The sequence below is a fragment of the Patella vulgata genome, chromosome 7, assembly GCF_932274485.2.
Source record: "Patella vulgata chromosome 7, xgPatVulg1.2, whole genome shotgun sequence".
NCBI classification, from domain to species: Eukaryota; Metazoa; Mollusca; class Gastropoda; family Patellidae; genus Patella; species Patella vulgata.
The window spans coordinates 21,760,864-21,821,530 of NC_065885.2; the positions used below are offsets into that span (position 1 = coordinate 21,760,864).

Below are 60,667 nucleotides of genomic sequence, written 5' to 3' on the forward strand. Positions count from 1 at the left end.
CAATTAATATAAAAAAGTTCGCTATGAAGTATAACTTCCGGTTTTATTAAGAGTTCAAAATGATAGGTTTTCCACTTTAATAGGTATTGGATGTTTTATACTCAAAAATTTAGGTGTAACTTGAATGTTGACGTGACATACTGAAAGACGTCAGTACTCCTGGAGTTCTAGTATTTATTTATGTCTGGAAGTTTCAAGTGAAAATACTGAGCAGTTACAAATCAATCGACAATATTGCTGAAACAATGCGCCATTAACTTATATTCATTTTATACTATGCACACTTTCTTTAATATTATGTTATCGGTTATCAACAAAACACATACTTATGGAAACCAGCTACTAGTGTATTTAAGGCGACGTTTCGTAGAGTATTCTCTCAAAGTTATCAAGCTAATACAGTAAAACAGGTATGAGGCAAATATATATAGACAAAATACAACAACATAACCGAAACCATACATAGCAACAACATGATCAAAGGCCTACACCAACACTTATTAAGATATACAATAGCAGATAGAGAGTTAATTAACTTATAGTTTATGGCCAGTGAGGATGTCTTAACAACAAGAATGAAAACCATACCTTAAAACAATGGTTACATCTCACTGTGCCCACTTTTGATTAATCCAATTAAGTTCTAATTAGGATTAGTGTATTAAGCGGATTAGGATTAGGTGTTATAGGTAATTAGATGGAAAAAAACAAATATTGAAAGTGACTAAATATTCAGTCTTATAATTGGTGAGATGAACTCACTGTAATCGTTAAAGTGATGAATTTTATTCAAAAAATGACACTTGAATATAATATGAATTATGTTCCGTAAGCCTACACATTACACGGTCTTTATAAGGACACACAGAAGTCAGTCTGTCATATTTCATCATGGCAAACGTTCAAGTAAACATCCAGTACATCCCCAATGCTCAAGGTGGAGAAAACTTAGTCCATGAAGAATACAAATTCCGAGTGAAGAATAGGAAGGCAGAACGAGTATACTGGAGATCAGAGAGTTGTGACACAATTTGGTAACAATATACAAAAGTAAGAAAAGAAACCGCTATGTTAAACGATGAATAAGCTGACTAAGTAGTTGCGATATTAACCGAATATGGGAGGTGATTATTATAGTTAAGACAATAACTTAAGGCAATAGAGTATATACAACAGATAAATGTAACATGATGAAGGGTAGATTAAATATAACTGTTATTTCATTGCACATGTCTATTAACATTTGTATTTTTTTTGTAATTTTATGATAGGATAATTGGATATGCAATAGAGATATAGATTTAATGTAAAAACAAAAACAACTTAAAACAATGAATATAGCACGATTTGTATTGCCTCCATTATCTTCCGTGTCTTTTCTATTGGGAGATTAGATTCCAGGGTTTCGTATGACATGATTCTGTGTCCAGGGTTGGTCTGGAGATGTTGTGCAACAGCTGAGTTAGTGATGGACGACTTGGACTTGTGCTGGCTTATTCTTTTATCTAGGGGTTGTCTAGTTTCACCGATGTAAGTACTAAGACAAGAGCAGGCAACTTTATAGACACACTCTTTCTGGGGCAGGGGTTTATTCGGGAGGAGCTTACCATTAGCTTTCAGGATATCTTTAAGTGTTCGGCCCTTGGAGAAGGTAACCTGGATACCTATTGGGATGAGGATTCTCCTGAGGTGGTAAGTGAGCTTCCCTTGAAACGGTATGGAGATTCTTATAGGTGGTTTTTCTGGTTTGGTTTTCCCTGGATCTGTAGGGGTGTCAATGGTGGTTTTAATGGTCTTTTTAACAAATTGTAGAGGGTAGTTGTTCAGGTTTGTTAGGGCTCACTAGAGTGTCCTTGTTGACTCATAAATCGACACGAAAGCCTATATTCCTCCTAGAAAACCTGAAATTCTTCACTTTGAATTCATTACTCTGAAACCATTTACAGCTAGCGAGGATATTCATTAGATTAAAGTCCCCAGGCACTTTGAAAAAAAAATCTGACGAATCCCGTATAATTTCAACAAATTCAACACACACACTATCCGGTTAGTCGCCGCGGTGGTTCAATCTACGCCCTGGGTTCGGTAAGCTATATCATTGTCATTGAGCATGGGTTCTCAGATGTTTTTCACTTCAGCATAACGCTGGTCGGATCCTTGTGTGCCAGTGCCGTTTTGTGGACCTCAATGTTAGAGGTCTCAATGGGTTTGTCGTGGGGAATGTTCCCAATGTCTTTCTTACATAGATATATAATTCTCATATTTGTTTTAGGGCTGTTTAACAATTTCACATGGATGGTCATCATAATTACTCGAATGACACCGATCAAACACATTTGGGAAGTAAATAATTACGGTCGATATCCCTGTAACAAACCTGGATTTACCTCCCTTGACATGTGTAGGGATATCCAGAAACAATACAAAACTGCGGAAATGCACTGCTGTTTTTATTAGAGGTAACCAGTGTATGTTAATAACAGGCCAATTGCCTACACATGAACATAAACAGTTCATATGGGAGGGGGGGGGGGTGGATCGCCGAATGGTTAGCACGCGCGCGCTGTATCATACGGTCTGTCATTGAGTCAACTGGCGGGGTTCCGATTCCCCGGTTGTACGTGACAAGGGGTAGGGTCGCCTGTCCAACCTCGTGGTGGACGTTAAACCCCATTTCTCTCTCTCTCTCTCTCTCTCTCTCTCTCTCATATGGGCGGCTTATCTCACGGCCCCGTTTCACTCGCAAAGAGATGTACCGTCTTAAAAATGAGTAATTGCTCCACCAATCCTCAGACATTCAGCAATTCGTCGTGGTATGCTCCTAATCAACCGTCCAATCACGATTTGGGGCAATCTGACCCACTCCTCTTGCAGTGCCACGGCCAATTCTTGTAGTGTTGGCGGTTGACAAGAACCGATAGGAAAGCAAACATGGATAGATAAACCAGCACGCGGCAGTTTTCATCAACCCTTCCTTGAAGTGTCAAATTTGACAATGAACCCCTCCCACGTGTATGGCGCTATTGCGTGTCGCGTGTGCAGCTCAGTGGTTCTGTTGTGGCGATAAGTTCTTCATCTGTGAACATACCCTCAAAGCATGTCAAATGTTCATGGCTATTTATCATATCGCAACCAGCATAGGTATTTGCATTTCAATATCCCCTACTTTTTTTGAAGAGTATATTTACGACTGATTACGAACAAATCATATAGAGGGGTAAAATGACAGTGTCATTTCGGGACTAATATAATATGGTGTATTTTAAATATCAATGCACCATGTTACTTCGGGATGAAACCCATTACTTACATAGATAACAAGAAAAGTCCTACAGCAAAAACTTTTTCCCTTCAGTCGGCCATCCTGTCACTTTATGTAGTCAAGTAAATTAAAAAGGATGATAAAATGATGTCAGGGACAACTACAAAAATGGTGTTTTATTCCACAAACAATAAGAACTTTTTATTTATTTAAAATACTATAGTACAAAACTTTGCAAACTGTATGAACATTTTGATTAGTTAAACATACTCTATGAAAGTAGGAAAGTATTTGCTGACAGTCATTCAAAAACAACGATTTTATACAAAATAGCATAACACAAAGCTAAATATTTGTTAAATGCTGTATTTTAAATTCACTTAGTTAGACAACAAAAAATTAAAAACAATAAAAATTGTGCAAAGGATCAAAGTAAATGATGAAGTAAATGAATCCATTAATTGAATTAACCCTTCTGTGCGTTTTTAGTACTTTGAATATTTCATTTTGATATATAAATTTTGATTATCGGGTTCAGAAACGTGAAAATATTTAAATTGATACCAGTCCTCTGCTTTATTCAGGTCAATCCTCGTACGTCTTAAATGCAAATCGGTGAGCATTTGAGATATTTAAATTTGTTTGAGTTAGCTGCACAGATGTCACATGATCACAATACTTCCGCCATTTAACGCTCGTGATCTACTAAAACAATACCCCCGAAACAATCCAAGTACCAATCTTCCTTAAGGAAGTATTCTTTTGTACCACTTTCTTAATATATTTAAATACAAATTACACAATTATTACTAAATCAGTGTTTTTCAACCTTAACTCTGTACAAAAAAATCATATCAAAATGCATATTATATTATTTCATTCTTTTACTGCTCAATTTGATCAATATCTGTAATCTTTTATACGGTGTTAGCAACAAATATATCTCATTAAATGTGTCTGGAACTTGTGTAAATACTTATGATATGCATATTAATTTGTTTATTGTTTTGTTGTTTATGCACTTACTTCTTCTATATGGGGGGTTGGATGGCAGAATGGTTAGCACATGCGCGCTGTATCATAAAGCCTTTCATTCAGTCAACTGGCGTGGTTTCAAATACTCTTATGCTTACGGTAGATAAATACATAACAAAATAAATATACGTCCAGTTAAAAAATTAACAACTTTTAATATATCATATTATAAGCCCGGCGCCTGTTCGCAATGAACATCTTCAGATGTTTGATAGGCCTATAAAGTAAAAAATGTCATTTTTGGAAGGTAATACCACTAGTTAATGCAATACGTTCAAAAAGCTACGAAAACCTTATGAATGAATTAGTATATAAATACAATGGAATATTTGGTAAAATAAAATGTTCCTCTAACTATTTCGCATGGTTTCAAAAACGTTATCAAGTTTGGTGGACAACTGGAGTCGACTAGCTTCATTCATTTCATCCAGATCAGTTATTATCTAAAAATAAAAGCCAAAATCCAAAATATTACATGGTATTTAAAGTATCAAATTACAGAAAATGAAAATAAATGAAAGTGGGTTTAACGGAATACTTTTCAGCGACAGCTAATTTAATGAAAACAGCACAATAGCGGAGGGGCTTACAACAAGCGTATTTTCAATAGCTAAATTCCAATTGGAAAATACATTACATTAGATGCAATATTTTACCTAAATGATGATTAATAATTGCTTGAATGGATGGAAGATTAATCTCCATTAAAGATGGTTCCGCAAATCATATACATATTTGGAAAAAGCTTTGAATTTTTTGGGGGAAAAGGTAAAACATTTTAAGAATTTTATTAATGTGTATGGTAAAAGAAAGACCGAATAGCTTAATTGGCCAATTTGGGTTTTTGGAGCCTAGATGCCTGTAATATTTTATAATAGATCTGTCTTACTGTTTAACCGAATAGAATATTCTATATAACTGAATAGAATATACCTGTCTCATATAATTATCTATATAACTGAATAGAATATACCTGTCCTATGTAACTGTCTATAACTGAATAGATCTGGTACAATACACTCTGCCTGTTTATTGGAATAGAAGCCGCCTGTGAAATATAATAAAAAATGGAAAATGAACAAATTATTCTGGAATTCATTAAGAAGTGAAGTTAGCTTGACAGTTAATCATCTGATTTTCAGGCGACATTTATAAACCAGAATTATACTTACCACTGTAGGTAGACTTGATAATTCAGCCGAAAGTTCTTGGGAAGAAACGTTTGCACAAATTGTTTTGGATTTAAAGAAACTTCGAACTGTGTCTCTATATTCAATACAGTCTTTCAAAAACATGAGTTTATAGGACGGTGAATTCTGAAATTTATTACAATAATTCATGGTGATTTTTATTAGCTATTTAATATAGAGTGTCTTATATTAAGAGTCTTTTAAGATAACGATCTATACTTGATAACATCTTTACGGCATTATTAGCTGATAACACACCGTACGTGTTTTGACACGCACGGGTCGTACGGTTTGGTAGCTCACAGACTAGCCGCAAGAAACCTCGTGAAAATTTTGTATGTACAGGACCAAAAGTCTCATGCACGAATTCATTAACCTTACTAGCTGTGTTTTAGTGGAAGACATGCAGAATACTGTTAAAATGACATCAGACAGTATAGAGAGAGAGAGAGAGAGAGAGAGAGAGAGAGAGAGAGAGAGAGAGAAATGGGGTTTAACGTCCACTCAACACAAACTAGGTCATTTCGGGACTCTAGCACATGGTTCAATTTTATTTCAAAATTCGCTTGCGCGTAGGGGTCTTTAGCAGTGGGAGGAAACCGGAGGACCCGGAGAAAACCCACGAGGTTGGACAGGCGACCCTACTCCTTGTCACGTACAACCGGGGAATCGAAACCCCGCCAGTTGACTCAATGACAGACCGTATGATACAGCGCGCGCGTGCTAACCATTGGGCCATCCAACCCCCCATCAAACAGTAGAGATAGTGTTTTAAATGGCCTGCCTCCCATGAATCAAGCATAATCGTCATCATGTCAAGGTATTACCCTTCAGTACCTGTACCACGCACCCATCGTGGCCCTCGTTATAATTCTACGGGGATGGTAGTCATTAAAATCAAGATTGTTATTAACATGTATTACCTTGTCAAGCTTCTTTGAAGGTGAAAAACTATCCATATAGGCCAACTGTATAACGTTCAGGTTAGGTTGAACATATTTTTCACTTTCTTTATTTAAATCAAACAACAGTTCAGGTTGTAACAGTAGCTTTGCCCAAAATCTCATTGCAAAACTGTAAAATAAATATTTGAAACTATTCTTCCATTTTCCTACATTACTAAAGGGGCGTTGTTAAATTTGACCACTAGTTTCAGGCTTTACAATGAAATAAATGTCGTGCAAATTTAAATTCGACCTAATACCCCATTCAAATGTTAAAAACAACATAGCCAATTAGTGTAAACTGTGCTTCCGTCGTAAAAAGACCCGCAAGTACTACTATATTTTAAAGTGCCATATATTTGACATTGCCAAAAGGAGATTGTAAGATTGGGTTATGTGAGATATTAAGGGATGCATTTATCTGTAATTAATTAAGGCCGACGAAGTGTACCTTTGTATTTTCCATGATTCTATAGTTGTGATATCCTGATGTTCTTGTAAACCAGCACTTTCTAAGATACTAAATAAATGTCGTACAGGAATAGGTATATCATCTAGACTAAGGATATGTTCTATAACATCATCTATATATTTCTTTAAGCTAACCTGTAAAGATCCCAAATAACCAAATTTCAATCACATCAAAACATAACGTTAGATGGTTATTATTAAACACCATGAAACGCTGAGGCTGGTTTAACGTCCGAATGGTTTAACGTATGCAACATAACAGCTATTACTCCAGTTGTTTAGATACTAAAGGGTTTGTGTAACATGGGGTCAAAGGATCTAATGATAATGATGACTGTGGATTTGACGTGACGTCTTTATTTTAACAATGCAGGAACACACACTAATAGTCATTACATCTATAATTCTAACAGCCAATACAGCACACAAGAACATAACATTGTAGTCATTACGGCCATGGTCCTAATTCACGTCTACCCCCATTGTCACATGCACTCGTTCTTTCTTGTACCGTGTGTTTCTACCCGATATGGTCGGGTGTTCGATCCCTGCATTGGTCGAGAAAGTTCATCTGGATTTTCCGACGTGGTTTCCCCTTGTCAGTGGTGCAGAACGGAGGGCCTGACAAGGACAGCTGTCTAGTCCTTCGGATGAGACGAAAAACCGAGGTCCCGTGTATACATTGGAATGCACGTAAAAGATCCCTTGGCAGTTGGAATTCGATATAAGAGTAGGCGATAGTGCCGCTGCCCGGGCAAAATTTCCCTCATAGCACACTGTATGGCGTATGCCCGTCTTCATTAACCCAACATAGGAGCAGAACAGTAGGACGTTAAACCCCATTTCATTTCATTTCATTTCTACCCGATATCATTTATAACTGTCAAGGTGTTATCAACAACCTTATTAGTATTTAACAACCATTCACAAAGTGTTAGTAGCCTTCATTTATTTAATAATATTGGCGTGATGTATTACCAACTAACTTAATTGATATGTGTGATACGCCTGCCCACACCGTTGTTTTACATTTACATATTGATGACTATACTGGTACTGGTAGTCAACTATAGGGGGGTTCTTGGTGTTCGAGACTACTATACATGTACTGGTGGATTTGGGAGTCTTAAAAATGGAGATTTTATTATCTTTGTTAATACAGCTAATTAATTCGGGGTGAAAGACTCTTGACAACCCGCGCCACTATCTGAAGCTCTTTGATACCTTTTCTGAAAAAATGACAACGTTCAGTCTCCCCAAATTCCTGGCCGTGTAATTGCCTGGATAGCCATCTGGGACTGCCTATTTATTATAACTTTCATGAACTCGCACGTGGAGCCTGTAATTGTAGTAGAGTATTATTTTGACAAAAAATATATTTAAAATATCACTACTTTACCTTTGTCTGTAACAATCTGTTAAAATTCAATTCCGGTAATGCTCTCTTTGTTTTCTGTTTATCCCCACTTCTAACCTACAAAATTTTCGCACTTTTATTACTATGAATATTCGAACAATTAATTTTTGTAGATTGCATAAATTTTAAAAAATAAAGTTTTATAATTTGATTACCGTACCATAAAAATTTGAACCCATTGTGTTTTCCCCGAAACGTTATAACAATATAAAATTTATCCCGGGTAAGATAAAATTCATGTGCATTTGAAAAAAAAGTTCAGAGGAGCAGCTGGTGAAAGTAATACATGTGTAACCATTTAACTGTAACAACCTATAATAATATAAAGTTTACCGTCTTCGATTCTTTATAAAGGGGACTGTGGGGAAGTTAATATTCACATGCATTTGATAAAAATAGGTCAGAGGAGCAGTTGAAAGAAATACACGTATAACCATTTAACTATAACAACCTTTATCACCCAATAATACATTCTACAGTAGATATCGCTTGTGTGATATATTTCATAATCTACTGCGATATCTCCTTAGGAGATATCGCTTTACATGTATTTGATTGGTCAGTTGAAAAGGAACTACTTTTTTTATTTTCAAAGAACAGTTCATTTCTTAAAAGTAACTTTTTTTTTCAAAAATGAACTATTGTTATTCATTGACCTTGATGGAAACACTGGGCCAATTTAAAGGACTTTGCAATGGTTGAATTGCTGTCAAAAAATTATGTATCACTACGCCGTAATGTTCAGTGAAAGTGAAATCTACAGCAAAGAATTGTATTTATCTACTTATGCATGTAAGAAGGGATTGGGTGATAAATAAAATCTCCTACTCGTCTTTTTTGATATCAAAAAATATCAACACTCGTTGATAAAGCAAAAACAAATTCGGCAGAGCCTCGTTTTTTGTTACTTTATCAACTTGTGTTGATATTTTTTGATTTAAAAAAATACTGGTAGGAGATTCTCTATATGTCTCCTTCCTTAGGCAATGGATACAATACGAAATAAACTAAACAAAACTATACAGTTATATGGGACAACAATCACTGGTTTATTATACACAAGCACGACGTTTCGATAAGTATTCTCTTATCGTTATCAAGCACAATGACATTTAGTAAACTTGAGGGTCTATATATATGTATAATGCGAAACCATTCTTATTACTAATCATTAGAAGAGTTCAACCAATAAACAGACATATTTAACATCAAAGATCTGAAAAGCACCGTGTGATGACGAAATAAACTGCAAGATTTTAAAGTTATATAAATTTATATGCCATGATGAATTTACCAGATGAAATGTGGGAAGTTCTAATAATTCTATTGATTCTGTATCTTCCATGGATACCAATTTCTTGGAATCATTGAAACTATCAATGTTAGCTGAAGAAAAGAATGGATTTTACAAAGCTCAAATAAGGAACAATCTGATTAAATTACAGATCTATACTTCGTTTCGTTTTTTATACTTTCGATGGACTCCACTACATGAAGATATGACCGGTTGTAGTGGGAGGTCGTGTCAGGATTTTTACCACATGACGTCAGACATTTCATTAACGAATCAGCATCGATGTTTCTAGTGGGATACCCATAGTTCCGTGCACCGCACGCCATGAACTCGTCGCCACGGACCCTTTCATTGGCTAACCCCTCACATCAACCAGAACGCGGGTTATAACAACTCTTCCAGATCTCAATGCAGTAAAGACAAGTAAAACTAAATTTTCAACTATAATAAAAAGAAACGAAATATGATCCGTGTTTTAATCAGATTGATAAAAGAATTAAAATTGTGTTTAATTTCCAACTTTTCATAACAAAAAGATCATACATTACCTTCTCATTAATAAATAGCTTATTAAAATAGTTTTCTAGTATTAAAGATGCATTATGTAAGAGCTGAATCTACAGCTTTTATTTCTAGCATTAAATATTATATTATTATTTCTTTAAACCTGACATAATACGCCTTTAAATGTGCCCACTGAATATTTACTTTACAATCTAACATTATTTTATAATTTCCACTGTAATATATCTCTCACTCGTTGGTTTTCTGTAAATGAAATGGGGGTTTACCATCCTACTGTTCTGCTCCGACTGGGCTTAGGAAGCCGAACATAAGCTATGCAGTGTGCTATGAGGGAAATTTCAACTGCCTAGGGGACATTAATGTGCACGCTAATGTGTACACGGGTCCTCGATTTTTCGTCCCACTATGTGTTGTACATTGCTAGGTCCTCTGTTCTGCACCACTGAACTTTTTCGGCCAACACCGGTATCTAACACGGGAACTCTCGGTTGGTGAGCCAACGAATTACTCACTGAGCCACCGTGGCTTCTTTCTGTAATGACATACCTGTTGGGATAAAAGGGTTAAAAACAAAATGGGGTTTCTATCACAGGATATTACATATTTCCAATGAAAGCTATAAAAAATACCGTAAACTTCATTATCAGCATCTGCTATTTCTTTTGAGAGAAGGCAAACTGTAGAACCATTTTCAACCCCGTAATGCTTCATTGTATTCAGCTTCCGATAGCCGTTACTGGCTATAGTACTTGACGCATCTTGATCATGTAAAAGTTTACGGGAAGAATCTGGTTGGCACCATTCTGGAAAGAGTAAAATGATATCTAAATATTTGAAAAGTGGGACTTGTAGGCCCGATTGACATATATAACAACCAACCTATTTGGAAACGACTAAACCGGAATGAGCATTAAACATACATTATGTAAGAGCTCAATCTGCTTATTGTATGTCTTTCTTTAGGCCTGAAATGTTATCTAAACTATTAATTAGACATTAATCAACGTATCCAGACCATAACCAACTCTCGATGTCAACGCTAGCCTGCGATATTTGTTGGATTATGATCCGATTTGCTGCATAACTTTCCTTCTCGATTTAACGATTAAATGGATAATCGAGACTATGACTTTTGTCGTACCGACTTTAGTAATGATGACCGAGGCTATGCGGAAATTTCGATCGCTTATTTCTCGGTTCATAGTGGATCAATTTGACTGAAATTTTCAGCAAATTGCCTTTACATTATCTAGTTTTTAACTATTATAGTGAGAACTGCCAACTCGTTATCTAATCTCCCATAATGTATCTTTAATATACTCGCCAAGATACCGTCTATCAGTGTATTATTTTTGGTCCTGTATCCTCGCCATTCTTTTTGTACTCACACGACTCAATTCTTTTTATATAACAATGTTATAATAAATATTTATAATAAATATACCTAAATCTATTTCCTCCACTCCAGGCCTATCAGATGTTGTTTCGGCTTTATATGTTGCATTTAAACATTTGTTCTTAACTTGAGTAATGGTATCACAGTCAAGTACTCGACAGGTTGTTTCAAATTTACCATTATTTATAAAAACAGTCAAATTCTGTAATAAAGTAATACCGAAAAATTAGGCGTTACATAAACAACAGAGAAATGTTTGATAGGACTTCGTGGTATAAACTGCTATATTAGTTTATATAAACTGCTTATTCTTTATGCCTTGTTGTTTTACTGATAGGATTTGAAAATGTATTTTAATCGGATTTAACGTTCTACTGTTCCACTCCGACAGAGTTAATGAGGATGGACATTTGCCATGAGGGAAAATTTGCCCGGACAGTGGCGCCACGGTCTACAATTATATCCATTTCCAACTGCCAAGGGATCTTTTACGTACAGGCCAACGTCTACACGGGACCTCGATTTTTCGTCCAATCCGAATAACTATACGTTGTCCCTTGCATGGCCCTCTGTCCTGCACCACTGACAAGGGAAACCACGGCCAAAAATCCCAATGAACCTTCTCGGTTAACACCGGGATGAAAACATGGGAACTCCAGGTTAGCGAGCCAACGTCTTATACACATTTGTGTTTATTTTATTACTATGATGTATCTGAATTATTAAATATAACGTTGACGTTATTGAAACATTTCTAAATAAAAGTTTTCCGGTTTTTGTTCTGTGAATTCTCACAAACGTATTGCGGCACCACATTTGACTGCATATCAACATAGTCTAAATTAGTTTCATACCAGTACTTCCGGTTCAAAATCAATCACCAGCAAATTATGTTGACATAGGGTTGCACATGCTTGATGAGTGACCGCATCGATAGCACATTTTTGGGACAGGATTTCAATAGCCTTATATAACATAAACAACACAGAACCAGATCGTTTCTATAATAAGAAAATAAAATACTTTACATTAATTAATAATTAACAATTAGTGTCTGTCAATGGGGTTACTGGTCCCAGATACGATAATAACAAATTATTTATGGGAGTGCGTGAGGTGGGATGGCGTAGGTTGGTGCTCTATTCAAGGGCGGATTGGGCCATAGGGCGATCCCGAAGGGCCGGTCGGACAAAAAATGAAAAAAATAATTTTGTCCAATTCGTCTAAAAAACCTTTTTTCTGCTAAACATTATATGGGGACCGGCCATTGAGCGATGATGATCATGTTGTATGTGGCCGGTGGCTTTAACGGGTCGCCATGCCATCACCGGAGTCTGGAATGGGCTGGTATAATAGACTTTCTGGGCCGGGTGTGATGGATGTGGGCCGGAATTCGGAATCTTGCAATGGGGATTCCGAATTTCATCCGAAAATTTCATCGGATTCACCCGACACTGTCGCCCGCAAATTTACTAATTATTAAGTCACCTGCACCCTGTTTGTGGGGATACGCCAGAAACGTCTGCCAATGGTTCGTATATCCCCCAAAAAAATCAGTTTTAAGGCTTCAGCAAAATTTGGTGATAGCTGGTTTGCTGGCTGAATTTGACAGAGATTATAATCAGATATGCAACCAAATCGCATATTTGGGGTTAATTTTTCAAAATTTTCCCGGTGGAGAGCACCCGGACCCCCCGGCCAGTAAAAGGGGCCGCTCCGACACGGGAGCACGGGCCCGGTTCCCGGCCCCAATCCGCCCCTGACTCTAATGCCATAAAATTATTTGCCATCCAGATGAAGATTTCTGTTTTAAATGTTTCATTTTAAACCAATTAAGTTCAGGCATCAATATAATTAAATATTTCAGTAATTTGCCTCTTTAAAATGACTTATTAAATTACTTTTAGGGAATTATATAATTAAATATCACACTAATTTGCCTCTTAAAAATAACTTTTTTAATTACCTTTAAGGGGTTATACATACAAACCGCTAACCAGTTGACAACTAATTTTTCTGTGACTGTCTCGCACCTATACAGAATCACATAAAATGAACGGATAGATATTGTTACATTAATTATCGCTAATATATAAAAAGAAATCTATAGATATTACATGAATATCAATTGTGTTATTCTCAAAGGAAATTAAATGAAATGGGGTTTAACGTCCTTCTCCTCTGCACCAACTAGGCTAATGAAGAATGGAATACGCCATAGTGTCCTATGAGGAACATTTAGCCTGGACAGCGAGCGGCGCTACAGCCTATTTTTATATGGAATTCCAACTGTCAATATTCCCAAAGGACAAAAGACATTTGGATCAAACGAATTACCGGAGAATTGGTTAAATTCAGAATATTTAGTGATTAGAGATAACGATATACAAATATTTCGTTAATATATCACTAATATTTATTTTTTTAATTTATTCAGATGCAAAGCTATTCACGTCCATACTATCTGTCAATTTCAACTGATTTTCTTTTTATGTACATGGAGTTTCAACAATATTTTGTTCGTCTATATTTCTATGTAGTAATTATTTACCATCGATGGATCCTACTTACCGTTTAAATAAATTGTGTTGCTGTTTTGTAACTACGCTTTCTCGAATTAACTTTGGTAACAACATTTCAACTATTCTAAAAGTAACAAACCTTTATTAGTAATCGAAATACCAGTAACTGTAACACCAACCTGTATAACTCTGAATTTCTTCAATGACGTGGTAAACCAAACAATCAGCGCATGTATTAAAACAAAGCCCGAAAAATGTCACCTGTGCAGCAACCATAAGATTTCAAAAAGAGGGACAGAAAGGCCATAAATATCTAAATTTTTGATATTTTGTAAAATTCGCCGGGCAACGTTTGGAGGGAAGACAATAACTCACACCTGGTTAAAACAATCAAAAAATTTTAAAAAGTTTCCATGGTTGGCAGAATGGTTACGACAACTGTAGAGAGAGAAATGGGGTTTAACGTCCATTCGACACAAACTAGGTCATTTCGGGACTAACATATGGTTTTAATTTTATTTCAATAATTCGCTTGCGCGTATGTTCTTTAGCAGTGGGAGGAAACCGGAGGACCAGGAGAAAACCCACGAGGTTGGATAGGCGACCCTACTCCTTGTCACGTATAACCGGGGAATTTACCCCCCCCCCCGCCCGTTCAACATCAACAGGCGGATAAGGTTATCCTACAAACAGTCCGTGTAACTTTCCTAACACCTTCGGCGGTAATACTATATACCGGTCTTTAGCAGTGGGAGGAAACCGGAGGACCCGGAGAAGACCCACGAGGTTGGACAGGCGACCCTCCTCCTTGTCACGTACAACCGGGGATTCGAAACCACGCCAGTTGACTCAATGACAGGCCTTATGATACAGCGCGCACGTGCTAACCACTTGACCATCCAACCCGCCGATCATCGACGGACTGGCTGGGATACAGAAACAACTTCCAGTAGTACAGCGCATCTAAAAGATATTTTTCTGATGTCAAATCTTTCCTTTATCTTCATATCAACCATTATTTTATATTATGTATGAATAAAAATACGTACTCTGTAAAATAGTCCATTCTATTTATCAGTAGTAATGTTAGATAACCAGCCACATCAGACCTATAAATACATACATACAACAATATGTTAAACGTAGATTTGGTTTTCAGGTCCATTAATAACCCCGCCAGCAACAAGATTGTCGGTCTTAGCTCTAAAATCATTGTCATCAAACCATGCTCAACAAGTTTAATAATCCCCTTCTTAATCGTGTAGTATATAGTGGTATGCAGAGGTTTCATCGTTTAGAACATTGTCTCCACCCCTACAAATTCCAACACAATCATAGTGCAGCTCTGCGATTTTAAGATAACAGGGGGCTCATTTGTGTACATATTCCGGTCGTAACCCTATGGCGCCACCAAGCCCGCCAACACTGCGCATGTCACTGCCTTTATCATATCAGTTTACAAGGCTGAATTTCGAAAATGTATGTAATACCAGGCTAAACTATAACAGGGGGATCAGAAATTTTCGAATGTCGATGGGGTACTTCCTTATAATCCAATAAAGTTTCTTAGCAGTTAAAATGTAAATAGAAAGTTTAAAATGATTTCCTTTCGAACTTTGTCCCGTATCGCGTTGTACACGATTTCAGAAAGTTGAATCCATAAGGGAACCATTCGTAATTGGCTGGCCTACCAATCTCAGAAAAAAATAATGATACACATTTTGGACAGCTCTTTTTTATTGCTATTGGATATACTAACCTGTCTTGAAATTTAAATTTTCTTTGACTATCCAGAGTTCGTATAAGTGAAGCCAGGAAAAATTTGTTACTGATAAGCTGATCTAATTTGATCATACTGGCGGCCATGTCTTGTTCTGTACCTTCATGATTCTGCAATAAAAATCATATAACATCAACATAAACACAACCGATCGTAACACATCTTGTAAAATATTTTTTACATGGTACAACTTATCATTCAATTCGAAAGTTTACATAGAGAACAGTATGGTTGTTTTACCATAATTTTAGCTTAGATTTGAGTTTAGAAGAACGAGTTTTAACGACGGAGGATGCACATTAAATCCACGTATTACATTAATCGGTCACAGCGAGAAAAGATCACTTCTTTGTCTCCTTAGTGACATCTGCAGCTTAGGACATAATTTACTTGGTAATCTCCGGTAACTTTAAGCGTATTTTAAATTTAGGACTGGATAATGAAAATAACGAGCAGAATGAAAACCAATTGTTCAAAGCTAATTTGCATAAATACCGTGTCAGTCTTCATCGTGCCCGGAAAATTGTCCAACGGAATGTCGGCATGTTCACCAAAGATTGCAAAGCCCAAGCACCTTTGATACCTTGTAGACAGATGTGTCAAAGTGATAACCCAATCTAAATACTAGATTGAATTTGGTAATAGCGGCACCGAATGGACAAATCGCAGCGGTTTACATGCAGTAATGCATAAAAAAATCACTGTTTCTTATTTATTTTAGTTAGACAAATATTAAATAGTAGTACCAACCTGTAAATCAGTCAGTGCTGTATGTGATTTGATATTCTCAGCAGAACATTGTGGAAATACAAATTGAAATACATATGTAAACAAATTATTAAATGGAATTCCAAGTTCTACTAATTCAGCAGTAATATCTGTCATATCTGTCTGTAAATCAGCAAAAACTGTAAAAGATGTATGTTTAAAAATGAAAAAGCACACATGTCAACAAGAGGTCATTAATTAACGTGTCCATGGTGCATCGGCATAGTATCGCTAGTTGATAGAAACACATGATCCATTTAACACATTTCGAAATAGGGCATCTGATCACCAATTACTGTATAAAGATAAACGAACAAGGTGGCAAGACTGAAATTAGCATCCTTGATATACGGTTATAGCTTTAAAATGACCTTGCAGGATGCGATTTACGAACCATTCCGCCCCCAATTTACATTTGAGATATGGTTTTGCATATCTATAACCTAGCTTTCCCTGTCGGTTACTTATTTGCAAGACCTTGAACCCTATTGACCAAAACAACGCTCTTATAGGTCTTTAATCAGTAGGACCCTTAATTATCCATTTTAGAATTGATCCATACCTTCTCGACATTGCTCAATTACTTCCATTTCTGTTTTTTCAATCCTTTCTCTAAATTTTGTTTTATTCCTTTTAGATACATATTTAAATACAATAACTGCTACAATAACCACAGCTACTAATATACCAATAATAATATATAACGTTGGGTCTGGACCTGGTTCAAAATATCTCAAATAGCCAACGACTACTACCAAGTTACCAACCGTTACCTGCAGAATAATAATAAGATAAAATACAACAGTTAACTAAGCCCTAAAGAACAAGAAAGTTTAAATGGCGAAATATAATTCAAGCGAGAAGAACGGGTTGGAAATGGGGGTGGTGTAGCTGTTAAAGATTACCCGAAACGTCAGCAAAAACATAGAATTAATTTTTCCATGCAACGTCAATAAAAGCGTAGGGGTGGTGGTGTTTGCGGATATATTTGAGGTTTGCAATACATTTCTTCTGTATGCCCGACGTGAAAAACCCCACCAATAGTGTTTAAAATTTTTTGTATAACCCAAAGGAGAAACCTGCAAATTTGCAACGACACGGTACATCTACGACAAAACAATAAATATAATACAACTAAATACCGTGAATTAATAACTATATGGTTAAATGAAATCCATCGTACTTTTAGATAATAAATTAATTATTATTAATTAATTCACAACACGACACAACACAAGGTATGATTAACCATACTCAAATTAATGTCGCGGTAATTAGTATAACAGCAAAAAAAAAGATATAATATATAATGGTAAACCCATTTCGACAAGATTTAATTTCATTTGACGATGTTTAATGAAATACCTGAACTTCTGGGCCTGGTGATGTTTCATTGTGTTTGTCTGGTTCTTGTTCAGGCGCCTGACATTTTAGTTCTGTGCTTGATAATCTGACAAATACAAGACAATCGGCTGTTCCCACTGATACAGTGTAATCATCTGCCCCAACAGCCTCATTTAATCGGCTTCCCTAAAATGATACAAATAATTAATTGTATGTGTGTGGGTATGGGTGTGTGTGTGGGTGTGTGTGTGTGTGAGAGAAAGATGGGGAGGGGGGAGAGGTTGAAGGAGAAAGAGCTTAACACAACACAAACTAAATTATTTCAGGACTAACATAGAATATACGAGGTTAGAGAAGCCACCTACCTAATTGTAACGCACAAGCCTCGGATCGAAACCCAATTGATGTCTAAATTGATTACATAGTTCTAAATAAGAAACTAATTTCTTACCAGACCAAGGTGACCCCATTATCATCAAATCAAGAAATACATACAAATCGTATACTTTACAATCCATTTCCTATCCAAATGCGACCATTATCCAATTGTATTTGCTTTACAAATATTAATATTTAACGGGAAAGTGAAACGTAAAAGTCATAACTTACTTTTATAATGATATTTCTATTTTTTTATTTAGACGTTAAAAAACATTGGCAATGCTTTTTTTAACATTTAAATATTAGTTATAACTTACTTTTATAACGATAATTCTATTTCTCTCGGACAATATTCGAATGTTGTTCGCTTCTTCGAATTCATAGATCAAGGGGTCCTCGACATAAGTAAAATTAACTTGCATCTGAACTCCATCCATCTTAATTACTAGTGGGTGAGTTTGGTCAACCTCACGTTTTCGCCGTTCTTTAGAAGCGACTGTTTGTATTGGTGGTGGTGATTTTGTTTGCGGTGATAAATTTTGAGGTGCTGGACAAATCATAAAACTACCATTTCTATTTTCAAAACAATCCTAGAAAACAAAAATGATTGTAATAGTAAAAGTATTGTAATTTTGGCCTTTTATTCAAGTCACGAATGTTCCCCATGTGACGTATATTGACGAACACTAGAACATTGAATATACTGGGAATAATTATCCCGTATGAAATAATTATTTTTCTCCAGAAAATTAGTCACACATTAATGTACTTTTTGAAACGTTATCTACACTCAATTACGTATAAACTAGATTACAGTGTTTTGTCCGGGGAGTCACGATGCAAGTGCTATATTACCATTTTGTGTCGTGATAAATAACGAAATAATCTATGAACTGATTTATTTTGGTTAGGCTTGACACAAGCCTCTGCAACACGAGGGCTTGGGATTGCGAAAGACAGAATTCAGGTTTAAGTTAAATCGCAATAATTCTGCGAGACTGACTTTTGAAATTTAAAATTGTACACGTAAGGCATGTTATTAGTTGAAAGCAGCCTTGAGTACAGGTAATGTTTACCGAAAAAGAAAAGTCAAAATTCTGATGTTAAAACGCTATAATCCTGCAAGCTACCAATGATCTTTGTCATTCTGTTTTTGATTTTCATATTAATGTTCTAAATTGCATGAAAGGTACATGCAATTAGATGACAATTGTGATTGTTTTGAGTTACATATATACTTACCAGAAATTTCGGAGATCCCACAATACCAATTTGCGGTTGTTGAATGGAATCAAAACCGTTACCAACCACTGTTATGTTAACTCCGCCACTAAACAATAACATGTAATCAATAATTTACATTAATAACTCTATATAATTATGTTTGTAAAGCGCATCCCGGCAGTTTTCGCGAAAGGGGACTTATAATAAGAGTAACAAAACATTATAATCAGCGTATCATCATTATAATTGCATTATCGTAATCATTATCATCGTCATCATCATCATCATCATCATCATCATCGTAACTAGTGTAATAACTACTATAACTAGTAGATTTTTTATTTCAGTGTTAGTAAAGACAAAGATGAAGAAATTATTCATGCCCCTTTGATACATTTGAAAACAGAGCAAAAATGTTGATTATGGAAGCGTTTAAACAGAATATTTTTAATTAAAGCTGGTCGGCTTTAAATGATGGACTAGTGATGTTGCCTACCTTGCAATTGTTTTGTTAGGTTGGATATAGCCCAATTCAGGATTAGGAACGTAGGAGAACGTACTATTCAAATTAAACGTCTTACAATTACAAGTCACTTTAACAGTAAGGTTATCTGCTAGTTCTTCTCCTTCAGTTGTTTTACATAATATGATATCCATATAAGAGCTGAAACAATATTTTAATAACGAATAAATTGACTTGTTTTGGCATTTTATTCCAACCATTCAGCTGGGAGTTAAAACGCCTTGTGGAAGCGGACGTTAAGCCCAACGAACGAAAAAACAAAAGAACGAGCGAACAAGTATAAACGTTCAGTGTTGAATACACCTCCGCATCATTTTTTCTTCGATTACGTTTGACCCAGCATAGGACTTAAAACATGTTTATCTATGCAATCATAATGGCGTAAAAGTTTGAGGCTTACAGTGAACTTAAAATGGAACGGCAAATGAAATTATTTCCAACCAAAAGTCCTACATAGCGCCAGGACTAATACTAAACCTGAGACTACTCTTTAAACATATGACATTGTTCCTGTTCCATATTGTATCTTAAGTATCAAGAAATGGCTTCACTGACAATGTAGGCTACTGTGTCAGATGGAACTATATATATATATATCCAAAACCTTTAAAAAAATATCGTCCCGAAAGTATTTATCGGTGGTATGGCAATTTGGTATATATGGAAAGTAGTACAGATGCCCAATCTTACTTGAAAACATATTAGATTACCCGAAAAACAACCACGGGGAAAGCACTTGGCAAGCATGTCGGGGTATCAATAACTGGCAACCCGACTGTTGTCTGCCAGCTTATTGCGTGTTATCTTGATTGAGGAGCGTTTGTTATTTCTTGGTCAAATGGTTAGGCGGTTTTGCGAATATTGATGGGTGTCAAGGAACACAATACTCTGCAATTAAATGGCGGAAAAGGAGTTGACAGACAATAATTAAAAGTGTGTATCACAAATGCACAGTAAGTAAAATGGATAATAAATTCTGAACTCAGGGAAAAACATGGCTTGAGACAACAGATTTTGTTATAGTATAGCAAATGTTTGATAGATTAATTAATTTGAATATGTTTTGGTCCAAATATATCATCGAATCACAAAGTTTATACGCGGGCATGTATCTTTAAATATCATCTGATTCCGTAACTGTGCTCCTTTTCCCTTAGTTTGTCATTGCTTTTAGTCCATTCAGAATCTGTGCTATCTTTAAGCTTCACATGTACGATTTTATAATAATAGTTTGGGCAACACAATAATTGGACGACTTACGTATCAATATCTGTACATTTAAACTTATCTCCTATTTTTACAGTGATCTCATCGTTTGTGGCATTATCACAATCAGCTCCAGTGATGTTGAGTTTTGTTCCCCCGGCTACAGGTCCTTTATTAAATGGTATATTAGCGGAAGACATTGGAACCTATAATAAAGTAAAGATCAACGCGGTTATCTTTATTTACACGAGTTAGAGATCGCTGATAAATCAGTATGTAGAAATAAATCTTATTAATGGAAGTTAAGCAATTTAATGTCCGTATTTTGCATACAAAATATATTAAGAATTACCTCAGAAGGTGGCATACAGATTTTATCTACATCAAAACATGAGTTATTACATGGACACCATGTACAATTTGCTTCAATTACATTTCCGCAACTGGTCCTGAAACACGAAATAACAAATTGAACTTTGATTATTGATTGTAGTCAATTATAATGGATAAACTTTAATAGCCTAATTCGAGTCCCAGAAACTTTTTTTTATCCATATTACATTGACATTATTTATAAATAGCTCAAAGACGGGCGGCCCGAGACAGTTCATCGGCATTTTCCGGCGTTGTCCCCCCTTGTCATTGGCACAGGACAGAGGGCCTTTCACGGGACAACGTATAATCGTTCGGATTGGACGAAAAACCGAGGTCCCGTGTATACTTTGGTGTGCACCTAAAAGATCCCTTAGCTGAATTCGATATAAGAGTAGGCTGTAGCGCCGCTGTTTTGGAAAAATTATAAAAAATTGTTATAATCTTACAGGAGCTAAATCGGTTTGATTTGATGTACTATTTTCATTAGTGATGGGACTGAATTTATAGGGTTAAATTTTTGTTTTGAAATATAAAACAGAAGTCAATTTTAATTTCGTTTTTGGCTTAAAATGTCGATAGCGGAATGAACCAACTAAACATAGACTTATACCCACAACGCAAAACAAACAATCAAACTTAAAATTGTTTTATATAAATCATAGAGGAAAATATAGAAACAGAAATGAAATGAAATGGGGTTTAACATCCTACTGTTCTGCTCCGACTGGGCTAATGTAGACGGTCATACGTTATACAGCCACTATGGCCTACTTTTATATCGAATTCCAACTGCCAATGGATCTTTTACGTGCACGTCAATGTATACACGGGACCTTGATGCTTCGTCTCATCCGAATGACTAGACAGGTGTCCATGTCAGGCTCTCCGTCCTGCACCATTGATAATGGGACACCACGTCTGAAAATCAAGATGAACTTTCTCGGCCAGTGCAGGCAATATAAAAACAGATGTTACTGATAATCAAAATACTTTGTACAATAGATTTCACTCACTCGTTCCGTGTACTGCAGTTGTAATAATAGATGGTTTGTTCAGCAACATTAGATTTGTTTCCATCACTTTGAACCCATTCCAAAACAACTGACTGGTTTATAATTCCAGTGTCTATAAAGGGAGGTAAATGATATAATGTATGACATCAAGAATACTAAAATAATAACTTTTCAAACTTTTCATCGATCTTAAAGGGCAATCTAATTAAGGTCTAAAATTGCAAAATGACAAATCCTTATACAACAGTATATACCTTTACCACCAGAATGTGTCGATTCGACAGACTTTCTTGTAGCAAAATAGTATTATCTCGAGCTTATTTCGCCCTAATACACGAGAAACCCAATAAACGACCAATCTATTTTAGAGTATTACGAAAGTGTTCTAATATCTCTGTAAAAGATGACTGCTTTCAACACATGATCTGAATGGCACCTTTTACTCATTTGAATACCCATTTACACTAAAATAGGAAATAATTTTTACCTACAAATATTTCAAACGTCTTTATTTATTTTTCTAATACCCTATTATTTAGAATTTAATTTCTCAGAGGAAAAAAGGTTAATATTTATGGGACATTAAGTAGCATCGATGTCATCCTTATCAGTGATTGTCGCGGCCTAGCGAATATTCACTAGTGATCAGTGTGGCTTACGACTAGCGGTAAGTATAGATACTGATAAAAAATATACATCTGGTTGGTCGAGATGGTAACTTCGCGCACGTAGTCGACAGCATAACTGACCAGCAATGCGAACTGAATCGGTTTTCCCCTACACTGAACGTTAATAAAAATCGAATTCAAAATGTGACCTCTGGTGGGTTCACAAGATATTTACGCAATTTTCGCACAATCAGGAGCAATAATCCAAGAAGTTACTGTTCGATATATGGCGAGCATGACTTGTATCTCCACTTGTTCTAGGAGAGTGTTTGAATTTTCATTTTCTGCCAAGTTTTGGTTGATATTCATGATTAAATTTTTGGGTCGGAAGGATCAGGATGTAATTATAAACAGACATGAATTCGGGTGATGGCCTATCTCTTTCAATGTGCTTATAACATGAGAAAACTCTATTCAATAAACGTCACAGACTCGATTATTTAACGTACAAGACTAAGTGTGGATTTTGACTGGTTGATAGAATGTACAAGGTCAATGGCCATGTCGCGTCCATTGATATCACCCTACTTGTCTGGCAAGAGGTAGAAAATAGGCATTTTTGCCAAAACCATGTATAAATTACTTGATAACCATGTCTCATATTTCTGGTGGAAGCCGTTGTTGAAAACTACAATGATCTTATAGAGAACAGGCAAATAAAATTTGTGGGCATAACGGAGTTGGTGTCAGAGAAAGTTACAGAGAAATGTGCAAGGCGTAAAAAATCTGTCTAAGACGAGTTATTTGCCACTGAAATTGATATGTGAAGAACTACTATAGACTACGAAGGTATAATAAATAGATGCTTAGCCTCGATTTAATGTTATTTTGGAAAGAGATTTTCCAGGTTATAAGCACACCTGTGAAAACACGTGCTACATTTACCTCCAAGATCAGGAACAGTGCATGCTAATAAGACATTTTCTTTGACAGCAGGGAAACTTTTATTTTTCCCATAAACACAGGTGAAGGTGCCATTTTCCTCCAAACAAGTCGTGTTGAATATTATCTTAAAGAAGAAATAGTGTTATTATTAAATATAATATGTACCTGAAATGTCTAGATAACTTAATGGAATAATTGAACATTAAAAGTCATATGAAAAGATATATTAATGTACCTAATTTGTATTTATTCTGGTAGTTTAACTGAAAATAAATCATATTATTTTATCAATATAAGTTATCCACCCTCATACCCTTGATTAACCTTTCATGGAATAGCTTTCTTTTTTTTGTGAAATATTTATTCAATTTAAAAGTCTTATAACAATTGTATATAGAGTAGTTTAACGTTTGATGTAAACTATTTCCATTCATTGTTTTTAATATACTATGTGAATAAACATGTGAATCTACTACACCGTTTTCACAACAGTGGTCCCTTAAGTGTAATACTATCTTCGTTATATGTGAAAAAAATTTGTTATTCTTTGTAAATATTTAATTAAAGACACTCATATAGTGTGTTTTAATATATGTAAGCTGGTCCATTAACTAAGGATTTAAACATATTTTCAGCATATATGATAATTCCAGAGTCTAGAAGGACATGCCCCCTTTTTGTAAATAGATAGTCTTGTTCATAAAATAACGCTCTATATCAGACACTGGGGCAAGTATTTCTAGTATTAAGTACTGTTCCAGATCTTTGACAGAGAAACCTAGCGGTCTTAAGTCAATGAATATACTTCGAAATATATCAACTAAATATTCTTTATATGGACAACTAAATAACATATGGCAAGTTATTTCAACTTCATTTTTACATAGAGGACAAAGATCATCTTCCGTTATCGATCCTGTAGAGTTTATCGGTGTGTTCCCACTTAGCCGGCAGACTTTTAACCCTTTGATTGATCTTAAAACTATAGTCTGTTTAAAAGTAGTCACTCAAGAACTGTTCACTAGTGTTCAGCGTTAATGAGCTCTTAATCCCTCTTAATAAAATTTATCAACCAACCAACAGTTCATGCCGGCGTTATGATTTCAAACATAAATTCAAATCACTATATTAATTTTTATAGATTGTCGATCTGTGTCGAAATTATATTTATTTTAAAATGGCAAACGTTCAGGTTGATATTCGCTTTATCTCCAATAATCGAGGTGGCCGATATTTAATACACAATGGTTACAAGTTCAGTATTTAATAAAAGTTAAATGTGTAAATTGTAATGCATTTTTATATGTGTAAATCATTTAATGTTATTTAATAAATATTAAATTTGTTAAAATCAATATATTTTTTATATGTGTAAGCTATTTAATGTTATTTAATAAAAGTTAAATTTGTTAAAATCAATACAGTTTTAGTCTTAAAAAAGATATGAACTATAGTTTATAACACCATTGTTCTAGGATTAACTCTGGATTAGCGGCAAAATTTGACATCAAAGCCTGTCGGCTAAGTGGGAACACCCCGAGTTTATCATTCATGGATACAATGCTATGAATAATTCTGAAATCGCATTAGTATGTTTATATGGTAAAAGGAAACAATTCCAATAGTGAAATAGTGAAATACTTAATACTCCCCCAATTGGCATACATTTTACTGAGCATCAATAGCGATAAAAAGGTTGCGATCTACAGAACGGGACATCTGAGTACATTAATTATTAACAATTTTAAAAACATAGTATTTTAAAATGTTAAATGGAATTTAACCATTTTATTATGATAATATCAGTACACATGAGTCGATATGGCTAAAAAATATCGAATCGATTGTAACCCCTAATAAAGACTGTTCTATCAACAACAGATATAAGAAACCCTAAAACTAGAAATGTAAATTTTACCAGCTCAGTAGTATTTTCTCCCATTTTGAAAGATGTCTTAGAAAATACCCTTGGATATTTTTCGATACTTGGAAGCCAATACGGTCTTTCGCATTCGGAATAAACAGCACACCTACAATTTTAAATGAGATACAAGATATAATTCCTTATCATACGTAATTTACATCTTAACCCGGTGGAGGGCAAAACTGTATTAACATACTTTTAAGCCAATTATATGACGGATGGATAAATAAATTAAATGGCACTGGGAATATAAACATAACTTACCAAGCAAGGTAGCATAAATCCACCCTGCAACCTCGTCGTCCGGGTAATACACGCCTTATCAAGTGTTTATGTCCTTGTTTTAATTTAGCATAATGTTTTTAGTTTAGGCGTTTAAATACCGTAATAAATGGCCACAATTCAAATTTTGGCAAGACTTGCAATCATCGTATCAACCAGGGGACATAACCCAGGAAGCACTATTGTGGATGGGTTGGGATCATATTTAGCCCAATATTAACTATTTCTGAAATTTTTCATGAAAATCAGCCAAGAATTGAACTCTGTAGTGTGGGTGTGGGTATTGTTATTACCAATTCTGAAACAACGTTTTCGAAAATGCTGGTAGGGACCAAATTCCCGAAACTTGGATGAGAATCGATGAGGAATCGAATACTGTAAAGTACTAAACATCTCCCATAACTCTCGAATTCTTTTTTTTGCGAAAAAGTTCAACGATAGTGATCATTTTTACCACAATCCTGACCAGTCTTAAAATTTTGAACAATGGACTGGGGTAATGAGAATTTACAACCACATTATCAATTTATCCTTGGCTAGCCTGATAAAAAAATTGCTGAATTAAACAAAAAACACACAAAAAATAACAAGAAAAAAATCTTGTTTTTACATAATATGCAGAACTATCCTCATAATCAAAGGTAAATATTAGCCCCCCACTTATTGAACCCTTCCACTGATGATGTCAGTAGTTTTGTTTTTAGGTGCTGATTGGCTGACGTGTCTAGTCAACGCGAACATGGTAAATGTCGAGTATTAATAAAACAGTTCATTTAAAGATACATTATAGGAGATTAAATAAAGAGCTGACAGTTCTCACTATAATAGTTAAAAACTAGATAATGTAAAGGGAATTTGTTGAAAATTTCAGAGAAATTGATCCACTCTGAACCGAGATTTTAGCGATGAATATTGGGGCTAGCCTCGACCATCATTACTAAAGTCGGTAGGATAAAAAACATAGTCTCGATTATCCAGTTTTTGATTTAATTATAAATAGAAGTCTAACATCAAATCAGACCCTAATCCAATAAACCTCGCAGGCTAGCGATGCCATCGAGAGTTGATTGTGGTCTGGATAATTAATTTCTAATAAATAATTTAGAAAACATTTCAGGCTTAAAGAAAGATCTGCAATAGGCAGATTTAGCTCTTGCATAATGTATGTTTAATACACTAATTGGACGCAACGTCTTATAATAACCATTAAATTGTCACATTAAAAGACAATATTATTGTCAGTCATTATTACATATGTGATAGAACTGGTTAAATATATTCAAAATATAATTTTAACACAGAGATCATTGCTACGGGAGACGTGTAACAAGCACGTGAAAAAACGGGAAGGACAACTCGTGTTTGTCATGTTTGACGTCACTTCCCGTTTCTTTGCGTGCTTGTTACACATCACCCGTAACAATGATCTCTGTGTTAAAATTGTATTTGGGATGTATTTAACGAGCTCTATCACATATTTTATAATGACTGACACCAATATTGTCCTTTACCTGTTATGAAAACCAATATCTAAATGATGACAGGAGTGATAGTGTGGGGAATTTAACCCTTGTCTAGTGAACAACTTTTTGTTTATCTATTAACGAAATTTCGGTCGTTATTGAAATATACATGTATAAGAATTACCTGTTATACTTTATACACCAGCCACACAATGCAAGCCCGGCTTCATTTTTTAAGCAATCCTCCCATGATTTATTAGTGCAGTTATCTTCACTTAGAAATTTTACCTAAAGCAAAAACAAAACAGAGAAACTCTCTGGTAAAATATACTATGGGAAAGCGTCCATAGTAGTAGGAGACACAATAGGTAAATAATTAATAGGGACCAGTATATGGTACTTCCATTACTTCCATTAATTAAAAAGGCTGATACTCACCCAGTCACCCGTCACAGCAACAATGCCATTATTTACAAATTTTATTTCAAGAATAGATGAGTTAAGTTTCAAGTGAAGCTGAACACCATTGTACTCTGTGGTATTAGTTGTTGTGAAACTCTGAAAATTATAATTATAAAATCAGTTTTCACTATTGAAATAGTATTCCAATGTTTAAACGTTTCTAAGGATTCGTAATTTAATCCAAATACTCGGGAAACAAGCTATACATAGACACATCATACTCGACAATACATATTATAATAAAAAAATTATATAACATGAGCAGTTTAGAACAAACGTATTGAGATAAGACCTTTTTACGCTGAATTGCAGAAATATTGTGGCAGTTTTTTGATCCCCATCTTTGATCAATAGAGTATTAGACAATTTGTATTATATATTTTTTATTGTATGTCAACTTTCATTATAATCATATTTATATATTTTTGTACCTTGACATTTATTATTAATATATATATATATATATATATGGCCATATAATAAATGGCCATATTCAATTCATTCAGTGTGTTGTTGTGCTTTGATCAAACTGAGCAAGATACATGTACTGTGTTGGCAAAAAATTCTGAACAATACCAAATGGCCACGGTCTTAGCTATAGGGCACTGCACTCCTAAACTACATGGGCATTATATCTGAACAACTTGTTTTTATACAAACATCGTTCTCAGTGGGCATTAAATCTGAACAATTTGTGTTTATACAGACTTCGTTCCTAGTGGGCATTATATCTGAACTTGTGTTTATACAGACATCGTTCCAAGTGGGCATTAAATCTGAACAACGTATATGTGTATGCAGACATCTTTCCTGGTGGGCAATCAATCTGGACACTTTATGTGTATTCAAGCATCTTTAATTATCGTTTTGTGTTTAGCGTCAACATCAAATCTACCTACATATGGTTTCAAACCTTTCGAACAGTAACTCCAGAGACTCAAAGAACAATAAACAATCGAAAAACAAAACTTTGTTGATGTAATTCCGTATTTACTCTTTTAAATTTTATATTTTTACAGATGAAAACAAAATCCCACCCCACCCCAAAGCAAAAAGGCCACCAGATAAAAACATACCTCGTTCCAAGAAAAAGATAAAAAAAACCCCACAAAAACAAACCCAAATCAACGAAAGCAAAACGGTACTTCATCATGGCTCGAAATCAACCGATTAACACAGCAATGGAGAGGTGCAGATGCTCTCGAAGAGCATATAGCTTCCAGACACCAGCTGAACCATAATAACATTTTGATATATAGTTACCCTGGATATTGTTCCATTTGCAAATCCAATATAGTACAAAGTATAACCAGTCTCAACTACAGGAAAACTGGTAAAAGCTGCTGTACTTGAGATGCCTAAATATGGTGGTAGTGGGAGTAGACTTTCTGGAACCAAGTCCTGCAAATAAAAATAATTACAAGTACACAATCATTTGAAGGCTGATCTGGCTTTAACTCGGTCGTTGCTTTAAGAACATGGTACACAATAGGCATCTGAATCTAGCTTACAAAACTCCGTTAAAATCCAAGTCTAATCATAATTGCTGTCGTTATTATTAAATGCAGGAATGTCAGCCACATAACAAATAAATAGGAACATAGCAAACTGGATGAAATACATTTAAGTCATTAAATCTAAGATATGAAGTGTTGGCATACGGTCAGATTAAGACCAATAAACGAACACGTTACATGGTGGGAGTGAAAACTCCGACGTTTTTCTAATTTAATATGAAAATGCATTACGGTAATAAGTGACTGGAATTATATGGCACATGTCTTCAAAACTGTGACTCTGCAAGATTAGCTATATCATGAATAAGAGATGATAAACCCTATTGATCAATGAACATTTTAATTACTTGCAAGGGATAGGGTCCGTCGAAATAAAATGAGATTTAACTTCCTACTTTTCTGAATCAACGACATACAGTGTGCTATAATGAGAAACATTTTTCCCAGACAGAAGCATTCCCCCCTACCCAAATTTCAGCTATCGAGGATCTTGGTTTGTCATAGTGCTGTTTAATCATTATAATGGGAAGAAAATGCGTGTTACAAGTGAAAGAATTGGCGGTAAATACCGCTGTCTGCCCCCCCCCCCCCGCCCCTTATTATGCTTTCGTAATCACTCAAATGTGACGAAATTCTTGATCCACCTTGAAACACATTAGAGTGCACGTAAAACTACTATTGACAGTTGCAATTCGATGAAGAGTAAGCTGTAAACACGGATGTCTGGAATAAGAAAGTCTACAAATTTGAAAAAGAAAATCAACAATGTTAAGAAAAGTTTTCCAGCCCCCGGCGCCGATTATTTTCAGTAAGACAAGACAAGCTGAATATTCCTGAACGAAATTGAGTGGCTTGTCCATAATGTTTGTTTTTGAACTTCTCAAAAAGAAACTCTGTTGATTTTTGACCCCCGTGTAACTCAGATGTAAAGTGCCTAAAATGTATCTGAATTACAGACTTCCTTGTTTTTTCAAATCTGTTAAATAACTGTAGATCGGGTAATTAAAAGTACTGTAATACATTTCATTGATTTCAATCAATTATAATGTCTATCAAAAATTATATATAAAGCTTACCTGTTTTGTCCCACTGTCTAAGTGTTTGTTAATGGCCTCGATTTCGTAGGTGCATAACGCATCTTCAAATAAAGCAGATACACCAACATATTCGCTACCATTGTTTATGCTGGCTCTTGTAATCGCCACAGCAATGAAAGACGTTTTATTATCACATTTAATCACATTTTCGTTAAAGTTATTAAATAAATCCATACTTTGAATTGAGAATCTTGATATATTAGCTCCAGCTGTATCGTTGATTTTCTGAGAGATGAAGTAAACCGAGTCATTCTGAATAAAAATTGCTTTTGGTATATAATTTTCTAAATTGTAACAGCTATTGTTATATGACTGACATTGGTCATTATCCAATTTAAAGACACATATTTGACTGTCATTCATTAAATCATTTGGTGCTGCAACAATCAGAACCGGGCCGCATGATACCTTTCCAAACAAAGCCATAGTGGGTGACAAACTTGATGGCAGTTTAACTGTGGTATTGGAGACTGCGTCACTACTAAAGTTACCTAAAGGAACTCTGTTACAATTACCACCATCACCTGTTCCACAGAAAATCAACGAATCATCATATTTCACGAGAATCTGGTTCTTGTTCATGATTTTGTCTTCTTCACAAAAAGAATCATTCAACTGATAGATGTAGTTTGATCCAGCAAGGTAATATTTGTTATTTGTCGAATCGAAAACAATCTTTGATAGCCCGGAAGCATTAAAGGAATTGTCATTTGAACATGTATGCCCAAGGACTCCGTTCTGTTTACCGATGACAAAAACAACAAGATACACTAACATAATCATTGCCGCCATAGTCTTTATCTCAAACCTATAAGGCACTAAAATGTAAATCAAATATAGAATAACTATATGGATTAAAAATTATTTAGCTTTTATTACAACGACGTTTCAGCTAAAATGCAAATTAAATATGGAATAACTATGTGGAATAACAATAATTAGCTTTTATTCAACTAGGCTTCTCTGATCTTCAGAAGGCAAGAATCCGAATTGCTCGTAAAATGGATTTATAGAAATTGAGTAAAGTTATCATGTTTAAGGCGTTCCGAAGAGAATATAATTAAGCTAGCGTTATTGAATCGTAAGTTATTTTATCTGTTACCATTATTGCCGAGTACATACTTTGTCTATAGAATGCAAGCAACTAAATATTCCCAAGATATAATATAAAACCACTCTCATTATATGCGAACTGTCATTAGACACAAAAAGGGAACAGGGAACACTATTTGGGAATACCAAACATATATTTAGTTAAATATCGGAGGAATAATTCAAAGTGGAATAATTCAAAACGTATTGTGCATATTACATATGAATGTTTGACAACTTCACCCAAATAGCTATGGAGGACCAAACAGCTCTTTTTTTCCGTGTTATTTATTCTTAGTTCTTAATGTGTGGTTCTTAATTCTTATTTCTTAATGTGTGGTCGTATTTCGACATTTGTACACTAAAATTTAAATTTGTATCTTAAAATCAATATTTGTATCTTAAAATCAATATTTGTTTTACAAATAAGACATTTGTCATATCAGATTTGTAAAAGATAAAATTTATTTTAGAAAATCCCCCCCCCCCCAAAAAAAAAAAAAAAATAAATAAATAAATAGCCTGCATTGTCATTTTATTATAGACATACAACGAAAAACAAATCTCGAACAACAAATAAATAGCCTGCATTGTCATTTTATTATAGACATACAACGAAAAACAAATCTCGAACAACAAATTTCCAAATACAACTCTCCAAATACAAATCTTGCAAAACATTTCTCGAAAAACATTTCTCGAAGCATTATGATGACATGGACCGAAATCAACCTGGCATACGATAAGTCACCATATAATAATGAGGAATCGAGCAAGCATACAATAAGAAAAATCGCTCGATGACAGTGACTTTAGTAAAGTTACGTGCGTGTTATGGCTAATCCATAGAGTTATGTTAATATATTGGTTAATCCGATCTAGCATTAAATAAATAAATATAAATTGAAAGTAGTCTATTTTTAGTAATTAGGTTATTTTTTGATAGCGACATTTCTTTGGACAAACGAAAGAAGATTTCATCTCTTCTAAATCATGTAATCATAAATGTGCCGGAAAATAACTAATACTCGTTTAGACAAATACTTTCGGTGACGCATTACACGATAACTGGAATTTCGTATTAAGACCGGTATTTTGACTTTTAAATATCCCCCTCACTAAATAGAGTTCAGTCGATCCAAATTATATCTGCTTTAACAGGGTACGCAAATATGAATATGTCAGAAAATATTTCACAATTTTGAAAATGTATTTGGGCCCTTTTTTAATGGTATGCATCCCGATATCTTGTATTTCGTGTTATGGTCCGTATTTTGACGATAAATACCTCCACCCCCTTTCATTTAATACATGTTAGTGTCATTCAAATTTGTTCTCTTCCTCCCCTGCTCCATATCAAAACTCATAACACTTCTAGTGGTATGCAGTGTCATTCAAATTTGTACTTCAAAGTATGTAAATATAAATGTACCGGAAAATTATTTAAATTTTGTAGCAAACAATAAACATACTTTCTAGCAGTATATGAAAAGATATCAAGAATTTCTTACTAAGATCTGGTTTTTTTTTACTTTAAATACCCCTCGCCCTCAACCCACTTATTAAAGCTTAGTACTGTGAAACTTTGATCTTTTTTAAGGTATCGGGAGACAGGCGATACGTTTCAAGTCAGTAGCTTGAAGCGTATATATGGTATTAGTGTCAGTGGCCTGTGGCACGAAGTAACAGTATATTGTCGCATACATAATATATTATGTCAACGCTTGGGCGATATAATATATTATGTCAACGCTTGGAACTAGGATGGAGGTGACTAGGCATGAACTTGCAACGATATATTTAATTGGCGCTTTGATAACCAATGAATGCTTTGGAGACATATTTTGGCGGTATTTTCCATCATGGAATCGGTAAGTTTCGATTGTTTTTTTCTTTTCTGTTTTTTCTCTCTTTTCTGTGTCCTAACCCTAACCCTAACCGTAACCCTAATCCGAAAGAAAAGTGCCCTTTTTTGAAATTCTGACATCACAGGTGCCCTTTTTCTGATAAGGATGCCCTCTTTTATTTACAGGGACACTTTCTATTGTTAAGGGGGTGGACCGGTCCCCATGGTCCAACCCCTGGATCCGCTCTGATGACGCGTACATTCCACTGAGTCTACAGGTCTAATATGCTAACACGCTTGGAGCGTCAACACAATATATTATGTCGCCCAAGCGTTGACATAATATATTATGTATGCGACAATATACTGTTACTTCGTGCCACAAGCCACTGACACTAATACCATATATACGCTTCAAGCTACTGACTTGAAACGTGCAGGGTGCGGGAGAAGGCCATCCCAGACTATATAAAAAAGATGAAATTATGAATTATGAAATTCACGGGACAGGTTTATTGGGACGTACGAAAATATTTACGGAGAATGAACTGAAGAATAATTGGGTAGAAATAAGCTTAAAAGAATTACAAAATTCGATTTCTGGGTGGAAAAGGCGTTTAGTGCAAGATAAGGGACATATTGACCATTTGTTTATGTAAATAGGAATGAGTGTAATGTGATTTCTCAGTCTGGCCAAAGATAATTTCATATTCTTTTTTGAAACTCGTACGGTAACACTATTAAAGCGATCGACCTACAAACTAGAGTGCAGTTCTCAAACATTCCTATTGTACTACATGTGAAACATTAATGCTTGAATTATTTCACTTTAAGTAGTGGCCACCCGATATTTGCTATAGCTTAAATACACTGTACCCCCTAGAAAATCTCAATATCGTCATTGATATAATATCTAATATTTGGTATTTGGTTACACTGTCCAGATTTTACCAATGTTAGATTTCAAACTCTAAATAGAGAGAGAGAGAGAGAGAGAGAGAGAAATGGGGTTTAACGTCCACTCGACACAAACTAGGTCATTTCGGGACTAACACATGGTTTAATTTTATTTCAATAATTCGCTTGCGCGTAGGGGTCTTTAGCAGTGGGAGGAAACCGGAGGACCCGGAGAAAACCCACGAGGTTGGACAGGCGACCCTACTCCTTGCCACGTACAACCGGGGATTCGAAACCACTCCAGTTGACTCAATGACAGACTTTATGGTACAGCGCGCACGTGCTAACCATTCAGCCACCCAACCCCCCAAACTCTAAATAAATTACCAAATCAACGGTAATATATATAATAGATACACACATTTTAAATCCAGTTCAGGAAATTATACATTTATCTAAAGATTCCCATAACCATTGTAAATACTATTTAAGTGATTATTTTCTCGTTCCCTATGCAACTGACGTCTTTAAAACATTATACAAAGCAATCGTATTATGAAATGGTAGCACATTAGAAAAATGAAATGAAATGAAATGGAGTTTAACGTCCTACTGTTCTGCTCCTAACCTGGGCTAATGAAGACGGGCATACGCCATACAGTGTGCTATGAGGGAAATTTTGCCCGGACAGCGGCACTACGGCCTACTCTTATATCGAATTCCAACTGCCAAAGGATCTTTTACGTGCACGCCAATGTGTACACGGGATTGCAATCTAGAGAACAAAAAAAAAAACAAAAACAAACAAACGTTAACCCGAAGTGGATACTAATGTTTAATATGATTTCTTGTCCTATATATGCCAAGTTTAATATTGTAATTCCTGAAAAATCTAAAAAAAAAAAAAAAAAAAAAAAAAAGAAAGAAAAAAAAACCCCGCTAAATTGTATTGTATTGACCAAATTTCCTAAATTGATCATATGCTAATATATTACTTATAACTTGCTTTCAGATGTTAAAGTAATTATATATCAAACAGTAGCACATTTTCTACAACACATGTATTATTGAACTAAAAAGACCTGTTACATGGTTTGAATCTATATTCCCCTTTATATTCCGTTTTTAATATCAATGTCACTTACTGATCAGAATATTTATCCGCTGTTACACCTCAATTGATAATATGGTGTGAGTTGTCTCGCAACCACATGTATTAATAATATAACAAACTACACCAAGGTAGTCGCATGACAAGAAGGAAAAAACATGATTCGCTCTCGTATTTTACATCCTGGTATTATGTTACATAGTACAAGCTTGACAATGATTTCAGTGTACATGTATACGTAACGATTGACTGCCCTTGTATTTAAAGAAAAACAATACGACAGTGGAAAATGGGTAACACATAAAAACCAACCTATAGATATTTAAGCTAGGTTTTACACGGGTCAATCAGGAAGTGAATTACCCCGATTAAATATACTGCATAGTTAGTATAAATTCCCGTGATATGAATAACTCAGACAACACCCAAAGGTTATGCATAGCTTTTCGCAGGTGTATTAAAAAACATAGGGTTTTTTTTGCATTAATTACATTATTATACTGGTTGAAATTTGTTTTTAGTTTTGGTAATACTGCAATATTGCTTGAATAAGCAGCAATAAACGATCTGCGTTGATTTAATATTTATTTCTTTAAGGAATCGGAACTGTGATTGCAGAGATTATGGATTGATCAGCTAGTCATAAAGAGGAGGTGGGGGGGGGGCGAATGGTTAGAGCGTATTATAGTCATAAATCCAATAACTTAAGCAGGGGCGTACATTACGATTTTGTTTGGAGGGGTGTTTAGCCAAAATGCGACCGACTGATGCCCATATCCCTAGTACGAGTGACACAGTCAGGAGCCGAGCACCACAGGTGCGAGTTTTGTAGGGGCCATGTGCAGTAGCGGATCTAGATAGGGGTGGGGGGGGGGTCCAAATCTAGGGCGCCACCCCAGCCACAATCCCACCCAACAATGAATGTCAACAAAATACTTGCTATAACATTAAGCGTCCCGGTAGAACATAGATGGTATTGTATAATTATATAGTTGTTTGCTGATCGTTGTCTCGCTGGAAAGCAGTTTTATTTAAGTTACCATAAGGTTTATGTCATATATGATTGTGCCTATAACACTGAGCAACCTGAGAAAATTTTAAAAAATTGAGTCAATATCTTGGCATTTGAGGTCATTGCTGGGACGAAAACTCGAGATCCGCCCCTGTCAATTCCGCCTGTTTTGCAAGAGTTGACAGAACTTTTGTATAGTCTGACGCCCCACGACCCACACACCAGTGCCAGTGGTACTACTAACATAACTAGGCAGTTCAGTATAACCGTGAATATGATAGTGCTGAGACAGTGTAAGACAACAGAGGGGTGGAAGAATGATATTATAATGGAATCGAGCGCCGCAGGCGCGAAAAAATTTCAGATGTGTAACCGAGCTTTTAATTTTTGGGACTGGGTCTGACAATTTTAGTCAATGTCATGGAAAATGGATCCAAATTCGCGTTAACGAGAGGATAAGAAATGGGACAGAATCTTCAGGCCTATCTGTCAATGTCGCCTGTTTTGTGAGAGTAGAACTAACAATTCTACAGTCTTTTGACCCACGACTCACTCACTAGTGGTACTACTAACTGGGCGATTCACTGTAACTGTGAATATGATAGTGATGAGATAGTATAAGACAGAGAAGGAGTTGAAGAATGATGGCATAATGGAATTGAGCGCCGATATGTAACTGAGCTTTTAATTTTTGAGGACTGGGCCTGAAGGCACTTTACCTCAATGGGGCGCTTACTTGGTCTCTGAAATGCCCCGGACTTTGGGGAGAGATTTTGCAGAATTCTGATGGTCAGAAAACACCCCATTAATTCATTTAGTCTGAGAACGACTGCGGTGAGCACTTTTTTTTGAGACCGACTATTTTTTTGCCATGGGGTGAAAAACATTTTTTTCAAACATGATAAGTCGACAAGGTTATTTTATACTAAAGTTTTGCGTGTGCAGTGAGCACTTATTTTGATACCGACTGCTCATATCCTACGACCGACTGCACTGATTTTGCGACCGACTAGTATTTGAGATCTATTCTGGCATTATTTGTTTACCTCATTAATTCATTAAGACGGCGATGCATTATTTTGAGACCGACTGCAGTGACTGCTCTTATTTTGAGACCGACTATTTTTCTCCCTGGAGGAAATTTTGTTCTTAGACCTACATACTCACAACAGAATAAGAGTGAAACACATCATTTTTTCAAACATGATAAGTTGACAAGGTTTTGCGTGAGTAGCGTGACGTGTGCAGTGAGCACTTATTTTGATACCGACTGCTCTTATTTTGCGACCGACTGCACTGATTTTGCGACCGACTATTTTTTTTCCTGGGGGGTGTACCACCCCCCACCCAGATTTACGCCCCTGAACTTAAGGCAAGGACGAATCAAAGTGGGAGTGGGGGACGCGGAGAAGAATCGGTCATGAAAGACGTGAGATCCACGGGCTATTTGAAAAATGGCGGCTATTTGAAACTATTCATATTCTTTGGTGGATATTAGCGGCCATTCTACATTCTCGACTTGTCGGGTTGTGGAGACGACAAGTCGCAGCACGACAAGTCGAAATAATTGTATTTTGTCGACTGGTCGGGTTGTAAAGGCGACAAGTCGACATGTCGACAAAGTCAACCCGACAACGCGACAAACTAACCCGACAATCGTCGCCTTCATTTTGTCGACTTTTCGGGTCAATTCTGTCGACTTATTTCGCTTCCTCGTGCCCCGACTTGTCGCCTCGGAAGTCAATCACTGCGCATGAGCAAGCATTCTTCGGTTAAGTATGGAAGCCTAATCTCGACGAGGCGAGGGAGCAATTAATCAGCATTTGTTTTTGCTTGCTGCACTTGACAATTACACAGATAGGATTGAAAATTGAAAAGGTCGTTTGGTTAAATTTGCAGCTAACGACCTATAAAATTAGGAATCTATATTTCAGAAGAGAGTCAGTTTTATATGTTGATATGTATTTTAATGTATGCTTTCAATATATCTATGATAATTGAGAATACACTATGCTAGATTTACTATAATAAAATATATTTAAAATTTAATTCCCCCTTCGTAGGATGATTCTAGGCAAGTTTCTTTTACGGAATACACTAAAGCTTTTTCTTGGTCACATCCCAATTTCAAATCTCCTTGACTTGTGCCAAAAATTAGTAGTAACTGTATCGCTGGTTCACTAACCAGAAGGTCTGCACCCAGCATGGCTTTCCTTATGTCCAATGTACGGTGACGTGCACATGGAACCTTTGTCAGTTGGACAAACTTCCCTCGTAGCACACTGCGTTGGTGTAGAAAAGTAGCTTGCTTGATAAACTATGCCGGAGTTTAAAATAACCGTGGTCTGTATCTAAAAAGTTTATTTTTGTCCCCATTCTGGCTGAAAAATTACCCCGGACTTTTCCAGCGTCAGTGGTGCGTCGGGACGCGGGTGGGGAGCAGAGTCTAGTCTTTCTGTACGGAAAACCCTGGTCCCGCGTAAGCGTAGACGTAAAGGAACCCTAGACGGAGTTTGAAACATGAGTATGCCGTATCGCCGCTGTCGGGCAAAATTTACCTCATAGTAAGCCTACACTGCATAGCGTATGCCAGTCTTCATTGGTGCGGAAAAGTACCTTGTTTGATAAACTAAGCCGTAGTTTGAATGGGGTGTTCTCATCCAGCTCAAAATATTGATTAAGGGGATTATGGGTTTAGGGCTGGGGGATTATGGTCTGTAGCTGAAATGTGTTCACCTAATTAGATATGGATTAACCGTTTAATAAGTGTCATGTGAACTGTGTTTAATAAGTGTCATGTGAACTGTGTTTAATGAGTGATTTTTTACAAAGTAATGAATCAATTTGGTTCAATTAAAACCTATTTAAGGGAGTGACATCTTCAGTTGATATGTCAAAATGGCAAATGTAAATGTTCAGGTGCTAACGGCATTTCCAGGCCAAAGAAGAAAGCCTACCGTGAACTAGAAGAGAGACTTCAAGCATTGAAAGATCAGTTCCGAAATGGTCAAAGAGACATCATGCTTTATGTAGATGCGGTATCTCATCTTGTCCATTTAGAGTAAAAAGTATGAAATGTTTACTTGCCCATATGAAATATATATTTTTAATGTTGATGCTCATTTCATAGTGCTATTTAGTTATTTATTTTTTATATTAAGTTTTTCCTCAATGTGTACACGGGACCTCGGGTTTTCGTCCCATCCGAACGACTGAATAGCTGTCCTTGTCATACCCTCCTTCCTGCACCACTGACAACACGCCGGAAAACTTATTTGAGTTGGAATATTAGTAGATTGATTATTGCAGATTTGTATGTGTTTGGGCAAACTGTGCTGTTGTTGGTAATCAGTGAACATGCGTATAAATTGCATTCTCGTCCTGTTCCCTCGCGCTTTAGCACTCTCGCTCCCTCGCCTAGACGTCTCGTCGAGATTATGAAATGGTCACAACAGGCTCATGCGCACTGGCTGACTTCCGAGGCGACAAGTCGACAAAGCGAAATAATTGTATTTTGTCGACTTGTCGGGTTGTGAATAAGCCGAAGGCGACAAGTCGACAGAATTGACCGGACAAGTCGACAAAATAAAGGCGACGAATGTCGGGTTAGTTTGTCGACTTGTCGCCTTCACAACCCTACAAGTTCAAGTTGACGAGACGACAAAATACAATTATTTCGACAACCTGACAAATCGAGAATGGCCGCTGACAGCCACCATAATATTCCCCCGTTTCGAAGCAAAAATACGACTTTGAATTACACACTAAACCGATAATTTACAGTTTTATTTGTACATTTAATTCTTTAATATTAAATAATTGTAGATCCAGTAAAACCTAATGAAAATAGTATTTTGTAAACAATTGATATTTTGAAAAAAAAAAAAAAAAATTATACGATGAATGAACCAGTACACTTGTACATTACAGTGGCTGCAACTATATTTTCAGAAAAATCGTTCAGATGTCACGGTAGAAGTAAAATATATTGTCTAATACGTGTACTTATTTTTTTCTGGTATAATCATATAAAATATAGTTAGTGTAATACATGAGGTGACTCGGGCTTACATATTTCAATAGAGCAATTATCCAGAGAGACCCCTCAACAGAAGAATGTTTAAAAGTTGGTTATTCTGTCCAGATTGTCCAGATAAGAGAAAGGGAAGAAAACGTCTGATTCCACCTTCGCCTCGAGTCAACAATAGTAGAGTAAGAGGGTCGATTTGGTTGGACGTCTGTTGCCCGAATGGGTTAGGAAATAAACCCGGGTTGTTCTGATTGTTGGTTGAATAGCCCATGGGTGGCAAAACTATAAAATAAACAAATTATTCATATAATCAAATGGTACATATAGAACCATATTGTATATAATTATATATTTGTGAGACCAGTACCACTAAATCTAAACTGTTATTAAGTTAGTTTTTTTATAACTTGAACATTTCCACAACAGATAAAAAAAGGAAATGACTTTATTCTGGGAGAAATTATGAATGTTAAAAAATGTTTGCGTAGATTGTTTACTATCGTTGCAACGGTATTTGACAATCGAGGCTAAGTCTCGATTATCCATTTCATCGTTATTTTCTTTTATCTCTCGGTTGTTATAATCCAATTAAATCTCGGCCACCCGATGGTCCAGCGAGTTGGTTATGGGCTTGTCATGTGTGTGAATAAATGTCTAACAGTTTATATAAAGGGCTGCGATAGGCAGATTTATCATCTTTGATTAAACGTTAAAAAAATAATCTAAGTAAGGTGGATTAAGCCTTGAGAAATTTGATATCTTAGAGAAATATACAAATGACGCATCATTACTTTAACAACGTCGTTTACCTTGACTATATACTGCCACGATGAGAACCAAAAATACACATAGTTGGCTAAGTAGAGACATTTTGAATTGTCGAATGAGTCTGAAAAATAAAATGGAATCAACTGATATAGTAAGCCCGGAGTACGCTTTTAGTACAAATATGAATATATTTGGACTGAAATAAATTCGTGTCTTATTACCATTAAAATGATACTGAATAATCTTATAATAATATTTGCATGATCAATAACAAGAGATGGTTTAAATATTGTTCTTTAAGATTAAAATCATATTTAATAAAACTTGAAAACCTATTCGTATCCGATATAAAACACGAAACGAAATGGGGTTTAACGTCTAATTTTCTGCACCGACTGGACTAATGAAGACGGGCATGCCACATACAGTGTGCTAGGAAGAGAATTTGCCCGGACAGTGATACTACCGAATACCCTTATTTCGAATTCCAACTGTCAAAGGATATTTTACGTGCACGCCAATGTGTACACGGGCCTCAGTGTTTCGTCCCAACGAAACGAGAGTCAACTCCGAGAGCAAACCCGAGACCTCCTGGTTATAGATCCAGTGTCTTACCCACTGAGCAAACGCGGCTCTCCGCTGATATACAAAATTTAACGCTTTAATATTCTTGTTGAAGAAGGTGCGTTAAAATTAATACTGAATACTAATTTGAAACCTAGTCACTTCCTCTTTTTCAAACATTTATTGCGGTTCCCTTTTTATTGCACGAGAAACACATTTTACTGTAAATGATGTGGCCATGACAAAATGGTCTAGTTATTATTTTAAAGCAATAAATGAAATCTAATAATGTTTATATTTGCTAATATTAATAGAAACCTACCTTGGCTGTTTAATATTCTGTGATAGTAGACGAATGTTGCAAAGTTACGAGATTCCTAGCATTTATATACACCGGTATGGGTTATAGACCGGTGAAGATCTTAATACAAACAAATAAACAATGTCCGAAAAAATCAAATAAACCGCACGTAAAAAGATATTTTTTCTAGTGTTTTTGTCCTGTAAAAAAATTGTGAGCTGTCATAATCTTTTATCTACTTAGATAATGATGAATAACCCAGTAACATAGGTAAACACATATGTTTAATGCGGATAAAAAAATGTCGATGGGAATGGAAAATATAAATTTTAAACGAATATCGGTTTTCAAATAATGTGTTACCATTTGTTTCCGAAGTATGCTTGCAATAGATATGCGAAGTACAACAACATTTTGTTAGAAACCTAAACCTACCATATTAATGAGACGTGGTATAAGGTGTTCTAGAAAATGAACAAAGTTAGCTGATGTAGTAACAAAAATGCATAATTATGGCCACTTGTATAGATTTTATGTATAGTTGTATTTTTGGCATGGAATATTGACAACAATGAAAATGTTTTTTTCTACTATGTATTTGTAATCAGTGATTTCAGTACATTATCTATTAGGGTATTGGGCATTGTTGTTATTACAATAGGGGTTGTAACAGGTCATCCTCACCCAGCATCTTAGATGAAAATTCCCTCGGGCTATTCCACTTTTGAGCCCCCCCTCCCCCAACAAATACCTCAGCCTCGCGACATCAGGAAAATGAAAGTATGTTTTAAACACAATTGAGCATGGCCGAGGACTATGCCCGACTTTTAGGACTACGTAAGAAAGGCTTAGGACACAATAATAATTAATATTCACCTTCTCCGAAGGCCCCCTAGTTGAGCCCACAGTCTCCCAATCTCCATCCCGCGCCTATGTTGTTGCCATATGCGAAGGTGGAGATGGTTAAGTTTGGCGCCAGAGATAATTTAGTCGACTAAGTCAAAGTCGAGTCCGAAATCTAGCTGTAAAAGCCGTTTTAAGAGGAACCCGATCACTCCAACTACTCAGTCAAATGGCTTTATACGCCTATCTATTATGTGAAATGGCTTTATTTAACGTCCGCTTCCACCAAGGTGATATCGCAGACAAAACTATTGCTGTACTATTGTATTTATACCACTTGACTGGTGATATGGCTGGTTATCTCACACCTCTGGAATGTAGCTATGAGTATAGCTATCATAAGTTTGTCCTTTGCCTTTGATCGTATTTTGTTCGAGCTCATACCTGCCAATGACTGCCATTCCACCGGAGCGTCAATGAGCGAACTGACATTTACGCCATGTCCACGCAAGACTTGGTACTTTTTTAAACGAAGAAAGCCCTAGACTAAATATTCAATTTAGCAGACTCCTTGCGTACAGGTGATTTGAACTGCATAAAAAAAGGAGCCCAACTAACCCTGAAATTCATCTTTGAGAAAGGACTGACCTAACATTGATTGGGGCAGACTTCAAGTTCCAAAGATCATGAAAGACGGCGATAATTCAAAGTGATATTTATTGTGATAGCAGTCTGACAAAAAATATCGTCTATGTGTACCATCTAGGAATATGCACCTTAAGGATGAAATGAAATGAAATGGGAATCCAACTGTCAAGGGTTCTTTTACGTGCACGTCAATGTGTACTGTGTACACAGAGCCTCGGGTTTTCGTCACATCTTCAAGTCTTCATTGGCAGAAAAGTAGGACAAGATGAAATCGCATCGGCAAATCTTATGGAGCTTTCTGGAACAACACCGAACCTTTTTGTAAAGGTTAATTCAAACGGGTTATTCCCATGAAAAGAGAGAGAGAGAGGGAGAGAGAAATGGGGTTTAACGTCTACTAGACACAAACTAGGTCATTTCGGGACTAACAATAGGTTTAATTTTATTTCAATAATTCGCTTGCGCGTAGGGGTCTTTAGCAGTGGGACCAAACCGGAGGACCCGGAGAAAACGCACGAGGTTGGACAGGCGACCCTACTCCTTGTCACGTACAACCGGGGATGCGAAACCACGCCAGTTGACTCAATGACAGACTTTACGATACAGCGCGCGCGTGCTAACCATTCAGCACCCCCCCCCCACCCCTTCACTTGAAAAAATCCACTAGTTTATAAACTATATTATTTATAAATACCACATAATTATGAACATTTCCATGCACCTAATATGTTGACTGCAGATGACCTAAATACTTGTATTATATTTCACTATCAAAATTAGTCTGATTATATGTATTCATCCATGCATGGACAAAATTTTAATAGCGCAACAGAATAGAATATCGTGATTGCGGTGTAATCTAAGCGCTTTATAAGTATTATTTTTTATAAATTTAAGTAAAGTCAGTGACTCACGGCTTGTCCCCTCTTATCTTGCTCACCCCCCCCACCCCCACTTTGCAAGGCATGTTTTGTTAGACAGAAAGATCAGGCAGTAAACAGGTGATTTAGGTGAATCGTCATATCCTATAGACTATTTTGATCGGACGTAGCAAAAAATCGAGATGGTCAACATCATTCAATATTTTTATCAGATGATTGTGACATGTTGGGCTCTTAAGATTAATATCATCTGAATGTTAAAAAAATATAAAATGTCATTCAATCTAAATCCCGTTATTTCTCAGTGTCCTCCTGGTATGGCAATCGTATGTCAAGACCCTGGTCCATTGAAATGTAAGTTTAAGGGTTAGAGAGAGAGAGAGAGAGAGAGAGAGAGAGGGGGAGAGAAATGGGGTTTTAACGTCCACTCGACACAAACTAGGTCATTTCGGGACTAACACATGGTTTTAATTTTATTTCAATAATTCGCTTGCGCGTAGGGGTCTTTAGCAGTGGGAGAAAACCGGAGGACCCGGAGAAAACCCACGAGGTTGGACAGGCGAGCCTACTCCTTGTCACGTACAACCGGGGATTCGAAACCTTAAGGGCTAGAGATGTTAGTAGGTTAAGCATCTAAGTGATATGATGAAGGTGTGTGGGTAAGTGGGGTGCTTTTAGACGATATCATGAATATTTGTCCTGATTTATTTCCTCCCACTCTGACAACCTATATCGATTTATTATGTCTTTGCTTTTTTATAAGTAGACATGATTTAATGTCGTCTACAACCGTGGAGATACCCTTTTGTGCTGCTTTTCTAAGTTCACACGAAGGACAACATATTTTAATGGCCATCATCATTGAGTTTACATTCTAACTTTAATTAACGGAGTTTCCCCAAAATAAATCGATTTCATGTGTTCATGTCTTCAAAGTTATAAAACGAAAATGTATACCATACACCGAAATAACAGCGATATACCTAATTGCCACCAACAGTTACATGAAGTCTGAGATTACAGGCGGGGCTGGGCTGTCACGGCCATGTGCGTTTACATAATGACTTTAACCCACACTGTAAAAAATATCCATTTTTTTGTGGCCGAATTCCGTAATTAAACACCTTTTTTCTGTTAATCGATGGATTTTTTGGAGAAATTGTGTTAATAGTGTGAATTATTTCTTCAAATTACGTGTTTTATGTCTTTCTGTGGAATATTCAGTATTAAACAGGAATTTTCCGTAAAATTTAGGGATAAAATGTTTTATTCCCTTCTATAATGGACTTAATTCTGTTATTTTACGGAATAAACGGTGGAATGACAAGGAAGTTCCTTGAAATTTAGGGATAAAATGTTTTATTCCGTTCTGTAATGGACTTAAGTCTGTTATTTTACGGGATAAACGGTGCAACGATAAATAATCGTATACATATATAATCATTCCTAATAATCATCATGTTATAGTATTCATTTCAATTTATTAACCATAATATGAAGAATCATATTTTGTAAAGTTTGGTATATTAATTTGTCATGTATATCTAATTTCCATTATTTATAAGATCTATAAAGTGTATTGTGATTCATCATACGGAAATCAGATTGTAAGTATTTTCATAAATATATAAAAGTATGTTTTAATGCTGCGTGTGTTAAGGTTGTAATATCTGGTAATCAAGCACGCTTAAATCCGGATAGTACAACCGGTTGGCCAGTGTAAGTCGGTTTGTCTCTATGGCAGAGTCAACATACCTGCGAATTGATAATACCGCAAACTTACACGTATACATTGTTTCATGCTCGACTCCCATCACCATAACTGAATAAAAGATCACTTCAGACCCAAAAGCCATCGGAATTCACTAGCCCTGCAGTGGGTTAGATACAAAAGTGCAGCATAAATTAGCCAGCTCTATATACAGAAAAGAAGACGTTAAACCACCATTTCAGTTTATGTTGTCCTATCCCCTAGATCGTTGATTTCCAACGCCAACCTAACAACTATCAAAGGTATATAATGGTAGTCACGTACAAGGATTGGAATCGCTGCATAATTTTCGACGAATTAGCGTTTCGTTATAAGAATAACTAATGTTCTTAGTTCGGTACCTAAATGATAGATATCGCACCCAAATCCGCTCTGAATACGGTTGAGAATCACCTGTTCCCAAAGAAATGTTCCAAAAGTGCAGCTTTAAGACTTAATGCAACATAGCTTAATGTATCGGTATAAGTAATTTATATCGTCTAACCGCTGTTCTCATTTTACTGTTTAACAATATTTAGTACAAACATTGTACATAAAAAGACCTGAACAGAAGAATGTTTAGAAATTGTTTGTTCTGTCCAGATAAGAGAAATGGAAGGAAACGTCTGATTCTACCGTCTCGTCGAGTCAACATTAGTAGTTAGTGTAAGAGGATCGATTTGATTAGTAACTTGAGGCCCGAATGTGGGGCTATACTATATACCGGAAAACACCGAAAAACAACCGGAAACACTGGAAAACAACAGGAAAACACCGGAAAACTACCGGAAAACACCATGTTATACTGAATACCGGAAAACACCGGAAAAAACACTAAATACCGGAAAACACACTAAATATTGGAAACCTCCCTAAATAGGTAACCCGGAGAAGGGCTATACTATAAACCGGAAACTAACCCTAACCCTAACCCTAAACAGGCACCCAGAGGACCAGGCTCCCGGTTACCTATTTAGGGTGCCAGTCTCCGGGTTACCTATTTAGGGTATTTTCCGGTATTTAATGTGTTTTCCGGTATTTAGTATTTTTCCGGTGTTTTCCGGTATTCAGTATAAAATGGTGTTTTCCGGTTGTTTTCCGGGTGTTTTCCGGTGATTTCCGGTGTTTTCCGGTATATAGTATTGCCGCCGAAGGTCTTAGCAAAGTTACACGGACTGTTTGTAGGATAACCTTGTCCGCCTGTTGATGTTGAACGGGCGGGGGTTTCAATTCCCCGGTTATACGTGACAAGGAGTACGGTCGCCTGTCCAACCTCGTGGATTTTCTCCGGGTCCTCCGGTTTCCTCCCACGACTAAAGACCCCTACGTGCAAGCGAATTATTAAAATAAAACTGAACCATATGTTAGTCCCGAAATGACCTAGTTTGTGTCGAGTGGACGTTAAACCCGATTTCTTTCTCTCTATCTCTCGCTCTTCTTCGGGACGACGCTCTTCGATTAAAGCATAAGAGTCTGCCAATGCGCATCCATGCCATCACAATTCGAAGATGGTGGTGATGACGTCATACTCTAGATGTCCCGCTTTTCTTTACCCCCTAATTTTGTAAGGCATTTTTGGTTGACAATTCGGTCTAGAATCGAGTTAATTTTTATGTCATGATTTTGGTAGATATTCAGGATTTTGATACAGAAGGATCAGGATATGTTTAATAATAATAATAATAATAATAATATTAATAATAATAATGACTTTATTTAAAAAGAAGGGTTGAAGATTATGCTAAAATAGCCTTTCTTAGAAAATATAATACAAAAGATATAGCTAATAAATTAAATAATACGCCACAATAATTTACAATAGGGGAACAAAAATATGATCTTCCCAAGTAAGATTATGATTGAGAAAAACACCCAATATTTTTACCGAGGAAACAACTTCTAATCATTACGTAATTTAATATTAAATAATATACAGACACATTTTAGGGAAATCCCGACAGAAAATTACGTATATAACAGTCTATTGATTTCCTTTACCTTAAGAAAAACACATAGTCAAACCCTTTTTAAGTTTTTATCAGATAATAATGTCATGTTTGACTCTCTGTGGTTTTAAAGGTTAAGATCACCGAAGTGTTAAAAATAAAATGTTGTAAGCTAAGAAATTTCATCAAATTAACATTGTAGTGAATGGAGGCGATAATTGAGGGCCAACAACTAATATATTATTTTTTTAAATCAAAACTTTACATTGGCGTTTTTATGGGATGGAGCTAGATAAAATCTTTCTTTTAAGACACTCACTTTACATGCATATCGTGATATATATTTTCCTGGTTGTTACATATTATTACATTACAATCCTGTTAGGTGAAATTGAGATATGATAATATTATCGATGTATAATTTTGGCAGTAGATTTGGGGGAAATAGAAGAACTATATAAATTAATCTGCTATTGAGCAGGAATAAAACTCACAACCTTAAACCTTTTTATTTAAAGCTTGTAATTAATTTAAAAATTTATGAACTTGTCCAGTAACAACCAATAATCTAGCAATATATATTTTTGGGGTCGTGTCGAAAGATTTAATATTCATCAATGGACACATGATTTAATAAAACGCTTGCACGTTTCGAAAATCATAAATTTAAGTGCCCGAGGAAATGCTCAGGGACAAGACATTTACTTTGACTGCTTTTCATCTCTTCCATACTTTTCGTAGAAGCGACTTTTGTTTGTCAACATCGCAGCTGTACCTAGTTGATTTTAACACAATAATTGAAAGAGGAAGTTTGCCTGTCTGGAATGAAATATTATGTGATAGTAGACGAATAATGCAGAGTTACGAGAATTCTAGCATTTATATATACCCCGATTTTCTATTTGTTATGGCCCGGTCAAAACTTTAATACAAACAAATCAACAAATCAAAGAAACCTCGCGTCAACAATAACCGTCCTGAAAGTATTGGTAATTATTTATGAGCTGTCATAATCTTTTGTCTAATTAGATAATGATAAATAACCCACCCATCTATTTTAGTTTTTTTCTACCTGCATCTAAAGAAAACAGTTATACTTAATGTTTCTGTGGTTTGTAAGACTAACCAGATCAACTATTTATATCAAAGCCCAGTTTAGGCATGGGCCCAGACCCAGGGCCCCGCGGTTCATGGCAAAATGTGAATTTTTTTTTTTTTATCAAATTCCAGATGAAAGTTCCATTCATCGGTCTAGTGATTGGTCGAACCCGCTTCGTAGACGATCGCTCGTATGCTAATTATATATCATTCGGAACTGAATGAATTTCCTATTTGTCAGATATTATGTATTTTCTTATTGTACTGCAGACCGTTTAATTGTATGTTACGCATGCGTTCCATTAAAAAAAACCTTCGTGTCATTCGTAGCGGTAGGGGCTCCACGATTCTAGTCTAGCCCACGGCCCTGCTCCGTTTAAACTGGGCTTTGATTTATATAACATAAAATAACTGAAATATTGCTACAGTGTTCATTACAACTTATTGCGTGATGAATGGGGCTTGTGGTTAATAATACTCTTAAAATTTCTAAGAAATTATACAATATTGTAAACAGGCAACTCGAATGTTGGAATGGGCATTGGAATACTGCAGATGACCTTCCTAATACCGGACAAATTTCACCCATGTAATAATTTGTTACAAAATAATGCTACATGTTGATCTGGTTTATGTCCAATTAAAGGGAAAGATAGTCCTGTCACAAAATTAAATCGCTAATAGCTCGGCTCGACAAATATCATGATTGTAAACATGCAATATGCGTCATAGTTAGGTAGCTTGGCCAGGCTGATTTGAAAGTCCAGACCGGCAAAATGCCCCATTTTCTCCCGAACATATATTGCCAAGGAATACATTTATACCATTTTGAAAAAGATCGAATTAATAACTCAAGAAAGATAATGTGCATGTACCATGGAAAAAAAGCAGATTATATAAGTTGAACAAAAACAACAAATGAACATGCTCTGAATGTACAGCAGGTACGTGGGGGGGGGGGGGGTAACGGTCATGCTCCATATATTCTGAGCTGGTTCTGAATATCTGGAAACGATCAATAGAATAATAGACTGAAATCGCGCAATAAACCGAAGTCAGTTATTTTAGGACGTCACTGAGTTTGACATTGCTATCTTAGTGTGCCTCGTCGCCCATATGGGGCAAAAAAGATTCCTTGACAGTTGTACTTATAAGAAGAGTTAGCGATAAAGTCGGTGACCGATAACATTACATCCCCACCACCACCACCACCACCACCCAATCCCCGTAATGTACAGCTATAGAAATAAAAACTACCATATTATGTTTGTCTGAATATGACCATTGTAGACCTCAAAAAAATTCCAGCATCGCATCCCTTGTCATCGGTGCAGGACGGAAGGCCTGACAAAGATGAAAACCAGTCGTTCGCATAGGACCCCCCCCCCCCCCCCCGTAAAAGAACCCTTGAGAGTTGGAATTTTATCAAAACATTTACAACAAATCTAAACAAATGTATAATTTGTCTTTCTCAGTACTTTTAATATAGTATTTACAACATAATTATACATTAACAAAGTATTGTTTGAATGGAATAGTTTACCAAACCCCAAGAACAAACATATAATACTATTGTATACTTTTTGTTTCATTGTTTCGGTATATAAAAGTAATCCATATTGTCCAGCATACGTTTGCCTACACATGTAATACAATAACAAACCATTTTAGATAGACTCAGAAAATATAAATATTTACTTATATTAATGTTTTTGGAGATATGACAATCCGTAAAACTTGATCCAGACAGATTTAATAGAACAATTATCCAGAGAGACTCCTCAACAGAAGAATGTTTAAAAGTTGGTTGTTCTGTCCAGATTGTCCAGATAAGAGAAATGGAAGAAAACGTCTGATTCCACCTTCTCCTCGAGTCAACAATAGTAGTGTAAGAGGGTCGATTTGGTTGGACCCCTGTTGCCCGAATGGGTTAGGAAATAAACCTGGATTGGTCTGACTGTTGGTTACAGAACCTGGTCCGCCTGTAAAGGTGGTTGGTAAAACTATAAAATAAAATAAAATAAATTCTATTAACTAAATGATATTCCTCCTCCTTATCAAATTAGGGGGGTTGGATGGCTGAATGGTTAGCGTGCGCGCGCTGTATCATAAAGTCTGTCATTGAGTCGACTGGTGTGGTTTCGAATCCCCGGTTGTACGTGACAAGGAGTAGGGTCGCCTGTCCAACCTCGTGGGTTTTCTCCGGGTCCTCCGGTTTCCTCCCACTGCTAAAGACCCCTACGCGCAAGCGAATTATTGAAATAAAATTAAACCATATGTTAGTCCCGAAATGACCTAGTTTGTGTCGAGTGGACGTTAAACCCCATTTCTCTCTCTCTCTCTCCTTATCAAATTAAGACACTCGTAGCGTCGATGCTTATTATGATAATCCAGTACCAGCATCTTCGAAGTCTTAATGTTTAAGCGGAATTAAACGATTGAGAAACACAATAAAACTTCATAATTTTTCAGGTAAACATTAGTTTCATCGTTTCAAAGCACCAAGTCGAAGGTCCAACCATTCGACAAAATGTCCATTAGCCGAATCTGATTTAGAAAGTCTGCACCCTAAGCATTGCTGCAATATAGAGTATTTCTACTCTAACACGCTAAACACACGTAGGAAAGTAACGGAGACATTTTAATTGCATACATTAAAATTACATACCCTGCTAAACTATGACGTAGACGTCCTTACCTTGACTATAAACTGTCATGATGAGAACCATGAGAATACATACTTGAACAGACAGAGACATTGTGGGCTACCGAATAAATCTGGAAAATCAATCTAAATTAATATAGAGAAAACGGCACGTCCATATTATGTTTGTTATATTCCAAAGACAGAATATCACAAAAAGATAAAATTATGCGGATAACATAAGATTGCTTTCTCAGATATGTATAATAAAACTAAAAGGAGGACAGGCGCCGAAAAGCAAGGATCTAGCCGAATACTGCCTTAATTTTGTTATTTCATGCAGTGGCAGAGTATAGTTACCATAACAGTTGTAATATGGATTGTGGTATTTCTAGAGAAAACATTCAAAATAAATGGAACGGAAGACTTACCTTTTTGGACTAGTGTACAGTATTCGGAATAATAGACGAATGTTGTGAAAATTACCTGATCACTTGCATTTATATATACCCTGATATTATTGTTTTGAGCAGGGGTTATGATCCGGTCAACGCCGTAGTACAAACAATATGTCAGACAAATCAAACACAATCGTAGGAGAAAACAAATATATTTCGCCATTTTTTGGGTCATCTGTCTTATTTTTTTGCTTTGCTTAGATAATGATGAATAAGTGACTGGCATTTTTATACGCCCACATTTTCACTTGTGTCGGTTCACATTTGTTTGTAGACCCTCTACAGGTCACAGTTTTTATCTTGTTTTGACGAAACTTGAAATATAGGTATATATCCCAATTCCCAAAGATCTCGATTCTTTTCGATTTTGACACGTATCGGACAGTATCTTCGCTGATTATTGATTGCCCCTGGCTGTACGATAGCTTATGCGCCCTCTACAGGTTACAATTTTTATCCGATATTTGTGTGTGAAATAGCTTTATTTAACGTCCGCTTCCACCATATTGATATTGATGGAACTTAAAATATATGTTGGTATCCTTAAGATCTCTGTTTCTTTCGATATTAGCACGTTCGGACCATAACGTCCTGTTTTTTTGCCAAGGATTATATGAAAAAGGATCTTTTCAGCTTGTCGACCATCTAAAGGACGCGATTGTTTTATTTTAAATCCCGTTCAACTATATCACCATTACGTCATCATCATAGTTAAGTTCGAATTTTGTGAAAATAGGACCGAAAATCAAAATAGTAGCTACCCTTTACGCGAGTTGTGGTTGAAAATCACGTAACACGTATACCAAGATAGTAGGATCAAAAGATCCGGTATGAGTTTAATTTTGGTGTGCATCGGAATCTCCGTTCTGAAGTTATGTCAACGGCTTTTTACGCAAAATGTGAAATATGTACAAAGTTTGTGAACCCTCTAGAGGCCACAATGTTTGTCTGATTTTGATTATACTGCAAACATGCGTTCAGATTTTAAAGATCTTAGAATCGTTTGATTTTCGTGCACATCAGACATTCCGTTCTACAGTTATTTCCCCTTTTTCCGAAACTCTCGTGAACGCGAGAGAGTGTATTTTTTAAAACAGATTTTTTCCAAAATTGTTTTGAAGAAGTGGGTACCCGAGAGAACAAACCCTTATTGATAATAAGTGTTCCGAGACCTTTTGTTCCAGGTTTATGCCCCCTTACCCTAAGCTTTGGGAATGTGATAGTGGCCAAAGATTTTTTTTTCAGATTTGGTTCATGAGAGGACAACCCCTATCGATATTCACCTTGCCTTCAGGAGTTTGAAAACGTTCTGAACGCAAATCAGGCTACAGTTTTAAAGGATTTCTTTCAAATGCGTTGTGTAGAATCGGGGTCATGATCCTAGACATTCCGTTTTGAAATTACCTTTTCCTAAAACACCGTGAACGTGATATAGGCTACAGTTTTAAACAGATATAATAATAATATGTCTAATTGGACGTGAAGCATTTGAACAATGCGAGTATAAGCCGTGTTTCTTAGTTTTCCATCCATCAATCCATAGTAAAATGTGGACGCCTGTTATATCATGCTAATGGCTTGAAAGGTGTTTTATTTCATAAAGTACCTGTTCTTTTTCATATACCATTTCGGTGACCTGCACTGGTAAACTTTATAAATTTTACAGATCAACAAAAAATGATTCATGCTAGCCTTCTACACAATTTCATATTCCACTTGATTTTCCAGTTGGAACGGAATATTGTCACTACAGTCATGATACAATACGTATTGCAATTCGGGTACTACGATACAAGTTGTATCACGATTCGTTGGGTTGGATGGCTGAATGGTTAGCGTGCGCGCGCTGTATCATAAAGCCTGTCATTGAGTCAACTGGCGTGGTTTCGAATCCCCGGTTGTACGTGGCAAGGAGTAGGGTCGCCTGTCCAATCTCGTGGGTTTTCTCCGGGTCCTCCGGTTTCCTCCCACTGCTAAAGACCCCTACGCGCAAGCGAATTATTGAAATAAAATTAAACCATATGTTAGTCCCGAAATGACCTAGTTTGTGTCGAGTGGACGTTAAACTCCATTTCTCTCTCGCTCTCTCTGTATCACGATTCATAACCAGGGGCCGGTTGCTCAAAACTAAGTTATTTTAACAATCTGTAAAACTCTAACGAAACGTTATCTTGCTAATGCGTCGTTTGTTAACGGTGCGTTTAATTTCTGTTAGCTAACGGCCTGGTTACAATCCAAGAGAACACTGTTCATTGGCTGAATTTTAAATGTGTAAATTCAATGTACATCTATAACAACTTTTTAGTTCACACAACTTGATTAAAGACAAAAAGATTTCTGTAGAATTTTCTACAGAAAACACTGTAGAAAACTAAAGAATACTTTATTTTTTCTTTTAGAAATTCTATCATAAATCTGTAGGAAAAAATATTGGATTTGCACTATAGTAACTGTAAAATAGTTGGGGCCATTATTTCCTACGGACCAAAAAGATTTTGAAGAATAATACAGAATTTCATCTCATCCTATTGAAAATGAATAATAGCTCCCTTCACCCATCGCCCAACCCTCTATCGCCCAATCCTCTAGAATGTTCTATAGAAAATTACAATGGTAATCTATAACCTTTTGCTAAGGGTATTGTTCGACTGACAGCCGACTAATGCCATCATTAAACAGATATTGGAGCCCAACACCCGCGTTAAATATACCCCTAAAAAAGTAGGGAATATTCAGACACTGCGGAAATGCACTGCTGTTTTTATTAGAGGTAACTAGTGTCTGTTAATAACATTCCAATTGCCTACACATGAACATAAACAGTTCATATGGGTGGCTTATCTGACGGCCCCATTTCACTCGCAAAGAGATACACCGTCAAAAGTAAAAATTGGACATTTTGATTTTTGTCTTAATAATTAAGAGTGACAGGTTACTTACTAAAGTGACAAAAAAAATAAAAAAGAATCGCGGTCTCACGATTTAATAGACGTATCATAAGAAGGTGAATCGCGATACATCGATTCAACGAAATACCATGCCAACATTAGAAATTAGTAATCCTCTTCCTTTTGACTTCAATATTAACGCTATGCCATTCCTTGGGCCTTTAACATTTTATGAACATTTTTATGATCTTAATCTTTAAAAGCACAAAAGAGCCCAGCATGTCATAATCATCTGATAATATATTGAAGGAAGTTGACCTTTTCGAATTTTTGCTATGCCCAGTCAAAGATATCTATAGATTATGACCGTTTACTTCCTGATCTGTCCGCTTCAAAATCATGACTTTTCACGGAAACCAAAAAGAGAGAGAAGGAATTGCTATATATAGACGCACTACCACATAATACAAGCCGTGAGTAAAAAAAACAGCAGCAATATAATTATGAAGCACTTATATTACATCAGGATAATATGATAGTGTATGCATGGATGGATGCATAATTATAAAAGCAGATCAGTTTAACAAGTGACTGATACAAAGATTATGCTGTCTTATATAGACGGATATATTTATAATTATATGGGTGTTTATAAGTTAAACTTGGCGTAACCTTCTGAATATTATTTCAAGTGCTATATTATTGCTATACAGATAATAAAAATGAATATATTGAACATTTCATTCAAATTACTTTATTCTGACTGAGATGTTGCGTAGATGGTTTATTACCGTAGTCTCGATTATCTATTTTATCATTAAATTTTTAAATCTCGACCATTTGGTGATCTATAGAGTTGATTATGGACTTGTCATGTCTAATTAATAATCTATATGATAGTTGACGCCAAAGGAAAGACCTTTACTAAACAGCTTAGCTCTTACATAATGCATCTTTCAAAACTTTAAGGCGTACAAAAGTTAATTGACAAAAAATTGTCTCTAATTAGTAGATTTATGTTGTAAAATAATGAGATGTGAGAACTTGACTATCAGAAACGACTATACTCATAGCGGAAAAATGGGATCATCCAATTAAATAATACATTATCATGCATACCAATGTTTGTATTCAATAAAATTTGTTTAATACAATACATATGTTCAATCAAATGCGATCGTCGACCGCCAGGGATTCTGTGGCATTCTGTATAATAAACAAATTGACAAATAACCTCCGGTAGCTTCAGTCTGGAAGACCCGACTCAGTTTATTCTTGCCATCGTATTCCTACCATTTTCATGATTGAAATCAAAGCAGATATTGTACACGTTTCTGGTACCCTTTCATAACTGTTATCAGCCGATGTAACAGGTAAATTATAGTAAGATTAGATTCGTCAAGTCACTAATTCGAGAAATGTTGGGAACTTAGAGCCTTTCGCAATCTTTGTTTGGTCAGTTCTTTCTCAAAGATGAATGCCTGGGTTAGTTGGTCTCCTGTTGCCAAGGGTTTTGCGCGTTCTTTAGTCCACGTGAAATTGTCTGTAATTTGGAATATATTATAGTCTAGGGTGTGCTGCGCTTAAAAGAGTATGAAGTCTTACATTGATCGGTATTTAAGTAGATTATTAGATTAAATCCCATATCGGGAAGGAAATTAGCACGATTAATTACATGGAGTAGGTCATAAATTGAGCATGTCACGTATACAGAACTGCCTGGAACACTGAATATTTCAATTCGAATATCACAATGCATGTTTCCTTTCATTCCAAACCGTACTTGTAGTACTATTAGTCAATCTTAGCGCATGAATTACTCAGGTTATTAGGCAACGACAACACTCGCCCATTCATCGTCTTGGATATATAATACGTAATGGCGACTACGTTCAAATTTATCAAAAAGATTTCTCTTAAAGTGTCACAATATACCTTTAATGTGTAGTGGGAAATAATGGGTAATTAAGCTTAGTTGTTCGGCTAGGAAGGAAACCAAGCCCCCCCCCCCCCACTGGAAACATTGGTTTGCATGTAACAGATTCCTTGTAGGCGGAAGCGCCGCAGTCGTCGCCCCACCCCACTCACTCCTACACACGCACTGTTGCTCGAGAAAGTTCCTTGTGATTTTCTAGCGTGGTTTTCATGGTCAGTGTTGCAGGGCGGGGGCCTGGTTCGGATGGAACGATAAACCGAGGTCCCGCCTAAATGAACCGTCGACAATTAGAATTCGACGAAGAGCTGTCCGGATCGTCGTTTAACAAAAAACATTTAAAACAAATCTATAATTATGTCAGTTCTTTTAATACAGTATTCACAGCACAATTATACATTAGAACATTATTGTGTACTTTTAATACGCTATTAACAACATAATTATACATTAAAACATTATTGTTTGATTGGAATAGTAACGGACAAGATTAGATCAAACCCCAAGAACAAACATACAATATTGTTGTATACTTTTTGTTTTAACTTTACAGAAACTGCATGCTTTGGTATATATAAGTAATTCATATTGTCCAACATACGTTTGCCTACACATGTAATACAACAACAAACCGTTTTAGATAGACTAAGACAAAATATCAAAAAATATATAAGTATATTTATACTTATATTAATGTTCCGGAGATATGACATTCCGTAAAACTTGGTCTAGACAGATTTAATAGAACAATTATCCAGAGAGACCCCTCAACAGAAGAATGTTTAAAAGTTGGTTGTTCTGTCCTGATTGTCCAGATAAGAGAAAGGGAAGAAAACGTCTGATTCCACCTTCGCCTCGAGTCAACAATAGTAGCGTCAGTGGGTCGATTTGGTTGGACGCCTGTTGCCCGAATGGGTTAGGAAATAAACCTGGATTGGTCTGACTGTTGGTTACATAACCTGGTCCGCCTGTAAAGGTGGGTGGTAAAACTATAAAATAAAATTTTTAAAAAATCTATATTTTAACTAAATTATTCCTGCACCATTTTGATAATCTAGAAACTTCCATCTTCGAAGTCATTAACCTTTAAGTGGCATTTAGGGATTGAGAAACACATTAACATTTCATAATTGTTTTATGGTAAACACTCGCTAGTTTTATTCTAAAAGCACAACTTTTCGACAATTATTCTCTTATCGTCTTCAAGCATGAAGTCTAAGGTAAAATCATTCAACAAATTGTATCACATATTCACTGGCCGAATCTGATATGGAAATTATGTTCTTTATAAACATGGTGGCAATAGAAAATTTCTACAATAATGCACTGTAGGAAAATAACGAAAATCGAATGATTTGCAAGACATTAATTGCATACCCTGCAAAATTGTGACGTAGACTTTCTTACCTTGGCTATAAACTGTCATGATGAGAACCAGGAGAACACATACTTGACCAGACAGAGACATTGTGGGCTATCGAATAACCTGGAAAATTAATATAGAGAATACGACACATCCATATTATGTTTGTTTTATTCCAAAGACGGAATATCACAAAAAGTTAATTTTCGACTACATTAACCTCACACCAAGAGCGCAGATAAGATGAAATTGTTTTATCAGATGTGTGTAATAAAATTGAAAGCAGCCAAACGCCTCAAAAGAAGGATTCTAGCCGAATACTGCATTAATTTTGTAGTCACCAAAATGATTGTCATTATATTATACATATTACGGGCTATTGTATTTTCAGAGACAAAATTTCAACAAAAATGTAACGGAAGACTTACCTTTTAGAAAAGTTTTTAATATTCTGTAATAATAGACGAATGTTGTGAAGTTACAAGATAATGGGCATTTATATATACCACGATATTATTGTTTTGAGCAGGGGTTATGGTCCGGTCAACACTCAAATACAAACAGTATCTCGGACAATCACGGGAAAAAATAATTCGCCATTTTTTTGGTCATCCTTCTTTTTCTTGAATGAGTAAGTGTGTGGTGTTTTTTTCCCCATTTTTTGGCCATTCGTTTCATTCTTTTGTTTTGCTTAGATAATTATGTAAAAGGTGTTTTCTTTCATGATGTATGTTCTTTTTCATATATCATATCGGTTGCCGTTCACTGGTAAACTTTATAAATTGTACAGATCAACAAAATAAATGATTCATGCAAACATTCTACACAATTTCATATTCCCCGGAGATGTCTAGCGTGGTTTCCTCTTGTTAGTTGTACAGGACAATGAACACTAGTCGTTCGAATGTGCGAGGGCTGACTGAAACTTTTTAAGCCATTTATCAGCTCCAAAAACGTGTTCCTTGGATCTCTTTCCAACAAACCTACTGATTAGCTGTCTTAGTGAATTACTACCTTCTATAACTTCAATAATCAACTCTTCGCTAGCGCAGTCCATCTCCCAGATGCCTTTAAAACTGCTAATATACATCATCTTATTAAGAAGGCAAATCTTGATTCCAGTCAGTTAAAAATTACAGACCATTATCAAACCTTTGTTCCATCTCCAAGATTTTAGACAAATGTATTGCTTGTCAAATAACGGCATGTTGAGGAAAACTGTCTGATAGAAAAATTCCAAAGTGCGTATCGAAAGTGTCATAATACTGAAACAGCACTGACACGAGTTCCTAACGACATACTGCCCTCATTGGACAAACGCGAGTTGTAATTTTAGTTCTTCTCTTTCAGCTGCAGCGTTTGATACAGTCAATCACCACAATTGGCATAGTCGATTCTGCCTTTACGTTGCTAATATCATATCTATGAAATCGCAGTCAATATGTAGTCTGACAAGGCTGAAATAATTCAAAGAGTACCACGGGTTCTGTCTTAGGACCAATACTTTTTAGTCTGACGTTAAACCCTTTTTCATTTCATTTCATTATATGCGGATGATACACAGCTGAACTGTTTTTTTAAGCATCTAAATAATAAAAAAAAATTCTGCGAAAATTGTATATTAGA

At 35.9% G+C, this 60,667-nt stretch overlaps 1 protein-coding gene and 2 long non-coding RNA genes across 3 annotated transcripts; all 3 read right to left on the reverse strand.

Moving 5' to 3' along the window:
• Positions 1-3,913: 3,913 nt before the first annotated feature.
• Positions 3,914-36,087, reverse strand: LOC126828165 (plexin-A4). The gene is made up of 30 exons (XM_050557761.1): positions 35,949-36,087; positions 30,948-31,786; positions 29,618-29,755; positions 28,331-28,450; positions 28,077-28,180; positions 26,142-26,253; positions 24,224-24,347; positions 22,671-22,782; positions 21,635-21,731; positions 21,337-21,488; positions 20,050-20,217; positions 19,572-19,659; positions 18,647-18,919; positions 17,970-18,134; positions 17,167-17,377; positions 16,587-16,744; positions 15,816-15,946; positions 15,106-15,165; positions 14,106-14,180; positions 13,501-13,567; positions 12,389-12,535; positions 11,583-11,736; positions 10,768-10,941; positions 9,614-9,705; positions 8,302-8,376; positions 6,883-7,037; positions 6,411-6,561; positions 5,470-5,613; positions 5,271-5,345; positions 3,914-4,740 (listed from the first exon to the last, which is right to left on the reverse strand). Coding segments are annotated over exons 1-30 (4,455 nt in total). The 5' UTR covers positions 35,950-36,087; the 3' UTR covers positions 3,914-4,647.
• Positions 36,088-40,864: 4,777 nt separating this feature from the next.
• Positions 40,865-42,749, reverse strand: LOC126828183 (uncharacterized). Its single transcript, XR_007682933.2, has 3 exons — positions 42,611-42,749; positions 41,766-41,845; positions 40,865-41,238 (listed from the first exon to the last, which is right to left on the reverse strand). It is a non-coding gene; the product is annotated as an uncharacterized LOC126828183 (long non-coding RNA).
• Positions 42,750-51,480: 8,731 nt separating this feature from the next.
• On the reverse strand, positions 51,481-52,858 carry LOC126828184 (uncharacterized). The gene is made up of 3 exons (XR_007682934.2): positions 52,831-52,858; positions 52,454-52,533; positions 51,481-51,758 (listed from the first exon to the last, which is right to left on the reverse strand). It is a non-coding gene; the product is annotated as an uncharacterized LOC126828184 (long non-coding RNA).
• Between the last annotated feature and the right edge of the window lie 7,809 nt (positions 52,859-60,667).

Bases quoted from the DNA above. Each gene is read 5' to 3' on its own strand.
- LOC126828165 (XM_050557761.1), bottom strand. The intron at 28,181-28,330 runs GTGAGTATCAGC...TTTTTGCTTTAG, and splicing joins TTGCTGTGACGGGTGACTGG to GTAAAATTTCTAAGTGAAGA. The intron at 26,254-28,076 runs GTAATTCTTATA...TTAAAATTGTAG, and splicing joins TGGTGTATAAAGTATAACAG to GTGTGCTGTTTATTCCGAAT.